Here is a 71,542-nt window from a genome sequence, read left to right as displayed (position 1 = left end):
CGTCTTTTTCCAAGAGCAGTTTGTTGTGAAAGGTATCAGGCAAAGGAGTATGTATTGTGATGTGGTTCTCTGACTGCTTCTGTCCACTTGCCAAAAGTTCCAAGGCCCTATGATGGCACAAAAACTGTAAGATTGAAGTGGTGGGTGCCGGAGGTTTAAAATGGTCAGTTTAATTAAAGACAGAAAAGTGAAATGAATGACTGCAGAAATACTGTATGTGGCCATGAACTGAGATGAAAGGATGATTTTGGAACTCTGTCTTGCAGATTACCCTCAATGCCGCAATGGATAGGGCACTACTCTCACAGACCAGGGTGTGTAAGTTTAAGTCTATCTGAGGTGCACACCCTGAACTAATACATTTTTGCTGAAACCTAATCATATTGTTTGCTCTTCCTCGTAGCAGCTTGCCAGGGTGATAGTATATTGCAACAGAACCATTCCACTTCTTCACTGAAAAGAGTCATACTGGTTACCCAAATGTGCAGCGTGTCATTTTATACAGCTTTCTTTATTGAAATTAAACTTGGACTCACTTGAAATATTCTCTTTCAAAATGAATGTTTTGAGCTGCTGTGAATTTTATTTCTAGAGGTGGTGACAGGCTTTCAGGTACGTGCTTAGGTCAAGGCCCTGTTCATGTCACTTGTATAAGCTAATTCAGGGAGCAAATTAGCAAATCAAAAAATGGGAAGTCTGAACTGCTGTCAAAGCAGTTTCATTCTCTTTTCAAATAATCCAAAAATACCATTGCAGCATAAAACAGAGTATTCAATAAAAGAAGAAAGGAGGATTAACGGCAAAAAAGCACATCATAAGATATGAAACTTTGGAAATTATCTAGATATTGTTTGAAAAAACTCCTTTGATGGAAAGAAGATGAAGAACGGTATGGGATCCTGTCCTGCGCCCCTGTAATTGATATGTTCCACATCCATTCATACCACCTAACCCTAAACACCCAAACATATAGCAGTCAGTGACCATGTGGCCTAATGGATAAGGCGTCTGACTTTGGATCAGAAGATTGTGGGTTCGAGTCCCTTCATGGTTGAGTCTTATTCTCACAGCACCCAACTTATCTTTACATACAAACTGGAAATACACTCTTACAATACTCCTTTCACTCTCACTCATTAAGAAAGCCCAATGCAAACTGCACAATCAGTCACGTTATGCCTTCAGCATTGCTACTTTTCTGTCTTTCTGCCTTACCAAAGTACCTCTTCATAAATGCCACGGATATGCAATACGTATACAACAATATGACATGGCACAATCATTCTGAACAGAACTGTGGGTAGAATCAGTGCAGGGAGTGTGTGCGTGCAGAAAGCAGAAACTATGCATGGGTAGAGGCTCTATGATTTTCTCCAGGATTAATGCAAATTGTCCCTCAGAAAAAGTATAGTACTAGAGAAGAATCGTAAAGGATTGACACAATTGCTGCCTTTGCTGATGCCCCAGTTGTGTAATCTGTCAAGGACTGGTCTCTTGCAGATTGAGGCACCTAGTTGCAATTGTGTGGTAAAAATCACCCTTACAACCATTTTTGCTATAAACTTGAGATCTTTCTGAGATACTATCTCACAGACTTCTTATGAATGAGGAACTCTGAAATTCTCACATTCCAATTTGTACGTCCTTAAAAACTCTGCTGGTTATTCAAATGGGCAGATTGTTTGTTAAATTCCTTTCTGTCTCGAGTTGTAGTTATATTGATACAGAGGCATAATTGTTGAATGATATATATTGGTTTGATTGAAATATGTTCGTAGAGGTGGTGATAGGCTTTCTGTGTCTGTCTGAGAGCAAGGACCGGTTAACGTCTTTTTCCAAGAGCAGTTTGTTGTGAAAGGTATCAGGCAAAGGAGTATGTATTGTGATGTGGTTCTCTGACTGCTTCTGTCCACTTGCCAAAAGTTCCAAGGCCCTATGATAGCACAAAAACAGTAAGATTGAAGTGGTGGGTGCCGGAGGTTTAAAATGGTCAGTTTAATTAAAGACAGAAAAGTGAAACGAATGACTGCAGAAATACTGTATGTGGCCATGAACTGAGATGAAAGGATGATTTTGGAACTCTGTCTTGCAGATTACCCTCAATGCCGCAATGGATAGGGCACTACTCTCACCGACCAGGGTGTGTAAGTTTAAGTCTATCTGAGGTGCACACCCTGAACTAATACATTTTTGCTGAAACCTAATGATACTGTTTACTCTTCCTCGTAGCAGCTTGCCAGGGTGATAGTATATTGCAACAGAATCATTCCACTTCTTCACTGAAAAGAGTCATGCTGGTTACCCAAATGTGCAGCGTGTCATTTTATACAACTTTCTTTATTGAAATTAACCTTGGACTCACTTGAAATATTCTATTTCAAAATGAATGCTTTGAGCTGCTGTGAATTTTATATCTAGAGGTGGTGACAGGCTTTCAGGTACGTGCTTAGGTCAAGGCCCTGTTCATGTCACTTGTATAAGCTAATTCAGGGAGCAAATTAGCAAGTCAAGAAATGGGAAGTCTGAACTACTGTCAAAGCAGTTTCATTCTCTTTTCAAATAATCCAAAAATACCATTGCAGCATAAAACAGAGTATTCAATAAAAGAAGAAAGGAGGATTAACGGCAAAAAAGCACAGCATAAGATATGAAACTTTGGAAATTATCTAGATATTGTTTGAAAAAACTCCTTTGATGGAAAGAAGATGAAGAAGGGTATGGGATCCTGTCCTGCGCACCTGTAATTGATATGTTCCACATCCATTCATACCACCTAACCCTAAACACCCAAACATATGGCAGTCAGTGACCATGTGGCCTAATGGATAAGGCGTCTGACCTTGGCTCAGAACATTGAGGTTTTGAGTCCCTTCATGGTTGAGTCTTTTTCTCACAGCACCCAACTTATCTTTACATACAAACTGGAAACACACTCTTACAATACTCCTTTCACTCTCACTCATTAAGAAAGCCCAATGCAAACTGCACAATCAGTCACGTTATGCCTTCAGCATTGCTACTTTTCTGTCTTTCTGCCATACCAAAGTACCTCTTCATAAATGCCTTGGATATGCAATACGTATACAACAATATGACATGGCACAATCATTCTGAACAGAACTGTGGGTAGATTCAGTGCAGGGAGTGTGTGCGTGCAGAAAGCAGAAACTATGCATGGATAGAAGCTCTATGATTTTCTCCAGGAATAATGCAAATTGTCCCTCAGAAAAAGTATAGTACTAGAGAAGAATCATAAAGGATTGACACAATTGCTGCCTTTGCTGTTGCCCCAGTTGTGTAATCTGTCAAGGACTGGTCTCTTGCAGATTGAGGCACCTAGTTGCAATTGTGTGGTAAAAATCACCCTTACAACCATTTTTGCTATAAACTTGAGATCTTTCTGAGATACTATCTCACAGACTTCTTATGAATGAGGAACTCTGAAATTGTCATATTCCAATTTGTACGTCCTTAAAACTATGCTGGTTATTCAAATGGGCAGATTGTTTTTTAAATTCCTTTCTGTCTCAAGTTGTAGTTATATTGATACATAGGCATAATTGTTGAATGATATATATTGGTTTGATTGAAATATGTTCGTAGAGGTGGTGATAGGCTTTCTGTGTCTGTCTGAGAGCAAGGACCGGTTAACGTCTTTTTCCAAGAGCAGTTTATTGTGAAAGGTATCAGGCAACGGAGTATGTATTGTGATGTGGTTCTCTGACTGCTTCTGTCCACTTGCCAAAAGTTCCAAGGCCCTATGATTGCACAAAAATGGTAAGATTGAAGTGGTGGGTGCCGGAGGTTTAAAATGGTCAGTTTAATTAAAGACAGAAAAGTGAAACGAATGACTGCAGAAATACTGTATGTGGCCATGAACTGAGATGAAAGGATGATTTTAGAACTCTGTCTTGCAGATTACCCTCAATGCCGCAATAGATAGGGCACTACTCTCACAGACCAGGGTGTGTAAGTTTAAGTCTATCTGAGGTGCACACCCTGAACTAATACATTTTTGCTGAAACCTAATCATATTGTTTACTCTTCCTCGTAGCAGCTTGCCAGGGTGATAGTATATTGCAACAGAACCATTCCACTTCTTCACTGAAAAGTGTCATGCTGGTTACCCAAATGAGCAGCGTGTAATTTTATACAGCTTTCTTTATTGAAATTAAACTTGGACTCACTTGAAATATTCTCTTTCAAAATGAATGTTTTGAGCTGCTGTGACTTTTATTTCTAGAGGTGGTGACAGGCTTTCAGGTACGTGCTTAGGTCAAGGCCCTGTTCATGTCACTTGTAGAAGCTAATTCAGGGAGCAAATTAGCAAGTCAAGAAATGGGAAGTCTGAACTACTGTGAAAGCAGTTTCATTTTCTTTTCAAATAATCCAAAAATACCATTGCAGCATAAAACAGAGTATTCAATAAAAGAAGAAAGGAGGATTAACAGCAAAAAAGCACATCATAAGATATGAAACTTTGGAAATTATCTAGATATTGTTTGAAAAAACTCCTTTGATGGAAAGAAGATGAAGAACGGTATGGGATCCTGTCCTGCGCACCTGTAATTGATATGTTCCACATCCATTCATACCACCTAACCCTAAACACCCAAACATGTTGCAGTCAGTCACCATGTGGCCTAATGGATAAGGCGTCTGACTTCGGATCAGAAGATTGAGGGTTCGAGTCCCTTCATGGTTGAGTCTTTTTCTCACAGCACACAACTTATCTTTACATACAAACTGGAAACACACGCTTACAATACTCCTTTCACTCTCACTCATTAAGAAAGCCCAATGCAAACTGCACAATCAGTCACGTTATGCCTTCAGCATTGCTACTTTTCTGTCTTTCTGCCATACCAAAGTACCTCTTCATAAATGCCATGGATATGCAATACGTATACAACAATATGACATGGCACAATCATTCTGAACAGAACTGTGGGTAGATTCAGTGCAGGGAGTGTGTGCGTGCAGAAAGCAGAAACTATGCATGGGTAGAAGCTCTATGATTTTCTCCAGGAATAATGCAAATTGTCCCTCAGAAAAAGTATAGTACTAGAGAAGAATCAAAGGATTGACACAATTGCTGCCTTTGCTGTTGCCCCAGTTGTGTAATCTGTCAAGGACTGGTCTCTTGCAGATTGAGGCACCTAGTTGCAATTGTGTGGTAAAAATCACCCTTACAACCATTTTTGCTATAAACTTGAGATCTTTCTGAGATACTATTTCACAGACTTCTTATGAATGAGGAACTCTGAAATTGTCACATTCCAATTTGTACGTCCTTAAAACTATGCTGGTTATTCAAATGGGCAGATTGTTTTTTAAATTCCTTTCTGTCTCTAGTTGTAGTTATATTGATACAGAGGCATAATTGTTGAATGATATATATTGGTTTGATTGAAATATGTTCATAGAGGTGGTGATAGGCTTTCTGTGTCTGTCTGAGAGCAAGGACCGGTTAACGTCTTTTTCCAAGAGCAGTTTGTTGTGAAAGGTATCAGGCAAATGAGTATGTATTGTGATGTGGTTCTCTGACTGCTTCTGTCCACTTGCCAAAAGTTCCATGGCCCTATGATAGCACAAAAACTGTAAGATTGAAGTGGTGGGAGCCGGAGGTTTAAAATGGTCAGTTTAATTAAAGACAGAAAAGTGAAACGAATGACTGCAGAAATACTGTATGTGGCCATGAACTGAGATGAAAGGATGATTTTGGAACTCTGTCTTGCAGATTACCCTCAATGCCGCAATGGATAGGGCACTACTCTCACAGACCAGGGTGTGTAAGTTTAAGTCTATCTGAGGTGCACAACCTGAACTAATACCTTTTTGCTGAAACCTAATCATATTGTTTACTCTTCCTCGTAGCAGATTGCCAGGGTGATAGTATATTGCAACAGAACCATTCCACTTCTTCACTGAAAAGAGTCATGCTGGTTACCCAAATATGCAGCTTGTCATTTTATACAGCTTTCTTTATTGAAATTAAACTTGGACTCACTTGAAATATTCTCTTTCAAAATGAATGTTTGAGCTGCTGTGAATTTTATTTCTAGAGGTGGTGACAGGCTTTCAGGTACGTGCTTAGGTCAAGGCCCTGTTCATGTCACTTGTATAAGCTAATTCAGGGAGCAAATTAGCAAATCAAGAAATGGGAAGTCTGAACTACTGTCAAAGCAGTTTCATTCTCTTTTCAAATAATCCAAAAATACCATTGCAGCATAAAACAGAGTATTCAATAAAAGAAGAAAGGAGGATTAACGGCAAAAAAGCACAGCATAAGATATGAAACTTTGGAAATTATCTAGATATTATTTGAAAAAACTCCTTTGATGGAAAGAAGATGAAGAACGGTATGGGATCCTGTCCTGCGCACCTGTAATTGATATGTTCCACATCCATTCATACCACCTAACCCTAAACACCCAAACACATTGCAGTCAGTGACCATGTGGCCTAATGGTAAAGGCGTCTGACTTCGGATCAGAAGATTGAGGGTTCGAGTCCCTTCATGGTTGAGTCTTTTTCTCACAGCACCCAACTTATCTTTACATACAAACTGGAAACACACTCTTACAATACTCCTTTCACTCTCACTCATTAAGAAAGCCCAATGCAAACTGCACAATCAGTCACGTTATGCCTTCAGCATTGCTACTTTTCTGTCTTTCTGCCATACCAAAGTACCTCTTCATAAATGTCTTGGATATGCAATACGTATACAACAATATGACATGGCACAATCATTCTGAACAGAACTGTGGGTAGATTCAGTGCAGGGAGTGTGTGCGTGCAGAAAGCAGAAACTATGCATGGATAGAAGCTCTATGATTTTCTCCAGGAATAATGCAAATTGTCCCTCAGAAAAAGTATAGTACTAGAGAAGAATCATAAAGGATTGACACAATTGCTGCCTTTGCTGTTGCCCCAGTTGTGTAATCTGTCAAGGACTGGTCTCTTGCAGATTGAGGCACCTAGTTGCAATTGTGTGGTAAAAATCACCCTTACAACCATTTTTGCTATAAACTTGAGATCTTTCTGAGATACTATCTCACAGACTTCTTATGAATGAGGAACTCTGAAATTGTCATATTCCAATTTGTACGTCCTTAAAACTATGCTGGTTATTCAAATGGGCAGATTGTTTTTTAAATTCCTTTCTGTCTCGAGTTGTAGTTATATTGATACAGAGACATAATTGTTGAATGATATATATTGGTTTGTGTTAGAAATGGGGTCTTTGGTTGACAGTCAGGTTACCCCCTGTTCAAGCAAGGACCCTCACTCTAGTTAGGATAAAAGAGAATCACCCTCAGCTAACCCCTGCTTACCCCCTTGGTAGCTTGGCAGAGCAGTAGGCTTAACCTCAGAGTGCTGGGCGTAAAGTATTTGTACCAACACACACAGTAACTTAATGAAAACACTACAAAATGACACAACACCAGTTTAGAAAAATAGGAAATATTTATCTAGACAAAACAAGACCAAAACGACAAAAATCCAACATACACAAGTCAAGTTATGATTTTTTAAAGGTTTAAAATAAAAAGAGTCTTTAGGTAGTTGTAACACCACACTAGCGCTGCTAGCGTGAAAATGTACCTGGTTTGCGGCAAAAATAACCCCGCACGGGCGGTGTGCGTCGAAAATAACCCGGCACGGGTATATGCGTCGAAAACAGCTCGGCTCGGCGAGGCGCGTCGAAAAAGCCAGCCACGCGACGGTCCGAAGTCCCGCGGCGCTGGTTGCGATCTCTCAGCCTTCGTCAGCGATGCTGCGCGTCGTTTCTCCTGCTCCGGGCGTCGATTCTCCGGTCGCGTCTCCAGCGGCGTCGTTTCTCAGCTGCGGAGCCTGCGTCGCGTCGTTTTCTCAGCCGCGATCGGATTCGCGTCGATCTTTTCTCCGCACGGTGCGCGGTGCGTGTATTTTTGTCCTTAGGCTGCCAGCCTCTCCTTTCAGGGTCCCAGGAACTGGAAGGGCACCACAGAGCAGAGTAGGGGTCTCTCCAGAGACTCCAGGTGCTGGCAGGAAGAAGTCTTTGCTATCCCTGAGACTTCAATAACAGGAGGCAAGCTCTACATCAAGCCCTTGGAGATTTCTTCTTCAAGATGGAAGGCACACAAAGTCCAGTCTTTGCCCTCTTACTCTGGCAGAAGCAGCACTGCAGGAAAGCTCCACAAAGCACAGTCACAGGCAGGGCAGCACTTGTTCCTCAGCGATCAGCTCTTCTCCAGGCAGAGGTTCCCCTTGATTCCAGAAGTGTTTCTAAAGTTTGTAAGTTTGGGTGCCCTTCTTATACCCATTTTAGTCTTGGAAGTCACCTTCCTTCAAAGGGGACTCACACCTTCTTGTGAAATCCTGCCTTGCCCAGGCAAGGCCTCAGACACACACCAGGGGGCTGGAGACAGCATTGTCAGAGGCAGGCACAGTCCTTTCAGATGAGAGTGACCACTCCACCCCTCCCTCCTAGCAGAGATGGCTAATCAGGAATGCAGATCACACCCCAGCTCCCTTTGTGTCACTGTCTGGTGTGAGGTGAAAAACAACCCAACTGTCAACTGACCCAGACAGGGAATCCACAAACAAGGCAGAGTCACAGAATGGTTTAAGCAAGAAAAGGCTCACTTTCTAAAAGTGGCATTTTCAAACGCACAATCTCAAAATCAACTTTACTAAAAGATGCATTTTTAAATTGTGAGTTCAGGGATCCCAAACTCCACCTGTCCATCTACTCTCTAGGGGAATCTACACTTTAATCATATTTAAAGGTAGCCCCCATATTATCCTATGAGAGAGAGACAGACCTTGCAACAGTGAAAACGAAATTGGCAGTATTTCACTGTCAGGACATATAAACCACATTACTATATGTCCTACCTTATCCATACACTGCACCCTGCCCTTGGGGCTACCTAGGGCATACCTTAGGGGTGCCTTACATGTAAGGAAAGGGAAGGTTTAGGCCTGGCAAGTGGGTACACTTGCCAAGTCGAATTTACAGTGTAAAAATACACATACAGACACTGCAGTGGCAGGTCTGAGACATGATTACAGAGCTACTTATGTGGGTGGCACAACCAGTGCTGCAGGCCCACTAGTAGCATTTGATTTACAGGCCCTGGCACCTCTAGTGCACCTTACTAGGGACTTACTAGTAATTCAAATATGCCAATCATGGATAAACCACTTACATACAATTTAAACAGGAGCACTTGCACTTTAGCACTGGTTAGCAGTGGTAAAGTGCCCAGAGTAACAAAAACAGCAAAATCAGAGTCCAGCACACATCAACAACCTGGGGAACAGAGGCAAAAAGTTAAGGGAGACCACGCCAAGGATGAAAAGTCTAACACGTGTCCCCCCCAGCTAAAAGTGGGGAGCAACTACCCAACCTCATGGGAGTTCTCATCACTAAGGCGGAAGAACCTGGACAGACCATCAGCATTGGCGTGTTCTGTACCGGGTCGATGTTCCACCGTAAAGTCCATCCCCTGTAGGGAAATGGACCACCTCAACAGTTTTGGGTTCTCACCCCTCATCTGCATTAACCATCTGAGGGGTCTGTGGTCGGTCTGAACTCGGAAGTGAGTCCCAAACAAGTAGGGTCTTAGCTTCTTCAGTGCCCAGACCACAGCAAACGCTTCACGTTCTATGGCACTCCACCTACGTTCCCTGGGTAGTAACCTCCTGCTAATGAAGGCTACGGGTTGATCTAGGCCCTCTTCATTCAGCTGTGAGAGTACTGCTCCAATACCATGCTCTGAGGCGTCTGTCTGTACAACAAACTCCGTGGAGTAGTCAGGTGCCTTCAGCACCGGTGCTGTGCACATGGCAGCCTTCAGGGCATCAAAAGCGCTCTGGCAAGCCTCTGTCCAGATCACTTTCTTGGGTTGCTTCTTAGAAGTCAACTCAGTTAAGGGGGTAACAATGGTACCATATCCCTTAACGAACCTCCGATAGTATCCTGTGAGACCTAAAAAGGCTCTCACTTCAGTCTGGGTCTTGGGAGGCTCCCAAGCCAGAATCGTGTCAATCTTAGGCTGGAGGGGTGCCACCTGGCCACTCCCCACCTGGTGTCCTAAGTACACAACAGAACCCTGCCCTATTTGGCACTTGCTCGCCTTAATAGTGAGGCCTGCCTTCTGCAGGGCCTCTAACACTCTCCAGAGGTGTTGCAGGTGTTCCTCCCATGTGGAACTAAACACAGCAATGTCATCCAGGTAGGCGGCACTGAACTCATCCAGTCCTGCCAACACCTGGTTGACCAACCTCTGAAAGGTGGCAGGGGCATTCTTCATCCCAAAGGGCATCACATTGAAGTGGAAGTGCCCATCGGGGGTAGAGAATGCTGACCTCTCCTTTGCCCCTTCAGTTAAGGCAATCTGCCAGTACCCAGATGTTAAATCAAACGTACTGAGGTACTTGGCAGCTCCTAACCGATCAATGAGCTCATCAGCTCGGGGGATGGGGTGTGCGTCAGTCTTGCTGACCGCATTGAGACTCCGGTAGTCCACACAGAACCTAAGTTCTGGAGTGGCACCAGGGGCAGTAGCCTTTGGGACCAAGACCACTGGGCTGGCCCAAGGACTGCTGGAGTGCTCAATAACCCTTAGGGCTAACATCTTGGAGACTTCCTCCTTAATGCAAGCCCTCACCCTGTCAGTCACCCTGTAAACCTTATGTTTAACAGGTGTACTGTCCCCAGTGTCCACATCATGTGTGCACAGGTGTGTGACTCCTGGGATCAGGGAAAACAGTGAGGCGAACTGTCCCAGCACGTGGCGACAGTCCCTCTGCTGTTCCTCAGTCAGGGAGGGGGAGAGGATCACTCCCTCCACAGACCCATCTTTCTCTCCTGCAGACAGGAGGTCAGGAAGAGGCTCACTCTCTTCCTCCACCCCGTCATCTGTCGCTAGGAGCATGGATAGCTCAGTTCGCTCAAAGTGGGGTTTGAGGCGGTTGACATGTAGGACCCTCAAGGGGTTCCTGGGGGATTGCAAGTCTACCAGATAGGTGACCTCGCTCTTTCTTTCCACCACCTCAAAAGGCCCAGTCCACTTATCTTGGAGAGCCCTAGGCTCTACTGGTGCCATGACCCACACTTTTTGTCCAGGCTGAAACTCAACCAGAGTGGCATTCTGGTCGTACCACCGTTTCATGTCCTCCTGGCTTGCTTCCAGGTTCTCCTGAGCGAGACGCCTGAAGCGGGCAGTCTGGTTTCTTAGTGCCAGCATGTAGCTAAATACATCCTGGGGTGGTTTACTAGGAGCTTTCTCCAAAGCCTCCTTCACCAGACTGAGCGGTCCCCTCACAGGGTGGCCATAGATGAGCTCAAAGGGGCTAAAGCCAAGTCCCTTTTGAGGCACCTCCCTGTAAGCGAACAGAAGGCATGGCAAGAGGACGTCCCACTTACGCCTCAAGGGCTCTGACAGGCCCTGAATCATGCCTTTCAAGGTGCGGTTGAATCTCTCAACCAGACCATTACTTTGGGGGTGGTAAGGGGTGGTGAACTTGTAGGTTACCCCACACACCTTCCACAGAGACTTCATATAAGTGGATATGAAGTTTGTACCCCTATCAGATACTACCTCCTTGGGGAACCCCATGCGGGTAAAAACCCCCATCAAGGCACGTCCCACCACGGGGGCGGTGACCGTCCTTAGAGGAATAGCCTCTGGGTACCGTGTGGCATGGTCCACCAAGACCAGGATGAACCTGTTGCCCAGGGCTGTCTTGGGATCCAGAGGCCCCACAATGTCAATTCCTACCCTTTCAAAGGGAGTACTGACTACCGGTAAAGGTTGGAGGGGAGCTTTGCATTTCCCCCCACTCTTGCCACTTGCCTGACAAGTCTGACAAGATCTACAATAAGCAGCTGACTGCTTGTTCATCAAGGGCCAGTAAAAGTGGGAGACAAGCCTCTTATAGGTCTTGTCCTGCCCTAGATGTCCTGCCAAAGGCACATCATGAGCCAAACCCAGTAGGAAGGTCCTGAAGCCCTGGGGTACCACCAGCATACGAGCTGACCCCGGCTCAGGAACCTTAGGCTCACTATACAGGAGGCCATCCTCCCAATAAATCAGGTGAGTACCTGGCGCCCCGCCAGCCGCCTGGGCTGCAGCCTGCTGCCGCAGTCCCTCAAGAGTAGGGCATTCCTTCTGCGCTGTGCAGAATACTTCCCTGGTGGGTCCCCCTTCCTGCTGCCACTGCGACAGCTCAGGGACCTCCCCCAGTTCAGCCACCTGTTCCCCTGTAGGTTCCGGGGCATCACCCTCAGGCTCTGCCTCCTCCCGGACCGTGGGAACTTCTGGGGCGGGTTTCCCGCGCCTCCTGCCTCTCCTCTTCTTGGCGGTCCCCTGGGCCACTGTTTCAGGCTCCAGGGGCTCTTGACTACCCTGATTGGCTGCCATAGACCGGGTGGATACGCATACCCACCCAGGCAGACCCAACATCTCCAAGTGAGACCTGTGTTCCACCTCCTTCCAAGGGGAATCCTCCAGGTCGTTGCCTAGCAAACAATCAACAGGCATGGTTGGACTCACAGCTACTTTCCAGGAACCTGAGACCCCCCCCCATTCAAAGGGAACCTGCGCCACTCTGCAGAGGCGCTCAGAGTTGTCTACTGCAACTACTTGGTGAAGTACCCGGGGATCAATCTGCTCTTCAGACACCAGGTGACTCCTCACTGTAGTCACACTGGCTCCTGTGTCTCTCAGAGCCTCCACCCTCTGTCCATTGATGGTCACCCATTGCCTGTACTTCTTAGTGTTATCAGGCACTAGGTTTCTCTGGACCATCTCACTGTCCCCTAGTGAGACAAGGGTCATTTCTGCTGGTTCCCACCCACCTGAAACCAACTCCTCCCCAAGCGCTACACTGGCCAAACCCTGGGACGGTGCACCAGTGGGTGCCGGTGTACTTTTGGGGCATTTGGGGTCCCCCCTCACATGACCCACCTGGTCACATGAATAGCACTTACGTAGGGGACCACCTGCCATTGGCTTCCCTTTGGAGAACCATGGCCTCTTTTCACTGGGGGGTTGGGAATCCTTACCCTGGGAATCAGTTTGGGGCCCTTTAGAGAACTCATCCTGTTTGCCCTTACCCCCCCCTTTCTTCTGAGAGGGACCCTGCCCACCCTTGGCGTGGTCTCCCCCATACCTCTTTTGGACCCTGGTGCTCTCCCAGCGGTCCGCTTCCTGTGCAAGCTTCCTGGGGTCAGTCAGCTTGCTGTCAATGAGGTGCTGGCGCAGCTCTGGAAAACATAAACTGTACAAGTGCTCCCAAGCAATTAAATTGTAAAGCCCCTCATACGTGTTTACCTTACTGCCCTTCACCCAACCATCCAGTGACCTGCAACAAGAATCAACACATTCCAACCATGTTTGGGATTCCTTTCTCTTGTAGGATCTAAACTTCTCTTTGTACTGCTCAGGGGTGAGACCATACCTGGTAAGTAAGGCCTCCTTCATGGCAGGGTAGGTGAGACTCTGAGCATCCCCTAAGGCCGTCAGTGTGTCCCTCCCCTCTGCCTCAAAATGCTTCCACAAGGCTGCCCCCCAATGAGCTTCAGGGACCAGGTTCATGTGGAGAGCGGACTCATAACCCTTGAACCACAAGTAGATATCATCCTCCCTCTTATAATCCCTCACAAGGTCTTTTGGGATGTGTACCCTTCTCTCAGGCTGCACTGTAGAATTGCTGCCACCATCCCTACTGGACTGACTCCTCTGATCAATCTCTTTTAAACTGAGCTCATGAGCCATGTTTATCTTCCTTTCCTCAAGGGCCAGCTTTCTCTGTTCCACCTCAAGGGTCAGCTTTCTCTGTTCCCCCTCAAGGGTCAGTTTTCTCTGTTCCACCTCTAGACTGAGCCTTTTCAACTCCAACTGGTACTCCCTCTCTGCCTGTCTGTCCTGTAACTCTCCAGGTGTCAGACTCTTGGAGGACACACTGCTACCTGCCCTGGAGATTCTCCCCTGAGACATAGCAGGCCCACCCACTACATCAGTGTGAGTGACTTGCAACTCCTCTTCCCCCTCTGGCTCCTCATCTGTGTGCCCCTCAGCTGCTTTGGCTGCCACCCAGGCCCTCAGCGCCTTTTGCAGCTCAACCTTCTTGGATGAGCTCTCAATGGGACAGCCAACATTCCTACAAAACTGCTTCAACTGAGCCACCTTGTAGCTCTCCAATTTCTCCAAATCAAAAGCAGTTTCAGCTAGGGCATCTCCAGACTGAGACATGATGAGAGGTTAAAAAGAAAATATGCACAGTTCCAAAAACAGAAAAGCAAGTTCTCAAATGAAGTTTCAGCAAAGTCAATCCCGGGATCAGTGAAAAAAAAGAAACTGAATGCAGAGAAAAACAGTCCAAGTAAAAAACAAAAATCACAAGACTAGTAGTATGTGGTCACGTAGTGGTCTGAGATCAAAACAGTAGTGTACACTTAATTACTGTATGTCAAGTACAAATACAAGTCCAAATCCCGACCGCTGGTCACCAATGTTAGAAATGGGGTCTTTGGTTGACAGTCAGGTTACCCCCTGTTCAAGCAAGGACCCTCACTCTAGTTAGGATAAAAGAGAATCACCCTCAGCTAACCCCTGCTTACCCCCTTGGTAGCTTGGCAGAGCAGTAGGCTTAACCTCAGAGTGCTGGGCGTAAAGTATTTGTACCAACACACACAGTAACTTAATGAAAACACTACAAAATGACACAACACCAGTTTAGAAAAATAGGAAATATTTATCTAGACAAAACAAGACCAAAACGACAAAAATCCAACATACACAAGTCAAGTTATGATTTTTTAAAGGTTTAAAATAAAAAGAGTCTTTAGGTAGTTGTAACACCACACTAGCGCTGCTAGCGTGAAAATGTACCTGGTTTGCGGCAAAAATAACCCCGCACGGGCGGTGTGCGTCGAAAATAACCCGGCACGGGTATATGCGTCGAAAACAGCTCGGCTCGGCGAGGCGCGTCGAAAAAGCCAGCCACGCGACGGTCCGAAGTCCCGCGGCGCTGGTTGCGATCTCTCAGCCTTCGTCAGCGATGCTGCGCGTCGTTTCTCCTGCTCCGGGCGTCGATTCTCCGGTCGCGTCTCCAGCGGCGTCGTTTCTCAGCTGCGGAGCCTGCGTCGCGTCGTTTTCTCAGCCGCGATCGGATTCGCGTCGATCTTTTCTCCGCACGGTGCGCGGTGCGTGTATTTTTGTCCTTAGGCTGCCAGCCTCTCCTTTCAGGGTCCCAGGAACTGGAAGGGCACCACAGAGCAGAGTAGGGGTCTCTCCAGAGACTCCAGGTGCTGGCAGGAAGAAGTCTTTGCTATCCCTGAGACTTCAATAACAGGAGGCAAGCTCTACATCAAGCCCTTGGAGATTTCTTCTTCAAGATGGAAGGCACACAAAGTCCAGTCTTTGCCCTCTTACTCTGGCAGAAGCAGCACTGCAGGAAAGCTCCACAAAGCACAGTCACAGGCAGGGCAGCACTTGTTCCTCAGCGATCAGCTCTTCTCCAGGCAGAGGTTCCCCTTGATTCCAGAAGTGTTTCTAAAGTTTGTAAGTTTGGGTGCCCTTCTTATACCCATTTTAGTCTTTGAAGTCACCTTCCTTCAAAGGGGACTCACACCTTCTTGTGAAATCCTGCCTTGCCCAGGCAAGGCCTCAGACACACACCAGGGGGCTGGAGACAGCATTGTCAGAGGCAGGCACAGTCCTTTCAGATGAGAGTGACCACTCCACCCCTCCCTCCTAGCAGAGATGGCTAATCAGGAATGCAGATCACACCCCAGCTCCCTTTGTGTCACTGTCTGGTGTGAGGTGAAAAACAACCCAACTGTCAACTGACCCAGACAGGGAATCCACAAAGAAGGCAGAGTCACAGAATGGTTTAAGCAAGAAAAGGCTCACTTTCTAAAAGTGGCATTTTCAAACGCACAATCTCAAAATCAACTTTACTAAAAGATGCATTTTTAAATTGTGAGTTCAGGGATCCCAAACTCCACCTGTCCATCTACTCTCTAGGGGAATCTACACTTTAATCATATTTAAAGGTAGCCCCCATATTATCCTATGAGAGAGAGACAGACCTTGCAACAGTGAAAACGAAATTGGCAGTATTTCACTGTCAGGACATATAAACCACATTACTATATGTCCTACCTTATCCATACACTGCACCCTGCCCTTGGGGCTACCTAGGGCATACCTTAGGGGTGCCTTACATGTAAGGAAAGGGAAGGTTTAGGCCTGGCAAGTGGGTACACTTGCCAAGTCGAATTTACAGTGTAAAAATACACATACAGACACTGCAGTGGCAGGTCTGAGACATGATTACAGAGCTACTTATGTGGGTGGCACAACCAGTGCTGCAGGCCCACTAGTAGCATTTGATTTACAGGCCCTGGCACCTCTAGTGCACCTTACTAGGGACTTACTAGTAATTCAAATATGCCAATCATGGATAAACCACTTACATACAATTTAAACAGGAGCACTTGCACTTTAGCACTGGTTAGCAGTGGTAAAGTGCCCAGAGTAACAAAAACAGCAAAATCAGAGTCCAGCACACATCAACAACCTGGGGAACAGAGGCAAAAAGTTAAGGGAGACCACGCCAAGGATGAAAAGTCTAACAGTTTGATTGAAATATGTTCGTAGAGGTGGTGAAAGGCTTTCTGTGTCTGTCTGAGAGCAAGGACCGGTTAACGTATTTTTCCAAGAGCAGTTTGTTGTGAAAGGTATCAGGCAAAGGAGTATGTATTGTGATGTGGTTCTCTGACTGCTTCTGTCCACTTGCCAAAAGTTCCAAGGCCCTATGATAGCACAAAAACGGTAAGATTGAAGTGGTGGGTGCCGGAGGTTTAAAATGGTCAGTTTAATTAAAGACAGAAAAGTGAAACGAATGACTGCAGAAATACTGTATGTGGCCATGAACTGAGATGAAAGGATGATTTTGGAACTCTGTCTTGCAGATTACCCTCAATGCCGCAATGGATAGGGCACTACTCTCACAGACCAGGGTGTGTAAGTTTAAGTCTATCGGAGGTGCACACCCTGAACTAATATATTTTTGCTGAAACCTAATCATATTGTTTACTCTTCCTCGTAGCAGCTTGCCAGGGTGATAGTATATTGCAACAGAACCATTCCACTTCTTCACTGAAAAGTGTCATGTTGGTTACCCAAATGTGCAGCGTGTCATTTTATACAGCTTTCTTTATTGAAATTAAACTTGGACTCACTTGAAATATTCTCTTTCAAAATGAATGTTTTGAGCTGCTGTGAATTTTATTTCTAGAGGTGGTGACAGGCTTTCAGGTACGTGCTTAGGTCAAGGCCCTGTTCAGGTCACTTGTATAAGCTAATTCAGGGAGCAAATTAGCAAGTCAAGAAATGGGAAGTCTGAACTACTATTAAAGCAGTTTCATTCTCTTTTCAAATAATCCAAAAATACCATTGCAGCATAAAACAGAGTATTCAATAAAAGAAGAAGGAGGATTAACGGCAAAAAAGCACATCATAAGATATGAAACTTTGGAAATTATCTAGATATTGTTTGAAAAAACTCCTTTGATGGAAAGAAGATGAAGAACGGTATGGGATCCTGTCCTGCGCACCTGTAATTGATATGTTCCACATCCATTCATACCACCTAACCCTAAACACCCAAACATATTGCAGTCAGTGACCATGTGGCCTAATGGATAAAGCGTCTGACTTCGGATCAGAAGATTGAGGGGTTGAGTCTTTTTGTCACAGCACCCAACTTATCTTTACATACAAACTGGAAATACACTCTTACAATACACATTTCACTCTCACTCATTAAGAAAGCCCAATGCAAACTGCACAATCAGTCATGTTATACCTTCAGCATTGCTACTTTTCTGTCTTTCTGCCATACCAAAGTACCTCTTCATAAATGCCACGGATATGCAATACGTATACAACAATATGTCATGGCACAATCATTCCGAACAGAACTGTGGGTAGACTCAGTGCAGGGAGTGTGTGCGTGCAGAAAGCAGAAACTATGCATGGGTAGAAGCTCTATGATTTTCTCCAGGAATAATGCAAATTGTCCCTCAGAAAAAGTATAGTACTAGAGAAGAATCATAAAGGATTGACACAATTGCTGCCTTTGCTGTTGCCCCAGTTGTGTAATCTGTCAAGGACTGGTCTCTTGCAGATTGAGGCACCTAGTTGCAATTGTGTGGTAAAAATCACCCTTACAACCATTTTTGCTATAAACTTGAGATCTTTCTGAGATACTATCTCACAGACTTCTTATGAATGAGGAACTCTGAAATTGTCACATTCCAATTTGTACGTCCTTAAAATTATGCTGGTTATTCAAAAGGGCAGATTGTATTTTAAATTCCTTTCTGTCTCGAGTTGTAGTTATATTGATACAGAGGCATAATTGTTGAATGATATATATTGGTTTGATTGAAATATGTTTGTAGAGGTGGTGATAGGCTTTCTGTGTCTGTCTGAGAGCAAGAACCGGTTAACGTATTTTTCCAAGAGCAGTTTGTTGTGAAAGGTATCAGGCAAAGGAGTATGTATTGTGATGTGGTTCTCTGACTGCTTCTGTCCACTTGCCAAAAGTTCCAAGGCCCTATGATAGCACAAAAACGGTAAGATTGAAGTGGTGGGTGCCGGAGGTTTAAAATGGTCAGTTTAATTAAAGACAGAAAAGTGAAACGAATGACTGCAGAAATACTGTATGTAGCCATGAACTGAGATGAAAGGATGATTTTGGAACTCTGTCTTGCAGATTACCCTCAATGCCGCAATGGATAGGGCACTACTCTCACAGACCAGGGTGTGTAAGTTTAAGTCTATCTGAGGTGCACACCCTGAACTAATACATTTTTGCTGAAACCTAATCATATTGTTTACTCTTCCTCGTAGCAGCTTGCCAGGGTGATAGTATATTGCAACAGAACCATTCCACTTCTTCACTGAAAAGTGTCATGTTGGTTACCCAAATGTGCAGCGTGTCATTTTATACAGCTTTCTTTATTGAAATTAAACTTGGACTCACTTGAAATATTCTCTTTCAAAAAGAATGTTTTGAGCTGCTGTGAATTTTATTTCTAGAGGTGGTGACAGGTACGTGCTTAGGTCAAGGCCCTGTTCATGTCACTTGTATAAGCTAATTCAGGGAGCAAATTAGCAAGTCAAGAAATGGGAAGTCTGAACTACTGTCAAAGCAGTTTCATTCTCTTTTCAAATAATCCAAAAATACCATTGCAGCATAAAACAGAGTATTCAATAAAAGAAGAAGGAGGATTAACGGCAAAAAAGCACATCATAAGATATGAAACTTTGGAAATTATCTAGATATTGTTTGAAAAAACTACTTTGATGGAAAGAAGATGAAGAACGGTATGGGATCCTGTCCTGCGCACCTGTAATTGATATGTTCCACATCCATTCATACCACCTAACCCTAAACACTCAAACATATTGCAGTCAGTGACCATGTGGCCTAATGGATAAGGCGTCTGACTTCGGATCAGAAGATTGAGGGTTCGAGTCCCTTCATGGTTGAGTCTTTTTGTCACAGCACCCAACTTATCTTTACATACAAACTGGAAATACACTCTTACAATAATCATTTCACTCTCACTCATTAAGAAAGCCCAATGCAAACTGCACAATCAGTCATGTTATACCTTCAGCATTGCTACTTTTCTGTCTTTCTGCCATACCAAAGTACCTCTTCATAAATGCCACGGATAAGCAATACGTATACAACAATATGTCATGGCACAATCATTCCGAACAGAACTGTGGGTAGACTCAGTGCAGGGAGTGTGTGCGTGCAGAAAGCAGAAACTATGCATGGGTAGAAGCTCTATGATTTTCTCCAGGAATAATGCAAATTGTCCCTCAGAAAAAGTATAGTACTAGAGAAGAATCATAAACGATTGACACAATTGCTGCCTTTGCTGTTGCCCCAGTTGTGTAATCTGTCAAGGACTGGTCTCTTGCAGATTGAGGCACCTAGTTGCAATTGTGTGGTAAAAATCACCCTTGCAACCATTTTTGCTATAAACTTGAGATCTTTCTGAGATACTATCTCACAGACTTCTTATGAATGAGGAACTCTGAAATTGTCACATTCCAATTTGTACGTCCTTAAAACTATGCTGGTTATTCAAATGGGCAGATTGTATTTTAAATTCCTTTCTGTCTCGAGTTGTAGTTATATTGATACAGAGGCATAATTGTTGAATGATATATATTGGTTTGATTGAAATATGTTTGTAGAGGTGGTGATAGGCTTTCTGTGTCTGTCTGAGAGCAAGAACCGGTTAACGTATTTTTCCAAGAGCAGTTTGTTGTGAAAGGTATCAGGCAAAGGAGTATGTATTGTGATGTGGTTCTCTGACTGCTTCTGTCCACTTGCCAAAAGTTCCAAGGCCCTATGATAGCACAAAAACTGTAAGATTGAAGTGGTGGGTGCCGGAGGTTTAAAATGGTCAGTTTAATTAAAGACAGAAAAGTGAAACGAATGACTGCAGAAATACTGTATGTGGCCATGAACTGAGATGAAAGGATGATTTTGGAACTCTGTCTTGCAGATTACCCTCAATGCCGCAATGGATAGGGCACTACTCTCACAGACCAGGGTGTGTAAGTTTAAGTCTATCTGAGGTGCACACCCTGAACTAATACATTTTTGCTGAAACCTAATCATATTGTTTACTCTTCCTCGTAGCAGCTTGCCAGGGTGATAGTATATTGCAACAGAACCATTCCACTTCTTCACTGAAAAGAGTCATGCTGGTTACCCAAATGTGCAGCGTGTCATTTTATACAGCTTTCTTTATTGAAATTAAACTTGGAGTCACTTCAAATATTCTCTTTCAAAATGAATGTTTTGAGCTGCTGTGAATTTTATTTCCAGAGGTGGTGACAGCCTTTCAGGTACGTGCTTAGGTCAAGGCCCTGTTCATGTCACTTGTATAAGCTAATTCAGGGAGCAAATTAGCAAGTCAATAAATGGGAAGTCTGAACTACTGTCAAAGCAGTTTCATTCTCTTTTCAAATAATCCAAAAATACCATTGCAGCATAAAACAGAGTATTCAATAAAAGAAGAAGGAGGATTAACGGCAAAACAGCACATCATAAGATATGAAACTTTGGAAATTATCTAGATATTGTTTGAAAAAACTCCTTTGATGGAAAGAAGATGAAGAACGGTATGGGATCCTGTCCTGCGCACCTGTAATTGATATGTTCCACATCCATTCATACCACCTAACCCTAAACACCCAAACATATTGCAGTCAGTGACCATGTGGCCTAATGGATAAGGCGTTTGACTTCGGATCAGAAGATTGAGGGTTCGAGTCCCTTCATGGTTGAGTCTTTTTGTCTCAGCACCCAACTTATCTTTACATACAAACTGGAAATACACTCTTACAATAATCATTTCACTCTCACTCATTAAGAAAGCCCAATGCAAACTGCACAATCAGTCATGTTATACCTTCAGCATTGCTACTTTTCTGTCTTTCTGCCATACCAAAGTACCTCTTCATAAATGCCACGGATATGCAATACGTATACAACAATATGTCATGGCACAATCATTCCGAACAGAACTGTGGGTGGACTCAGTGCAGGGAGTGTGTGCGTGCAGAAAGCAGAAACTATGCATGGGTAGAAGCTCTATGATTTTCTCCAGGAATAATGCAAATTGTCCCTCAGAAAAAGTATAGTACTAAAGAAGAATCATAAAGGATTGACACAATTGCTGCCTTTGCTGTTGCCCCAGTTGTGTAATCTGTCAAGGACTGGTCTCTTGCAGATTGAGGCACCTAGTTGCAATTGTGTGGTAAAAATCACCCTTACAACCATTTTTGCCATAAACTTGAGATCTTTCTGAGATACTATCTCACAGACTTCTTATGAATGAGGAACTCTGAAATTGTCACATTCCAATTTGTACGTCCTTAAAACTCTGCTGGTTATTCAAATGGGCAGATTTTTTTTTAAATTCCTTTCTGTCTCGAGTTGTAGTTATATTGATACAGAGGCATAATTGTTGAATGATATATATTGGTTTGATTGAAATATGTTCGTAGAGGTGGTGATAGGCTTTCTGTGTCTGTCTGAGAGCAAGGACCGGTTAACGTATTTTTCCAAGAGCAGTTTGTTGTGAAAGGTATCAGACAAAGGAGTATGTATTGTGATGTGGTTCTCTGACTGCTTCTGTCCACTTGCCAAAAGTTCCCAGGCCCTATGATAGCACAAAAACGGTAAGATTGAAGTGGTGGGTGCCGGAGGTTTAAAATGGTCAGTTTAATTAAAGACAGAAAAGTGAAACGAATGACTGCAGAAATACTCTATGTGGCCATGAACTGAGATGAAAGGATGATTTTGGAACTCTGTCTTGCAGATTACCCTCAATGCCGCAATGGATAGGGCACTACTCTCACAGACCAGGGTGTGTAAGTTTAAGTCTATCGGATGTGCACACCCTGAACTAATACATTTTTGCTGAAACCTAATCATATTGTTTACTCTTCCTCGTAGCAGCTTGCCAGGGTGATAGTATATTGCAACAGAACCATTCCACTTCTTCACTGAAAAGTGTCATGTTGGTTACCCAAATGTGCAGCGTGTCATTTTATACAGCTTTCTTTATTGAAATTAAACTTGGACTCACTTGAAATATTCTCTTTCAAAATGTATGTTTTGAGCTGCTGTGAATTTTATTTCTAGAGAAGGTGACAGCCTTTCAGGTACGTGCTTAGGTCAAGGCCCTGTTCATGTCACTTGTATAAGCTAATTCAGGGAGCAAATTAGCAAGTCAAGAAATGGGAAGTCTGAACTACTATTAAAGCAGTTTCATTCTCTTTTCAAATAATCCAAAAATACCATTGCAGCATAAAACAGAGTATTCAATAAAAGAAGAAGGAGGATTAACGGCAAAAAAGCACATCATAAGATATGAAACTTTGGAAATTATCTAGAGATTGTTTGAAAAAACTCCTTTGATGGAAAGAAGATTTAGAACGGTATGGGATCCTGTCCTGCGCACCTGTAATTGATATGTTCCACATCCATTCATACCACCTAGCCCTAAACACCCAAACATATTGCAGTGAGTGACCATGTGGCCTAATGGATAAGGCGTCTGACTTCGGATCAGAAGATTGAGGGTTTGAGTCCCTTCATGGTTGAGTCTTTTTGTCACAGCACCCAACTTATCTTTACATACAAACTGGAAATACACTCTTACAATACTCATTTCACTCTCACTCATTAAGAAAGCCCAATGCAAACTGCACAATCAGTCATGTTATACCTTCAGCATTGCTACTTTTCTGTCTTTCTGCCATACCAAAGTACCTCTTCATAAATGCCACGGATATGCAATACGTATACAACAATATGCCATGGCACAATCATTCCGAACAGAACTGTGGGTAGACTCAGTGCAGGGAGTGTGTGCGTGCAGAAAGCAGAAACTATGCATGGGTAGAAGCTCTATGATTTTCTCCAGGAATAATGCAAATTGTCCCTCAGAAAAAGTATAGTACTAGAGAAGAATCATAAACGATTGACACAATTGCTGCCTTTGCTGTTGCCCCAGTTGTGTAATCTGTCAAGGACTGGTCTCTTGCAGATTGAGGCACCTAGTTGCAATTGTGTGGTAAAAATCACCCTTACAACCATTTTTGCTATAAACTTAGGATCTTTCTGAGATACTATCTCACAGACTTCTTATGAATGAGGAACTCTGAAATTGTCACATTCCAATTTGTACGTCCTTAAAATTATGCTGGTTATTCAAAAGGGCAGATTGTTTTTTAAATTCCTTTCTGTCTCGAGTTGTAGTTATATTGATACAGAGGCATAATTGTTGAATGATATATATTGGTTTGATTGAAATATGTTCGTAGAGGTGGTGATAGGCTTTCTGGCCCATATTTATACTTTTTGACGCTAAACTGCGCTAACGCAGTTTAGCGTCAAAAAGTTTTGCGCCGTCTAACGCCATTCTGAAGCGCCATGCGGGCGCCGTATTTATGGAATGGCGTTAGACGGCGCAATCAGACCGGCGCTGCCTGGTTTGCGTGGGAAAAAACCACGTAGACCAGACAGCGCCGGCGTAGGGGGAAAATGGCGCATGGGCGTCTTAAAATGGGGCAAGTCAGGTTACGTCGAAAAAATCGTCTTAACCCGACTTGCGCCATTTTTTAACGACGCCCATCCCCCATCAACATGACTCCTATCATTGTAAAGATAGGAGTCATGCCCCCTTGCCCAATGGCCATGCCCAGGGGACTTCTGTCCCCTGGGCATGGTCATTGGGCATAGTGGCATGTAGGGGGGCACAAATAAGGCCCCCCTATGCCACCAAAAAAAAATATAAAAAATAAAAAATTATACTTACCTGAACTTACCTGAATGTCCCTGGGGTGGGTCCCTCCATCCTTGGGGGTCCTCCTGGGGTGGGCAAGGGTGGCAGGGGGGGTCCCTGGGGGCATGGGAGGGCACCTGTGGGCTCATTTTGAGCCCACAGGCCCCTTAACGCCTGCCCTGAGCAGGCGTTAAAAAGTGGCGCAAATGCGCCGTTTTTAGCCACGCCAACTCCCGGGCGTCTCTTTTGCCCGGGAGTATAAATACCACGTAAAGGCCTGGGAGTCATTTTTTAGACGGGAACGCCTCCCTTGCATATCATTAACGCAAGGAAGGGGTTCACGCTAAAAAATGACGCACATTCCGGGAACTTTGGCGCTATTCGCCTCTAACGCCATAGTATAAATATGGCGTTAGTTGGCGTTAGTTTTGCGTCGAAATTGCGTCAAAAAAAACGACGCAATTTCGGCGCAAACGGAGTATAAATATGGCCCTCTGTGTCTGTCTGAGAGCAAAAACCGGTTAACGTCTTTTTCCAAGAGCAGTTTGTTGTGAAAGGTATCAGGCAAAGGAGTATGTATTGTGATGTGGTTCTCTGACTGCTTCTGTCCACTTGCCAAAAGTTCCAAGGCCCTATGATAGCACAAAAACGGTAAGATTGAAGTGGTGGGTGCCGGAGGTTTAAAATGGTCAGTTTAATTAAAGACAGAAAAAAGAAACGAATGACTGCAGAAATACTGTATGTAGCCATGAACTGAGATGAAAGGATGATTTTGGAACTCTGTCTTGCAGATTACCCTCAATGCCGCAATGGATAGGGCACTACTCTCACAGACCAGGGTGTGTAAGTTTAAGTCTATCTGAGGTGCACACCCTGAACTAATACATTTTTGCTGAAACCTAATCATATTGTTTACTCTTCCTCGTAGCAGCTTGCCAGGGTGATAGTATATTGCAACAGAACCATTCCACTTCTTCACTGAAAAGTGTCATGTTGGTTACCCAAATGTGCAGCGTGTCATTTTATACAGCTTTCTTTATTGAAATTAAATTTGGACTCACTTGAAATATTCTCTTTCAAAATGAATGTTTTGAGCTGCTGTGAATTTTATTTCCAGAGGTGGTGACAGCCTTTCAGGTACGTGCTTAGGTCAAGGCCCTGTTCATGTCACTTGTATAAGCTAATTCAGGGAGCAAATTAGCAAGTGAATAAATGGGAAGTCTGAACTACTGTCAAAGCAGTTTCATTCTCTTTTAAAATAATCCAAAAATACCATTGCAGCATAAAACAGAGTATTCAATAAAAGAAGAAGGAGGATTAACGGCAAAAAAGCACATCATAAGATATGAAACTTTGGAAATTATCTAGATATTGTTTGAAAAAACTCCTTTGATGGAAAGAAGATGAAGAACGGTATGGGATCCTGTCCTGCGCACCTGTAATTGATATGTTCCACATCCATTCATACCACCTAACCCTAAACACCCAAACATATTGCAGTCAGTGACCATGTGGCCTAATGGATAAGGCGTCTGACTTCGGATCAGAAGATTGAGGGTTTGAGTCCCTTCATGGTTGAGTCTTTTTGTCACAGCACCCAACTTATCTTTACATACAAACTGGAAATACACTCTTACAATAATCATTTCACTCTCACTCATTAAGAAAGCCCAATGCAAACTGCACAATCAGTCATGTTATACCTTCAGCATTGCTACTTTTCTGTCTTTCTGCCATACCAAAGTACCTCTTCATAAATGCCACGGATATGCAATACGTATACAACAATATGTCATGGCACAATCATTCCGAACAGAACTGTGGGTAGACTCAGTGCAGGGAGTGTGTGCGTGCAGAAAGCAGAAACTATGCATGGGTAGAAGCACTATGATTTTCTCCAGGAATAATGCAAATTGTCCCTCAGAAAAAGTATAGTACTAGAGAAGAATCATAAAGGATTGACACAATTGCTGCCTTTGCTGTTGCCCCAGTTGTGTAATCTGTCAAGGACTGGTCTCTTGCAGATTGATGCACCTAGTTGCGATTGTGTGGTATAAATCACCCTTACAACCATTTTTGCTATAAACTTGAGATCTTTCTGAGATACTATCTCACAGACTTCTTATGAATGAGGAACTCTGAAATTGTCACATTCCAATTTGTACGTCCTTAAAACTCTGCTGGTTATTTAAATGGGCAGATTGTTTTTTAAATTATTTTCTGTCTCGAGTTGTAGTTATATTGATACAGAGGCATAATTGTTGAATGATATATATTGGTTTGATTGAAATATGTTCGTAGAGGTGGTGATAGGCTTTCTGTGTCTGTCTGAGAGCAAGGACCGGTTAACGTCTTTTTCCAAGAGCAATTTGTTGTGAAAGGTATCAGGCAAAGGAGTATGTATTGTGATGTGGTTCTCTGACTGCTTCTGTCCACTTGCCAAAAGTTCCAAGGCCCTATGATAGCACAAAAACTGTAAGATTGAAGTGGTGGGTGCCGAAGGTTTAAAATGGTCAGTTTAATTAAAGACAGAAAAGTGAAACGAATGACTGCAGAAATACTGTGTGTGGCCATGAACTGAGATGAAAGGATGATTTTGGAACTCTGCCTTGCAGATTACCCTCAATGCCGCAATGGATAGGGCACTACTCTCACAGACCAGGGTGTGTAAGTTTAAGTCTATCTGAGGTGCACACCCTGAACTAATACATTTTTGCTGAAACCTAATCATATTGTTTACTCTTCCTCGTAGCAGCTTGCCAGGGTGATAGTATATTGCAACAGAACCATTCCACTTCTTCACTGAAAAGAGTCATGCTGGTTACCCAAATGTGCAGCGTGTCATTTTATACAACTTTCTTTATTGAAATTAAACTTGGACTCACTTGAAATATTCTCTTTCAAAATGAATGTTTTGAGCTGCTGTGAATTTTATTTCTAGAGGTGGTGACAGGCTTTCAGGTACGTGCTTAGGTCAAGGCCCTGTTCATGTCACTTGTATAAGCTAATTCAGGGAGCAAATTAGCAAGTCAATAAATGGGAAGTCTGAACTACTGTCAAAGCAGTTTCGTTCTCTTTTCAAATAATCCAAAAATACCATTGCAGCATAAAACAGAGTATTCAATAAAAGAAGAAGGAGGATTAACGGCAAAAAATCACATCATAAGATATGAAACTTTGGAAATTATCTAGATATTGTTTGAAAAAACTCCTTTGATGGAAAGAAGATGAAGAACGGTATGGGATCCTGTCCTGCGCACCTGTAATTGATATGTTCCACATCCATTCATACCACCTAACCCTAAACACCCAAACATATTGCAGTCAGGGACCATGTGGCCTAATGGATAAGGCGTCTGACTTCGGATCACAAGATTGAGGGTTCGAGTCCATTCATGGTTGAGTCTTTTTGTCACAGCACCCAACTTATCTTTACATACAAATACTCATTTCACTCTCACTCATTAAGAAAGCCCAATGCAAACTGCACAATCAGTCATGTTATGCCTTCAGCATTGCTACTTTTCTGTCTTTCTGCCATAACAAAGTACCTCTTCATAAATGCCACGGATATGCAATACGTATACAACAATATGCCATGGCACAATCATTCCGAACAGAACTGTGGGTAGACTCAGTGCAGGGAGTGTGTGCGTGCAGAAAGCAGAAACTATGCATGGGTAGAAGCTCTATGATTTTCTCCAGGAATAATGCAAATTGTCCCTCAGAAAAAGTATAGTACTAGAGAAGAATCATAAACGATTGACACAATTGCTGCCTTTGCTGTTGCCCCAGTTGTGTAATCTGTCAAGGACTGGTCTCTTGCAGATTGAGGCACCTAGTTGCAATTGTGTGGTAAAAATCACCCTTACAACCATTTTTGCTATAAACTTAGGATCTTTCTGAGATACTATCTCACAGACTTCTTATGAATGAGGAACTCTGAAATTGTCACATTCCAATTTGTACGTCCTTAAAATTATGCTGGTTATTCAAAAGGGCAGATTGTTTTTTAAATTCCTTTCTGTCTCGAGTTGTAGTTATATTGATACAGAGGCATAATTGTTGAATGATATATATTGGTTTGATTGAAATATGTTCGTAGAGGTGGTGATAGGCTTTCTGTGTCTGTCTGAGAGCAAGAACCGGTTAACGTCTTTTTCCAAGAGCAGTTTGTTGTGAAAGGTATCAGGCTAAGGAGTATGTATTGTGATGTGGTTCTCTGACTGCTTCTGTCCACTTGCCAAAAGTTCCAAGGCCCTATGATAGCACAAAAACGGTAAGATTGAAGTGGTGGGTGCCGGAGGTTTAAAATGGTCAGTTTAATTAAAGACAGAAAAAAGAAACGAATGACTGCAGAAATACTGTATGTAGCCATGAACTGAGATGAAAGGATGATTTTGGAACTCTGTCTTGCAGATTACCCTCAATGCCGCAATGGATAGGGCACTACTCTCACAGACCAGGGTGTGTAAGTTTAAGTCTATCTGAGGTGCACACCCTGAACTAATACATTTTTGTTGAAACCTAATCATATTGTTTACTCTTCCTCGTAGCAGCTTGCCAGGGTGATAGTATATTGCAACAGAACCATTCCACTTCTTCACTGAAAAGAGTCATGCTGGTTACCCAAATGTGCAGCAACAGCTTTCTTTATTGAAATTAAACTTGGACTCACTTGAAATATTCTCTTTCAAAATGAATGTTTTGAGCTGCTGTTTATTTTATTTCTAGAGGTGGTGACAGGCTTTCAGGTACGTGCTTAGGTCAAGGCCCTGTTCATGTCACTTGTATAAGCTAATTCAGGGAGCAAATTAGCAAGTCAGGAAATGGGAAGTCTGAACTACTGTCAAAGCAGTTTCATTCTCTTTTCAAATAATCCAAAAATACCATTGCAGCATAAAACAGAGTATTCAATAAAAGAAGAAAGGAGGATTAACGGCAAAAAAGCACATCATAAGGAAATTATCTAGATATTGTTTGAAAAAACTCCTTTGATGGAAAGAAGATGAAGAACGGTATGGGATCCTGTCCTGCGCACCTGTAATTGATATGTTCCACATCCATTCATACCACCTAACCCTAAACACCCAAACATACTGCAGTTAGTGACCATGTGGCCTAATGGATAAGGCATCTGACTTCGGATCAGAAGATTGAGGGCTTGAGCCCCTTCGTGGTTGAGTCTATCTCTCACAGCACCCATCTTATCTTTACATACAAAATGGAGGCACACTCTTACAATACTCCTTTCACTTTCACTCTCACTCATTAAGAAAGCCCAATACAAACTGCACAATCAGTCACGTTATGCCTTCAGCATTGCTACTTTTCTGTCTTTCTGCCATACCAAAGTACCTCTTCATAAATGCCACGGATATGCAATACGTATACAACAATATGACATGGCACAATCATTCTGAACAGAACTGTGGGTAGATTCAGTGCAGGGAGTGTGTGCGTGCAGAAAGCAGAAACTATGCATGGGTAGAAGCTCTATGATTTTCTCCAGGAATAATGCAAATTGTCCCTCAGAAAAAGTATAGTACTAGAGAAGAATCATAAAGGATTGACACAATTGCTGCCTTTGCTGTTGCCCCAGTTGTGTAATCTGTCAAGGACTGGTCTCTTGCAGATTGAGGCACCTAGTTGCAATTGTGTGGTAAAAATCACCCTTACAACCATTTTTGCTATAAACTTGAGATCTTTCTGAGATACTATCTCACAGACTTCTTATGAATGAGGAACTCTGAAATTGTCACATTCCAATTTGTACGTCCTTAAAACTCTGCTGGTTATTCAAATGGGCAGATTGTTTTTTAAATTCCTTTCTGTCTCGAGTTGTAGTTATATTGATACAGAGACATAATTGTTGAATGATATATATTGGTTTGATTGAAATATGTTCGTAGAGGTGGTGAAAGGCTTTCTGTGTCTGTCTGAGAGCAAGGACCGGTTAACGTATTTTTCCAAGAGCAGTTTGTTGTGAAAGGTATCAGGCAAAGGAGTATGTATTGTGATGTGGTTATCTGACTGCTTCTGTCCACTTGCCAAAAGTTCCAAGGCCCTATGATAGCACAAAAACGGTAAGATTGAAGTGGTGGGTGCCGGAGGTTTAAAATGGTCAGTTTAATTAAAGACAGAAAAGTGAAACGAATGACTGCAGAAATACTGTATGTGGCCATGAACTGAGATGAAAGGATGATTTTGGAACTCTGTCTTGCAGATTACCCTCAATGCCGCAATGGATAGGGCACTACTCTCACAGACCAGGGTGTGTAAGTTTAAGTCTATCGGAGGTGCACACCCTGAACTAATACATTTTTGCTGAAACCTAATCATATTGTTTACTCTTCCTCGTAGCAGCTTGCCAGGGTGATAGTATATTGCAACAGAACCATTCCACTTCTTCACTGAAAAGTGTCATGTTGGTTACCCAAATGTGCAGCGTGTTATTTTATACAGCTTTCTTTATTGAAATTAAACTTGGACTCACTTGAAATATTCTCTTTCAAAAAGAATGTTTTGAGCTGCTGTGAATTTTATTTCTAGAGGTGGTGACAGGTACGTGCTTAGGTCAAGGCCCTGTTCATGTCACTTGTATAAGCTAATTCAGGGAGCAAATTAGCAAGTCAAGAAATGGGAAGTCTGAACTACTGTCAAAGCAGTTTCATTCTCTTTTCAAATAATCCAAAAATACCATTGCAGCATAAAACAGAGTATTCAATAAAAGAAGAAAGGAGGATTAATGGCAAAAAAGCACATCATAAGATATTAAACTTTGGAAATTATCTAGATATTGTTTGAAAAAACTCCTTTGATGGAAAGAAGATGAAGAACGGTATGGGATCCTGTCCTGCACACCTGTAATTGATATGTTCCACATCCATTCATACCACCTAACCCTAAACACCCAAACATATTGCAGTCAGTGACCATGTGGCCTAATGGATAAGGCGTCTGACTTCGGATCAGAAGATTGAGGGTTCGAGTCCCTTCATGGTTGAGTCTTTTTGTCACAGCACCCAACTTATCTTTACATACAAACTGGAAATACACTCTTACAATAATCATTTCACTCTCACTCATTAAGAAAGCCCAATGCAAACTGCACAATCAGTCATGTTATACCTTCAGCATTGCTACTTTTCTGTCTTTCTGCCATACCAAAGTACCTCTTCATAAATGCCACGGATATGCAATACGTATACAACAATATGTCATGGCACAATCATTCCGAACAGAACTGTGGGTGGACTCAGTGCAGGGAGTGTGTGCGTGCAGAAAGCAGAAACTATGCATGGGTAGAAGCTCTATGATTTTCTCCAGGAATAATGCAAATTGTCCCTCAGAAAAAGTATAGTACTAGAGAAGAATCATAAAGGATTGACACAATTGCTGCCTTTGCTGTTGCCCCAGTTGTGTAATCTGTCAAGGACTGGTCTCTTGCAGATTGAGGCACCTAGTTGCAATTGTGTGGTAAAAATCACCCTTACAACCATTTTTGCTATAAACTTGAGATCTTTCTGAGATACTATCTCACAGACTTCTTATGAATGAGGAACTCTGAAATTGTCACATTCCAATTTGTACGTCCTTAAAACTCTGCTGGTTATTCAAATGGGCAGATTGTTTTTTAAATTCCTTTCTGTCTCGAGTTGTAGTTATATTGATACAGAGGCATAATTGTTGAATGATATATATTGGTTTGATTGAAATATGTTCGTAGAGGTGGTGATAGGCTTTCTGTGTCTGTCTGAGAGCAAGGACCGGTTAACGTATTTTTCCAAGAGCAGTTTGTTGTGAAAGGTATCAGGCAAAGGAGTATGTATTGTGATGTGGTTCTCTGACTGCTTCTGTCCACTTGCCAAAAGTTCCAAGGCCCTATGATAGCACAAAAACGGTAAGATTGAAGTGGTGGGTGCCGGAGGTTTAAAATGGTCAGTTTAATTAAAGACAGAAAAGTGAAACGAATGACTGCAGAAATACTGTATGTAGCCATGAACTGAGATGAAAGGATGATTTTGGAACTCTGTCTTGCAGATTACCCTCAATGCCGCAATGGATAGGGCACTACTCTCACAGACCAGGGTGTGTAAGTTTAAGTCTATCTGAGGTGCACACCCTGAACTAATACATTTTTGCTGAAACCTAATCATATTGTTTACTCTTCCTCGTAGCAGCTTGCCAGGGTGATAGTATATTGCAACAGAACCATTCCACTTCTTCACTGAAAAGTGTCATGCTGGTTACCCAAATGTGCAGCGTGTCATTTTATACAGCCTTCTTTATTGAAATGAAACTTGGACTCACTTGAAATATTCTCTTTCAAAATGAATGTTTTGAGCTGCTGTGAATTTTATTTCCAGAGGTGGTGACAGCCTTTCAGGTACGTGCTTAGGTCAAGGCCCTGTTCATGTCACTTGTATAAGCTAATTCAGGGAGCAAATTAGCAAGTCAATAAATAGGAAGTCTGAACTACTGTCAAAGCAGTTTCATTCTCTTTTCAAATAATCCAAAAATACCATTGCAGCATAAAACAGAGTATTCAATAAAAGAAGAAGGAGGATTAACGGCCAAAAAGCACATCATAAGATATGAAACTTTGGAAATTATCTAGATATTGTTTGAAAAAACTCCTTTGATGGAAAGAAGATGAAGAACGGTATGGGATCCTGTCCTGCGCACCTGTAATTGATATGTTCCACATCCATTCATACCACCTAACCCTAAACACCCAAACATATTGCAGTCAGTGACCATGTGGCCTAATGGATAAGGCGTCTGACTTCGGATCAGAAGATTGAGGGTTCGAGTCCCTTCATGGTTGAGTCTTTTTGTCACAGCACCCAACTTATCTTTACATACAAACTGGAAATACACTCTTACAATAATCATTTCACTCTCACTCATTAAGAAAGCCCAATGCAAACTGCACAATCAGTCATGTTATACCTTCAGCATTGCTACTTTTCTGTCTTTCTGCCATACCAAAGTACCTCTTCATAAATGCCACGGATAAGCAATACGTATACAACAATATGTCATGGCACAATCATTCCGAACAGAACTGTGGGTAGACTCAGTGCAGGGAGTGTGTGCGTGCAGAAAGCAGAAACTATGCATGGGTAGAAGCTCTATGATTTTCTCCAGGAATAATGCAAATTGTCCCTCAGAAAAAGTATAGTACTAGAGAAGAATCATAAACGATTGACACAATTGCTGCCTTTGCTGTTGCCCCAGTTGTGTAATCTGTCAAGGACTGGTCTCTTGCAGATTGAGGCACCTAGTTGCAATTGTGTGGTAAAAATCACCCTTGCAACCATTTTTGCTATAAACTTGAGATCTTTCTGAGATACTATCTCACAGACTTCTTATGAATGAGGAACTCTGAAATTGTCACATTCCAATTTGTACGTCCTTAAAACTATGCTGGTTATTCAAATGGGCAGATTGTTTTTTAAATTCCTTTCTGTCTCAAGTTGTAGTTATATTGATACAGAGGCATAATTGTTGAATGATATATATTGGTTTGATTGAAATATGTTCGTAGAGGTGGTGATAGGCTTTCTGTGTCTGTCTGCGAGCAAGAACCGGTTAACGTCTTTTTCCAAGAGCAGTTTGCTGTGAAAGGTATCAGGCAAAGGAGTATGTATTGTGATGTGGTTCTCTGACTGCTTCTGTCCACTTGCCAAAAGTTCCAAGGCCCTATGATAGCACAAAAACTGTAAGATTGAAGTGGTGGGTGCCGGAGGTTTAAAATGGTCAGTTTAATTAAAGACAGAAAAGTGAAACGAATGACTGCAGAAATACTGTATGTGGCCATGAACTGAGATGAAAGGATGATTTTGGAACTCTGTCTTGCAGATTACCCTCAATGCCGCAATGGATAGGGCACTACTCTCACAGACCAGGGTGTGTAAGTTTAAGTCTATCTGAGGTGCACACCCTGAACTAATACATTTTTGCTGAAACCTAATCATATTGTTTACTCTTCCTCGTAGCAGCTTGCCAGGGTGATAGTATATTGCAACAGAACCATTCCACTTCTTCACTGAAAAGAGTCATGCTGGTTACCCAAATGTGCAGCGTGTCATTTTATACAGCTTTCTTTATTGAAATTAAACTTGGAGTCACTTCAAATATTCTCTTTCAAAATGAATGTTTTGAGCTGCTGTGAATTTTATTTCCAGAGGTGGTGACAGCCTTTCAGGTACGTGCTTAGGTCAAGGCCCTGTTCATGTCACTTGTATAAGCTAATTCAGGGAGCAAATTAGCAAGTCAATAAATGGGAAGTCTGAACTACTGTCAAAGCAGTTTCATTCTCTTTTCAAATAATCCAAAAATACCATTGCAGCATAAAACAGAGTATTCAATAAAAGAAGAAGGAGGATTAATGGCAAAACAGCACATCATAAGATATGAAACTTTGGAAATTATCTAGATATTGTTTGAAAAAACTCCTTTGATGGAAAGAAGATGAAGAACGGTATGGGATCCTGTCCTGCGCACCTGTAATTGATATGTTCCACATCCATTCATACCACCTAACCCTAAACACCCAAACATATTGCAGTCAGTGACCATGTGGCCTAATGGATAAGGCGTTTGACTTCGGATCAGAAGATTGAGGGTTCGAGTCCCTTCATGGTTGAGTCTTTTTGTCTCAGCACCCAACTTATCTTTACATACAAACTGGAAATACACTCTTACAATAATCATTTCACTCTCACTCATTAAGAAAGCCCAATGCAAACTGCACAATCAGTCATGTTATACCTTCAGCATTGCTACTTTTCTGTCTTTCTGCCATACCAAAGTACCTCTTCATAAATGCCACGGATATGCAATACGTATACAACAATATGTCATGGCACAATCATTCCGAACAGAACTGTGGGTGGACTCAGTGCAGGGAGTGTGTGCGTGCAGAAAGCAGAAACTATGCATGGGTAGAAGCTCTATGATTTTCTCCAGGAATAATGCAAATTGTCCCTCAGAAAAAGTATAGTACTAAAGAAGAATCATAAAGGATTGACACAATTGCTGCCTTTGCTGTTGCCCCAGTTGTGTAATCTGTCAAGGACTGGTCTCTTGCAGATTGAGGCACCTAGTTGCAATTGTGTGGTAAAAATCACCCTTACAACCATTTTTGCCATAAACTTGAGATCTTTCTGAGATACTATCTCACAGACTTCTTATGAATGAGGAACTCTGAAATTGTCACATTCCAATTTGTACGTCCTTAAAACTCTGCTGGTTATTCAAATGGGCAGATTTTTTTTTAAATTCCTTTCTGTCTCGAGTTGTAGTTATATTGATACAGAGGCATAATTGTTGAATGATATATATTGGTTTGATTGAAATATGTTCGTAGAGGTGGTGATAGGCTTTCTGTGTCTGTCTGAGAGCAAGGACCGGTTAACGTATTTTTCCAAGAGCAGTTTGTTGTGAAAGGTATCAGACAAAGGAGTATGTATTGTGATGTGGTTCTCTGACTGCTTCTGTCCACTTGCCAAAAGTTCCCAGGCCCTATGATAGCACAAAAACGGTAAGATTGAAGTGGTGGGTGCCGGAGGTTTAAAATGGTCAGTTTAATTAAAGACAGAAAAGTGAAACGAATGACTGCAGAAATACTCTATGTGGCCATGAACTGAGATGAAAGGATGATTTTGGAACTCTGTCTTGCAGATTACCCTCAATGCCGCAATGGATAGGGCACTACTCTCACAGACCAGGGTGTGTAAGTTTAAGTCTATCGGATGTGCACACCCTGAACTAATACATTTTTGCTGAAACCTAATCATATTGTTTACTCTTCCTCGTAGCAGCTTGCCAGGGTGATAGTATATTGCAACAGAACCATTCCACTTCTTCACTGAAAAGTGTCATGTTGGTTACCCAAATGTGCAGCGTGTCATTTTATACAGCTTTCTTTATTGAAATTAAACTTGGACTCACTTGAAATATTCTCTTTCAAAATGTATGTTTTGAGCTGCTGTGAATTTTATTTCTAGAGAAGGTGACAGCCTTTCAGGTACGTGCTTAGGTCAAGGCCCTGTTCATGTCACTTGTATAAGCTAATTCAGGGAGCAAATTAGCAAGTCAAGAAATGGGAAGTCTGAACTACTATTAAAGCAGTTTCATTCTCTTTTCAAATAATCCAAAAATACCATTGCAGCATAAAACAGAGTATTCAATAAAAGAAGAAGGAGGATTAACGGCAAAAAAGCACATCATAAGATATGAAACTTTGGAAATTATCTAGAGATTGTTTGAAAAAACTCCTTTGATGGAAAGAAGATTTAGAACGGTATGGGATCCTGTCCTGCGCACCTGTAATTGATATGTTCCACATCCATTCATACCACCTAGCCCTAAACACCCAAACATATTGCAGTGAGTGACCATGTGGCCTAATGGATAAGGCGTCTGACTTCGGATCAGAAGATTGAGGGTTTGAGTCCCTTCATGGTTGAGTCTTTTTGTCACAGCACCCAACTTATCTTTACATACAAACTGGAAATACACTCTTACAATACTCATTTCACTCTCACTCATTAAGAAAGCCCAATGCAAACTGCACAATCAGTCATGTTATACCTTCAGCATTGCTACTTTTCTGTCTTTCTGCCATACCAAAGTACCTCTTCATAAATGCCACGGATATGCAATACGTATACAACAATATGCCATGGCACAATCATTCCGAACAGAACTGTGGGTAGACTCAGTGCAGGGAGTGTGTGCGTGCAGAAAGCAGAAACTATGCATGGGTAGAAGCTCTATGATTTTCTCCAGGAATAATGCAAATTGTCCCTCAGAAAAAGTATAGTACTAGAGAAGAATCATAAACGATTGACACAATTGCTGCCTTTGCTGTTGCCCCAGTTGTGTAATCTGTCAAGGACTGGTCTCTTGCAGATTGAGGCACCTAGTTGCAATTGTGTGGTAAAAATCACCCTTACAACCATTTTTGCTATAAACTTAGGATCTTTCTGAGATACTATCTCACAGACTTCTTATGAATGAGGAACTCTGAAATTGTCACATTCCAATTTGTACGTCCTTAAAATTATGCTGGTTATTCAAAAGGGCAGATTGTTTTTTAAATTCCTTTCTGTCTCGAGTTGTAGTTATATTGATACAGAGGCATAATTGTTGAATGATATATATTGGTTTGATTGAAATATGTTCGTAGAGGTGGTGATAGGCTTTCTGGCCCATATTTATACTTTTTGACGCTAAACTGCGCTAACGCAGTTTAGCGTCAAAAAGTTTTGCGCCGTCTAACGCCATTCTGAAGCGCCATGCGGGCGCCGTATTTATGGAATGGCGTTAGACGGCGCAATCAGACCGGCGCTGCCTGGTTTGCGTGGGAAAAAACCACGTAGACCAGACAGCGCCGGCGTAGGGGGAAAATGGCGCATGGGCGTCTTAAAATGGGGCAAGTCAGGTTACGTCGAAAAAATCGTCTTAACCCGACTTGCGCCATTTTTTAACGACGCCCATCCCCCATCAACATGACTCCTATCATTGTAAAGATAGGAGTCATGCCCCCTTGCCCAATGGCCATGCCCAGGGGACTTCTGTCCCCTGGGCATGGTCATTGGGCATAGTGGCATGTAGGGGGGCACAAATAAGGCCCCCCTATGCCACCAAAAAAAAATATAAAAAATAAAAAATTATACTTACCTGAACTTACCTGAATGTCCCTGGGGTGGGTCCCTCCATCCTTGGGGGTCCTCCTGGGGTGGGCAAGGGTGGCAGGGGGGGTCCCTGGGGGCATGGGAGGGCACCTGTGGGCTCATTTTGAGCCCACAGGCCCCTTAACGCCTGCCCTGAGCAGGCGTTAAAAAGTGGCGCAAATGCGCCGTTTTTAGCCACGCCAACTCCCGGGCGTCTCTTTTGCCCGGGAGTATAAATACCACGTAAAGGCCTGGGAGTCATTTTTTAGACGGGAACGCCTCCCTTGCATATCATTAACGCAAGGAAGGGGTTCACGCTAAAAAATGACGCACATTCCGGGAACTTTGGCGCTATTCGCCTCTAACGCCATAGTATAAATATGGCGTTAGTTGGCGTTAGTTTTGCGTCGAAATTGCGTCAAAAAAAACGACGCAATTTCGGCGCAAACGGAGTATAAATATGGCCCTCTGTGTCTGTCTGAGAGCAAAAACCGGTTAACGTCTTTTTCCAAGAGCAGTTTGTTGTGAAAGGTATCAGGCAAAGGAGTATGTATTGTGATGTGGTTCTCTGACTGCTTCTGTCCACTTGCCAAAAGTTCCAAGGCCCTATGATAGCACAAAAACGGTAAGATTGAAGTGGTGGGTGCCGGAGGTTTAAAATGGTCAGTTTAATTAAAGACAGAAAAAAGAAACGAATGACTGCAGAAATACTGTATGTAGCCATGAACTGAGATGAAAGGATGATTTTGGAACTCTGTCTTGCAGATTACCCTCAATGCCGCAATGGATAGGGCACTACTCTCACAGACCAGGGTGTGTAAGTTTAAGTCTATCTGAGGTGCACACCCTGAACTAATACATTTTTGCTGAAACCTAATCATATTGTTTACTCTTCCTCGTAGCAGCTTGCCAGGGTGATAGTATATTGCAACAGAACCATTCCACTTCTTCACTGAAAAGTGTCATGTTGGTTACCCAAATGTGCAGCGTGTCATTTTATACAGCTTTCTTTATTGAAATTAAATTTGGACTCACTTGAAATATTCTCTTTCAAAATGAATGTTTTGAGCTGCTGTGAATTTTATTTCCAGAGGTGGTGACAGCCTTTCAGGTACGTGCTTAGGTCAAGGCCCTGTTCATGTCACTTGTATAAGCTAATTCAGGGAGCAAATTAGCAAGTGAATAAATGGGAAGTCTGAACTACTGTCAAAGCAGTTTCATTCTCTTTTAAAATAATCCAAAAATACCATTGCAGCATAAAACAGAGTATTCAATAAAAGAAGAAGGAGGATTAACGGCAAAAAAGCACATCATAAGATATGAAACTTTGGAAATTATCTAGATATTGTTTGAAAAAACTCCTTTGATGGAAAGAAGATGAAGAACGGTATGGGATCCTGTCCTGCGCACCTGTAATTGATATGTTCCACATCCATTCATACCACCTAACCCTAAACACCCAAACATATTGCAGTCAGTGACCATGTGGCCTAATGGATAAGGCGTCTGACTTCGGATCAGAAGATTGAGGGTTTGAGTCCCTTCATGGTTGAGTCTTTTTGTCACAGCACCCAACTTATCTTTACATACAAACTGGAAATACACTCTTACAATAATCATTTCACTCTCACTCATTAAGAAAGCCCAATGCAAACTGCACAATCAGTCATGTTATACCTTCAGCATTGCTACTTTTCTGTCTTTCTGCCATACCAAAGTACCTCTTCATAAATGCCACGGATATGCAATACGTATACAACAATATGTCATGGCACAATCATTCCGAACAGAACTGTGGGTAGACTCAGTGCAGGGAGTGTGTGCGTGCAGAAAGCAGAAACTATGCATGGGTAGAAGCACTATGATTTTCTCCAGGAATAATGCAAATTGTCCCTCAGAAAAAGTATAGTACTAGAGAAGAATCATAAAGGATTGACACAATTGCTGCCTTTGCTGTTGCCCCAGTTGTGTAATCTGTCAAGGACTGGTCTCTTGCAGATTGATGCACCTAGTTGCGATTGTGTGGTATAAATCACCCTTACAACCATTTTTGCTATAAACTTGAGATCTTTCTGAGATACTATCTCACAGACTTCTTATGAATGAGGAACTCTGAAATTGTCACATTCCAATTTGTACGTCCTTAAAACTCTGCTGGTTATTTAAATGGGCAGATTGTTTTTTAAATTATTTTCTGTCTCGAGTTGTAGTTATATTGATACAGAGGCATAATTGTTGAATGATATATATTGGTTTGATTGAAATATGTTCGTAGAGGTGGTGATAGGCTTTCTGTGTCTGTCTGAGAGCAAGGACCGGTTAACGTCTTTTTCCAAGAGCAATTTGTTGTGAAAGGTATCAGGCAAAGGAGTATGTATTGTGATGTGGTTCTCTGACTGCTTCTGTCCACTTGCCAAAAGTTCCAAGGCCCTATGATAGCACAAAAACTGTAAGATTGAAGTGGTGGGTGCCGAAGGTTTAAAATGGTCAGTTTAATTAAAGACAGAAAAGTGAAACGAATGACTGCAGAAATACTGTGTGTGGCCATGAACTGAGATGAAAGGATGATTTTGGAACTCTGCCTTGCAGATTACCCTCAATGCCGCAATGGATAGGGCACTACTCTCACAGACCAGGGTGTGTAAGTTTAAGTCTATCTGAGGTGCACACCCTGAACTAATACATTTTTGCTGAAACCTAATCATATTGTTTACTCTTCCTCGTAGCAGCTTGCCAGGGTGATAGTATATTGCAACAGAACCATTCCACTTCTTCACTGAAAAGAGTCATGCTGGTTACCCAAATGTGCAGCGTGTCATTTTATACAACTTTCTTTATTGAAATTAAACTTGGACTCACTTGAAATATTCTCTTTCAAAATGAATGTTTTGAGCTGCTGTGAATTTTATTTCTAGAGGTGGTGACAGGCTTTCAGGTACGTGCTTAGGTCAAGGCCCTGTTCATGTCACTTGTATAAGCTAATTCAGGGAGCAAATTAGCAAGTCAATAAATGGGAAGTCTGAACTACTGTCAAAGCAGTTTCGTTCTCTTTTCAAATAATCCAAAAATACCATTGCAGCATAAAACAGAGTATTCAATAAAAGAAGAAGGAGGATTAACGGCAAAAAATCACATCATAAGATATGAAACTTTGGAAATTATCTAGATATTGTTTGAAAAAACTCCTTTGATGGAAAGAAGATGAAGAACGGTATGGGATCCTGTCCTGCGCACCTGTAATTGATATGTTCCACATCCATTCATACCACCTAACCCTAAACACCCAAACATATTGCAGTCAGGGACCATGTGGCCTAATGGATAAGGCGTCTGACTTCGGATCACAAGATTGAGGGTTCGAGTCCATTCATGGTTGAGTCTTTTTGTCACAGCACCCAACTTATCTTTACATACAAATACTCATTTCACTCTCACTCATTAAGAAAGCCCAATGCAAACTGCACAATCAGTCATGTTATGCCTTCAGCATTGCTACTTTTCTGTCTTTCTGCCATAACAAAGTACCTCTTCATAAATGCCACGGATATGCAATACGTATACAACAATATGCCATGGCACAATCATTCCGAACAGAACTGTGGGTAGACTCAGTGCAGGGAGTGTGTGCGTGCAGAAAGCAGAAACTATGCATGGGTAGAAGCTCTATGATTTTCTCCAGGAATAATGCAAATTGTCCCTCAGAAAAAGTATAGTACTAGAGAAGAATCATAAACGATTGACACAATTGCTGCCTTTGCTGTTGCCCCAGTTGTGTAATCTGTCAAGGACTGGTCTCTTGCAGATTGAGGCACCTAGTTGCAATTGTGTGGTAAAAATCACCCTTACAACCATTTTTGCTATAAACTTAGGATCTTTCTGAGATACTATCTCACAGACTTCTTATGAATGAGGAACTCTGAAATTGTCACATTCCAATTTGTACGTCCTTAAAATTATGCTGGTTATTCAAAAGGGCAGATTGTTTTTTAAATTCCTTTCTGTCTCGAGTTGTAGTTATATTGATACAGAGGCATAATTGTTGAATGATATATATTGGTTTGATTGAAATATGTTCGTAGAGGTGGTGATAGGCTTTCTGTGTCTGTCTGAGAGCAAGAACCGGTTAACGTCTTTTTCCAAGAGCAGTTTGTTGTGAAAGGTATCAGGCTAAGGAGTATGTATTGTGATGTGGTTCTCTGACTGCTTCTGTCCACTTGCCAAAAGTTCCAAGGCCCTATGATAGCACAAAAACGGTAAGATTGAAGTGGTGGGTGCCGGAGGTTTAAAATGGTCAGTTTAATTAAAGACAGAAAAAAGAAACGAATGACTGCAGAAATACTGTATGTAGCCATGAACTGAGATGAAAGGATGATTTTGGAACTCTGTCTTGCAGATTACCCTCAATGCCGCAATGGATAGGGCACTACTCTCACAGACCAGGGTGTGTAAGTTTAAGTCTATCTGAGGTGCACACCCTGAACTAATACATTTTTGTTGAAACCTAATCATATTGTTTACTCTTCCTCGTAGCAGCTTGCCAGGGTGATAGTATATTGCAACAGAACCATTCCACTTCTTCACTGAAAAGAGTCATGCTGGTTACCCAAATGTGCAGCAACAGCTTTCTTTATTGAAATTAAACTTGGACTCACTTGAAATATTCTCTTTCAAAATGAATGTTTTGAGCTGCTGTTTATTTTATTTCTAGAGGTGGTGACAGGCTTTCAGGTACGTGCTTAGGTCAAGGCCCTGTTCATGTCACTTGTATAAGCTAATTCAGGGAGCAAATTAGCAAGTCAGGAAATGGGAAGTCTGAACTACTGTCAAAGCAGTTTCATTCTCTTTTCAAATAATCCAAAAATACCATTGCAGCATAAAACAGAGTATTCAATAAAAGAAGAAAGGAGGATTAACGGCAAAAAAGCACATCATAAGGAAATTATCTAGATATTGTTTGAAAAAACTCCTTTGATGGAAAGAAGATGAAGAACGGTATGGGATCCTGTCCTGCGCACCTGTAATTGATATGTTCCACATCCATTCATACCACCTAACCCTAAACACCCAAACATACTGCAGTTAGTGACCATGTGGCCTAATGGATAAGGCATCTGACTTCGGATCAGAAGATTGAGGGCTTGAGCCCCTTCGTGGTTGAGTCTATCTCTCACAGCACCCATCTTATCTTTACATACAAAATGGAGGCACACTCTTACAATACTCCTTTCACTTTCACTCTCACTCATTAAGAAAGCCCAATACAAACTGCACAATCAGTCACGTTATGCCTTCAGCATTGCTACTTTTCTGTCTTTCTGCCATACCAAAGTACCTCTTCATAAATGCCACGGATATGCAATACGTATACAACAATATGACATGGCACAATCATTCTGAACAGAACTGTGGGTAGATTCAGTGCAGGGAGTGTGTGCGTGCAGAAAGCAGAAACTATGCATGGGTAGAAGCTCTATGATTTTCTCCAGGAATAATGCAAATTGTCCCTCAGAAAAAGTATAGTACTAGAGAAGAATCATAAAGGATTGACACAATTGCTGCCTTTGCTGTTGCCCCAGTTGTGTAATCTGTCAAGGACTGGTCTCTTGCAGATTGAGGCACCTAGTTGCAATTGTGTGGTAAAAATCACCCTTACAACCATTTTTGCTATAAACTTGAGATCTTTCTGAGATACTATCTCACAGACTTCTTATGAATGAGGAACTCTGAAATTGTCACATTCCAATTTGTACGTCCTTAAAACTCTGCTGGTTATTCAAATGGGCAGATTGTTTTTTAAATTCCTTTCTGTCTCGAGTTGTAGTTATATTGATACAGAGACATAATTGTTGAATGATATATATTGGTTTGATTGAAATATGTTCGTAGAGGTGGTGAAAGGCTTTCTGTGTCTGTCTGAGAGCAAGGACCGGTTAACGTATTTTTCCAAGAGCAGTTTGTTGTGAAAGGTATCAGGCAAAGGAGTATGTATTGTGATGTGGTTATCTGACTGCTTCTGTCCACTTGCCAAAAGTTCCAAGGCCCTATGATAGCACAAAAACGGTAAGATTGAAGTGGTGGGTGCCGGAGGTTTAAAATGGTCAGTTTAATTAAAGACAGAAAAGTGAAACGAATGACTGCAGAAATACTGTATGTGGCCATGAACTGAGATGAAAGGATGATTTTGGAACTCTGTCTTGCAGATTACCCTCAATGCCGCAATGGATAGGGCACTACTCTCACAGACCAGGGTGTGTAAGTTTAAGTCTATCGGAGGTGCACACCCTGAACTAATACATTTTTGCTGAAACCTAATCATATTGTTTACTCTTCCTCGTAGCAGCTTGCCAGGGTGATAGTATATTGCAACAGAACCATTCCACTTCTTCACTGAAAAGTGTCATGTTGGTTACCCAAATGTGCAGCGTGTTATTTTATACAGCTTTCTTTATTGAAATTAAACTTGGACTCACTTGAAATATTCTCTTTCAAAAAGAATGTTTTGAGCTGCTGTGAATTTTATTTCTAGAGGTGGTGACAGGTACGTGCTTAGGTCAAGGCCCTGTTCATGTCACTTGTATAAGCTAATTCAGGGAGCAAATTAGCAAGTCAAGAAATGGGAAGTCTGAACTACTGTCAAAGCAGTTTCATTCTCTTTTCAAATAATCCAAAAATACCATTGCAGCATAAAACAGAGTATTCAATAAAAGAAGAAAGGAGGATTAATGGCAAAAAAGCACATCATAAGATATTAAACTTTGGAAATTATCTAGATATTGTTTGAAAAAACTCCTTTGATGGAAAGAAGATGAAGAACGGTATGGGATCCTGTCCTGCACACCTGTAATTGATATGTTCCACATCCATTCATACCACCTAACCCTAAACACCCAAACATATTGCAGTCAGTGACCATGTGGCCTAATGGATAAGGCGTCTGACTTCGGATCAGAAGATTGAGGGTTCGAGTCCCTTCATGGTTGAGTCTTTTTGTCACAGCACCCAACTTATCTTTACATACAAACTGGAAATACACTCTTACAATAATCATTTCACTCTCACTCATTAAGAAAGCCCAATGCAAACTGCACAATCAGTCATGTTATACCTTCAGCATTGCTACTTTTCTGTCTTTCTGCCATACCAAAGTACCTCTTCATAAATGCCACGGATATGCAATACGTATACAACAATATGTCATGGCACAATCATTCCGAACAGAACTGTGGGTGGACTCAGTGCAGGGAGTGTGTGCGTGCAGAAAGCAGAAACTATGCATGGGTAGAAGCTCTATGATTTTCTCCAGGAATAATGCAAATTGTCCCTCAGAAAAAGTATAGTACTAGAGAAGAATCATAAAGGATTGACACAATTGCTGCCTTTGCTGTTGCCCCAGTTGTGTAATCTGTCAAGGACTGGTCTCTTGCAGATTGAGGCACCTAGTTGCAATTGTGTGGTAAAAATCACCCTTACAACCATTTTTGCTATAAACTTGAGATCTTTCTGAGATACTATCTCACAGACTTCTTATGAATGAGGAACTCTGAAATTGTCACATTCCAATTTGTACGTCCTTAAAACTCTGCTGGTTATTCAAATGGGCAGATTGTTTTTTAAATTCCTTTCTGTCTCGAGTTGTAGTTATATTGATACAGAGGCATAATTGTTGAATGATATATATTGGTTTGATTGAAATATGTTCGTAGAGGTGGTGATAGGCTTTCTGTGTCTGTCTGAGAGCAAGGACCGGTTAACGTATTTTTCCAAGAGCAGTTTGTTGTGAAAGGTATCAGGCAAAGGAGTATGTATTGTGATGTGGTTCTCTGACTGCTTCTGTCCACTTGCCAAAAGTTCCAAGGCCCTATGATAGCACAAAAACGGTAAGATTGAAGTGGTGGGTGCCGGAGGTTTAAAATGGTCAGTTTAATTAAAGACAGAAAAGTGAAACGAATGACTGCAGAAATACTGTATGTAGCCATGAACTGAGATGAAAGGATGATTTTGGAACTCTGTCTTGCAGATTACCCTCAATGCCGCAATGGATAGGGCACTACTCTCACAGACCAGGGTGTGTAAGTTTAAGTCTATCTGAGGTGCACACCCTGAACTAATACATTTTTGCTGAAACCTAATCATATTGTTTACTCTTCCTCGTAGCAGCTTGCCAGGGTGATAGTATATTGCAACAGAACCATTCCACTTCTTCACTGAAAAGTGTCATGCTGGTTACCCAAATGTGCAGCGTGTCATTTTATACAGCCTTCTTTATTGAAATGAAACTTGGACTCACTTGAAATATTCTCTTTCAAAATGAATGTTTTGAGCTGCTGTGAATTTTATTTCCAGAGGTGGTGACAGCCTTTCAGGTACGTGCTTAGGTCAAGGCCCTGTTCATGTCACTTGTATAAGCTAATTCAGGGAGCAAATTAGCAAGTCAATAAATAGGAAGTCTGAACTACTGTCAAAGCAGTTTCATTCTCTTTTCAAATAATCCAAAAATACCATTGCAGCATAAAACAGAGTATTCAATAAAAGAAGAAGGAGGATTAACGGCCAAAAAGCACATCATAAGATATGAAACTTTGGAAATTATCTAGATATTGTTTGAAAAAACTCCTTTGATGGAAAGAAGATGAAGAACGGTATGGGATCCTGTCCTGCGCACCTGTAATTGATATGTTCCACATCCATTCATACCACCTAACCCTAAACACCCAAACATATTGCAGTCAGTGACCATGTGGCCTAATGGATAAGGCGTCTGACTTCGGATCAGAAGATTGAGGGTTCGAGTCCCTTCATGGTTGAGTCTTTTTGTCACAGCACCCAACTTATCTTTACATACAAACTGGAAATACACTCTTACAATAATCATTTCACTCTCACTCATTAAGAAAGCCCAATGCAAACTGCACAATCAGTCATGTTATACCTTCAGCATTGCTACTTTTCTGTCTTTCTGCCATACCAAAGTACCTCTTCATAAATGCCACGGATATGCAATACGTATACAACAATATGTCATGGCACAATCATTCCGAACAGAACTGTGGGTAGACTCAGTGCAGGGAGTGTGTGCGTGCAGAAAGCAGAAACTATGCATGGGTAGAAGCTCTATGATTTTCTCCAGGAATAATGCAAATTGTCCCTCAGAAAAAGTATAGTACTAGAGAAGAATCATAAACGATTGACACAATTGCTGCCTTTGCTGTTGCCCCAGTTGTGTAATCTGTCAAGGACTGGTCTCTTGCAGATTGAGGCACCTAGTTGCAATTGTGTGGTAAAAATCACCCTTGCAACCATTTTTGCTATAAACTTGAGATCTTTCTGAGATACTATCTCACAGACTTCTTATGAATGAGGAACTCTGAAATTGTCACATTCCAATTTGTACGTCCTTAAAACTATGCTGGTTATTCAAATGGGCAGATTGTTTTTTAAATTCCTTTCTGTCTCGAGTTGTAGTTATATTGATACAGAGGCATAATTGTTGAATGATATATATTGGTTTGATTGAAATATGTTCGTAGAGGTAGTGATAGGCTTTCTGTGTCTGTCTGCGAGCAAGAACCGGTTAACGTCTTTTTCCAAGAGCAGTTTGCTGTGAAAGGTATCAGGCAAAGGAGTATGTATTGTGATGTGGTTCTCTGACTGCTTCTGTCCACTTGCCAAAAGTTCCAAGGCCCTATGATAGCACAAAAACTGTAAGATTGAAGTGGTGGGTGCCGGAGGTTTAAAATGGTCAGTTTAATTAAAGACAGAAAAGTGAAACGAATGACTGCAGAAATACTGTATGTGGCCATGAACTGAGATGAAAGGATGATTTTGGAACTCTGTCTTGCAGATTACCCTCAATGCCGCAATGGATAGGGCACTACTCTCACAGACCAGGGTGTGTAAGTTTAAGTCTATCTGAGGTGCACACCCTGAACTAATACATTTTTGCTGAAACCTAATCATATTGTTTACTCTTCCTCGTAGCAGCTTGCCAGGGTGATAGTATATTGCAACAGAACCATTCCACTTCTTCACTGAAAAGAGTCATGCTGGTTACCCAAATGTGCAGCGTGTCATTTTATACAGCTTTCTTTATTGAAATTAAACTTGGAGTCACTTCAAATATTCTCTTTCAAAATGAATGTTTTGAGCTGCTGTGAATTTTATTTCCAGAGGTGGTGACAGCCTTTCAGGTACGTGCTTAGGTCAAGGCCCTGTTCATGTCACTTGTATAAGCTAATTCAGGGAGCAAATTAGCAAGTCAATAAATGGGAAGTCTGAACTACTGTCAAAGCAGTTTCATTCTCTTTTCAAATAATCCAAAAATACCATTGCAGCATAAAACAGAGTATTCAATAAAAGAAGAAGGAGGATTAACGGCAAAAAAGCACATCATAAGATATGAAACTTTGGAAATTATCTAGATATTGTTTGAAAAAACTCCTTTGATGGAAAGAAGATGAAGAACGGTATGGGATCCTGTCCTGCGCACCTGTAATTGATATGTTCCACATCCATTCATACCACCTAACCCTAAACACCCAAACATATTGCAGTCAGTGACCATGTGGCCTAATGGATAAGGCGTTTGACTTCGGATCAGAAGATTGAGGGTTCGAGTCCCTTCATGGTTGAGTCTTTTTGTCTCAGCACCCAACTTATCTTTACATACAAACTGGAAATACACTCTTACAATAATCATTTCACTCTCACTCATTAAGAAAGCCCAATGCAAACTGCACAATCAGTCATGCTATACCTTCAGCATTGCTACTTTTCTGTCTTTCTGCCATACCAAAGTACCTCTTCATAAATGCCACAGATATGCAATACGTATACAACAATATGTCATGGCACAATCATTCCGAACAGAACTGTGGGTGGACTCAGTGCAGGGAGTGTGTGCGTGCAGAAAGCAGAAACTATGCATGGGTAGAAGCTCTATGATTTTCTCCAGGAATAATGCAAATTGTCCCTCAGAAAAAGTATAGTACTAGAGAAGAATCATAAAGGATTGACACAATTGCTGCCTTTGCTGTTGCCCCAGTTGTGTAATCTGTCAAGGACTGGTCTCTTGCAGATTGAGGCACCTAGTTGCAATTGTGTGGTAAAAATCACCCTTACAACCATTTTTGCCATAAACTTGAGATCTTTCTGAGATACTATCTCACAGACTTCTTATGAATGAGGAACTCTGAAATTGTCACATTCCAATTTGTACGTCCTTAAAACTCTGCTGGTTATTCAAATGGGCAGATTTTTTTTTAAATTCCTTTCTGTCTCGAGTTGTAGTTATATTGATACAGAGGCATAATTGTTGAATGATATATATTGGTTTGATTGAAATATGTTCGTAGAGGTGGTGATAGGCTTTCTGTGTCTGTCTGAGAGCAAGGACCGGTTAACGTATTTTTCCAAGAGCAGTTTGTTGTGAAAGGTATCAGACAAAGGAGTATGTATTGTGATGTGGTTCTCTGACTGCTTCTGTCCACTTGCCAAAAGTTCCAAGGCCCTATGATAGCACAAAAACGGTAAGATTGAAGTGGTGGGTGCCGGAGGTTTAAAATGGTCAGTTTAATTAAAGACAGAAAAGTGAAACGAATGACTGCAGAAATACTCTATGTGGCCATGAACTGAGATGAAAGGATGATTTTGGAACTCTGTCTTGCAGATTACCCTCAATGCCGCAATGGATAGGGCACTACTCTCACAGACCAGGGTGTGTAAGTTTAAGTCTATCGGATGTGCACACCCTGAACTAATACATTTTTGCTGAAACCTAATCATATTGTTTACTCTTCCTCGTAGCAGCTTGCCAGGGTGATAGTATATTGCAACAGAACCATTCCACTTCTTCACTGAAAAGTGTCATGTTGGTTACCCAAATGTGCAGCGTGTCATTTTATACAGCTTTCTTTATTGAAATTAAACTTGGACTCACTTGAAATATTCTCTTTCAAAATGAATGTTTTGAGCTGCTGTGAATTTTATTTCTAGAGGTGGTGACAGCCTTTCAGGTACGTGCTTAGGTCAAGGCCCTGTTCATGTCACTTGTATAAGCTAATTCAGGGAGCAAATTAGCAAGTCAAGAAATGGGAAGTCTGAACTACTATTAAAGCAGTTTCATTCTCTTTTCAAATAATCCAAAAATACCATTGCAGCATAAAACAGAGTATTCAATAAAAGAAGAAGGAGGATTAACGGCAAAAAAGCACATCATAAGATATGAAACTTTGGAAATTATCTAGAGATTGTTTGAAAAAACTCCTTTGATGGAAAGAAGATGAAGAACGGTATGGGATCCTGTCCTGCGCACCTGTAATTGATATGTTCCACATCCATTCATACCACCTAGCCCTAAACACCCAAACATATTGCAGTGAGTGACCATGTGGCCTAATGGATAAGGCGTCTGACTTTGGATCAGAAGATTGAGGGTTTGAGTCCCTTCATGGTAGAGTCTTTTTGTCACAGCACCCAACTTATCTTTACATACAAACTGGAAATACACTCTTACAATACTCATTTCACTCTCACTCATTAAGAAAGCCCAATGCAAACTGCACAATCAGTCATGTTATACCTTCAGCATTGCTACTTTTCTGTCTTTCTGCCATACCAAAGTACCTCTTCATAAATGCCACGGATATGCAATACGTATACAACAATATGCCATGGCACAATCATTCCGAACAGAACTGTGGGTAGACTCAGTGCAGGGAGTGTGTGCGTGCAGAAAGCAGAAACTATGCATGGGTAGAAGCTCTATGATTTTCTCCAGGAATAATGCAAATTGTCCCTCAGAAAAAGTATAGTACTAGAGAAGAATCATAAACGATTGACACAATTGCTGCCTTTGCTGTTGCCCCAGTTGTGTAATCTGTCAAGGACTGGTCTCTTGCAGATTGAGGCACCTAGTTGCAATTGTGTGGTAAAAATCACCCTTACAACCATTTTTGCTATAAACTTAGGATCTTTCTGAGATACTATCTCACAGACTTCTTATGAATGAGGAACTCTGAAATTGTCACATTCCAATTTGTACGTCCTTAAAATTATGCTGGTTATTCAAAAGGGCAGATTGTTTTTTAAATTCCTTTCTGTCTCGAGTTGTAGTTATATTGATACAGAGGCATAATTGTTGAATGATATATATTGGTTTGATTGAAATATGTTCGTAGAGGTGGTGATAGGCTTTCTGTGTCTGTCTGAGAGCAAGAACCGGTTAACGTCTTTTTCCAAGAGCAGTTTGTTGTGAAAGGTATCAGGCAAAGGAGTATGTATTGTGATGTGGTTCTCTGACTGCTTCTGTCCAATTGCCAAAAGTTCCAAGGCCCTATGATAGCACAAAAACGGTAAGATTGAAGTGGTCGGTGCCGGAGGTTTAAAATGGTCAGTTTAATTAAAGACAGAAAAAAGAAACGAATGACTGCAGAAATACTGTATGTAGCCATGAACTGAGATGAAAGGATGATTTTGGAACTCTGTCTTGCAGATTACCCTCAATGCCGCAATGGATAGGGCACTACTCTCACAGACCAGGGTGTGTAAGTTTAAGTCTATCTGAGGTGCACACCCTGAACGAATACATTTTTGCTGAAACCTAATCATATTGTTTACTCTTCCTCGTAGCAGCTTGCCAGGGTGATAGTATATTGCAACAGAACCATTCCACTTCTTCACTGAAAAGTGTCATGTTGGTTACCCAAATGTGCAGCGTGTCATTTTATACAGCTTTCTTTATTGAAATTAAACTTGGACTCACTTGAAATATTCTCTTTCAAAATGAATGTTTTGAGCTGCTGTGAATTTTATTTCCAGAGGTGGTGACAGCCTTTCAGGTACGTGCTTAGGTCAAGGCCCTGTTCATGTCACTTGTATAAGCTAATTCAGGGAGCAAATTAGCAAGTCAATAAATGGGAAGTCTGAACTACTGTCAAAGCAGTTTCATTCTCTTTTAAAATAATCCAAAAATACCATTGCAGCATAAAACAAAGTATTCAATAAAAGAAGAAGGAGGATTAACGGCAAAAAAGCACATCATAAGATATGAAACTTTGGAAATTATCTAGATATTGTTTGAAAAAACTCCTTTGATGGAAAGAAGATGAAGAACGGTATGGGATCCTGTCCTGCGCACCTGTAATTGATATGTTCCACATCCATTCATACCACCTAACCCTAAACACCCAAACATATTGCAGTCAGTGACCATGTGGCCTAATGGATAAGGCGTCTGACTTCGGATTAGAAGATTGAGGGTTTGAGTCCCTTCATGGTTGAGTCTTTTTGTCACAGCACCCAACTTATCTTTACATACAAACTGGAAATACACTCTTACAATAATCATTTCACTCTCACTCATTAAGAAAGCCCAATGCAAACTGCACAATCAGTCATGTTATACCTTCAGCATTGCTACTTTTCTGTCTTTCTGCCATACCAAAGTACCTCTTCATAAATGCCACGGATATGCAATACGTATACAACAATATGTCATGGCACAATCATTCCGAACAGAACTGTGGGTAGACTCAGTGCAGGGAGTGTGTGCGTGCAGAAAGCAGAAACTATGCGTGGGTAGAAGCACTATGATTTTCTCCAGGAATAATGCAAATTGTCCCTCAGAAAAAGTATAGTACTAGAGAAGAATCATAAAGGATTGACACAATTGCTGCCTTTGCTGTTGCCCCAGTTGTGTAATCTGTCAAGGACTGGTCTCTTGCAGATTGATGCACCTAGTTGCGATTGTGTGGTATAAATCACCCTTACAACCATTTTTGCTATAAACTTGAGATCTTTCTGAGATACTATCTCACAGACTTCTTATGAATGAGGAACTCTGAAATTGTCACATTCCAATTTGTACGTCCTTAAAACTCTGCTGGTTATTTAAATGGGCAGATTGTTTTTTAAATTATTTTCTGTCTCGAGTTGTAGTTATATTGATACAGAGGCATAATTGTTGAATGATATATATTGGTTTGATTGAAATATGTTCGTAGAGGTGGTGATAGGCTTTCTGTGTCTGTCTGAGAGCAAGGACCGGTTAACGTCTTTTTCCAAGAGCAATTTGTTGTGAAAGGTATCAGGCAAAGGAGTATGTATTGTGATGTGGTTCTCTGACTGCTTCTGTCCACTTGCCAAAAGTTCCAAGGCCCTATGATAGCACAAAAACTGTAAGATTGAAGTGGTGGGTGCCGAAGGTTTAAAATGGTCAGTTTAATTAAAGACAGAAAAGTGAAACGAATGACTGCAGAAATACTGTATGTGGCCATGAACTGAGATGAAAGGATGATTTTGGAACTCTGCCTTGCAGATTACCCTCAATGCCGCAATGGATAGGGCACTACTCTCACAGACCAGGGTGTGTAAGTTTAAGTCTATCTGAGGTGCACACCCTGAACTAATACATTTTTGCTGAAACCTAATCATATTGTTTACTCTTCCTCGTAGCAGCTTGCCAGGGTGATAGTATATTGCAACAGAACCATTCCACTTCTTCACTGAAAAGAGTCATGCTGGTTACCCAAATGTGCAGCGTGTCATTTTATACAACTTTCTTTATTGAAATTAAACTTGGACTCACTTGAAATATTCTCTTTCAAAATGAATGTTTTGAGCTGCTGTGAATTTTATTTCTAGAGGTGGTGACAGGCTTTCAGGTACGTGCTTAGGTCAAGGCCCTGTTCATGTCACTTGTATAAGCTAATTCAGGGAGCAAATTAGCAAGTCAATAAATGGGAAGTCTGAACTACTGTCAAAGCAGTTTCATTCTCTTTTCAAATAATCCAAAAATACCATTGCAGCATAAAACAGAGTATTCAATAAAAGAAGAAGGAGGATTAACGGCAAAAAATCACATCATAAGATATGAAACTTTGGAAATTATCTAGATATTGTTTGAAAAAACTCCTTTGATGGAAAGAAGATGAAGAACGGTATGGGATCCTGTCCTGCGCACCTGTAATTGATATGTTCCACATCCATTCATACCACCTAACCCTAAACACCCAAACATATTGCAGTCAGGGACCATGTGGCCTAATGGATAAGGCGTCTGACTTCGGATCACAAGATTGAGGGTTCGAGTCCATTCATGGTTGAGTCTTTTTGTCACAGCACCCAACTTATCTTTACATACAAAATGGAAATACACTCTTACAATACTCATTTCACTCTCACTCATTAAGAAAGCCCAATGCAAACTGCACAATCAGTCATGTTATGCCTTCAGCATTGCTACTTTTCTGTCTTTCTGCCATACCAAAGTACCTCTTCATAAATGCCACGGATATGCAATACGTATACAACAATATGTCATGGCATGATCATTCCGAACAGAACTGTGGGTAGACTCAGTGCAGGGAGTGTGTGCGTGCAGAAATCAGAAACTATGCATGGGTAGAAGCTCTATGATTTTCTCCAGGAATAATGCAAATTGTCCCTCAGAAAAAGTATAGTACTAGAGAAGAATCATAAACGATTGACACAATTGCTGCCTTTGCTGTTGCCCCAGTTGTGTAATCTGTCAAGGACTGGTCTCTTGCAGATTGAGGCACCTAGTTGCAATTGTGTGGTAAAAATCACCCTTACAACCATTTTTGCCATAAACTTGAGATCTTTCTGAGATACTATCTCACAGACTTCTTATGAATGAGGAACTCTGAAATTGTCACATTCCAATTTGTACGTCCTTAAAACTCTGCTGGTTATTCAAATGGGCAGATTTTTTTTTAAATTCCTTTCTGTCTCGAGTTGTAGTTATATTGATACAGAGGCATAATTGTTGAATGATATATATTGGTTTGATTGAAATATGTTCGTAGAGGTGGTGATAGGCTTTCTGTGTCTGTCTGAGAGCAAGGACCGGTTAAGGTATTTTTCCAAGAGCAGTTTGTTGTGAAAGGTATCAGACAAAGGAGTATGTATTGTGATGTGGTTCTCTGACTGCTTCTGTCCACTTGCCAAAAGTTCCAAGGCCCTATGATAGCACAAAAACGGTAAGATTGAAGTGGTGGGTGCCGGAGGTTTAAAATGGTCAGTTTAATTAAAGACAGAAAAGTGAAACGAATGACTGCAGAAATACTCTATGTGGCCATGAACTGAGATGAAAGGATGATTTTGGAACTCTGTCTTGCAGATTACCCTCAATGCCGCAATGGATAGGGCACTACTCTCACAGACCAGGGTGTGTAAGTTTAAGTCTATCGGATGTGCACACCCTGAACTAATACATTTTTGCTGAAACCTAATCATATTGTTTACTCTTCCTCGTAGCAGCTTGCCAGGGTGATAGTATATTGCAACAGAACCATTCCACTTCTTCACTGAAAAGTGTCATGTTGGTTACCCAAATGTGCAGCGTGTCATTTTATACAGCTTTCTTTATTGAAATTAAACTTGGACTCACTTGAAATATTCTCTTTCAAAATCAATGTTTTGAGCTGCTGTGAATTTTATTTCTAGAGGTGGTGACAGCCTTTCAGGTACGTGCTTAGGTCAAGGCCCTGTTCATGTCACTTGTATAAGCTAATTCAGGGAGCAAATTAGCAAGTCAAGAAATGGGAAGTCTGAACTACTATTAAAGCAGTTTCATTCTCTTTTCAAATAATCCAAAAATACCATTGCAGCATAAAACAGAGTATTCAATAAAAGAAGAAGGAGGATTAACGGCAAAAAAGCACATCATAAGATATGAAACTTTGGAAATTATCTAGAGATTGTTTGAAAAAACTCCTTTGATGGAAAGAAGATGAAGAACGGTATGGGATCCTGTCCTGCGCACCTGTAATTGATATGTTCCACATCCATTCATACCACCTAGCCCTAAACACCCAAACATATTGCAGTGAGTGACCATGTGGCCTAATGGATAAGACGTCTGACTTCGGATCAGAAGATTGAGGGTTTGAGTCCCTTCATGGTTGAGTCTTTTTGTCACAGCACCCAACTTATCTTTACATACAAACTGGAAATACACTCTTACAATACTCATTTCACTCTCACTCATTAAGAAAGCCCAATGCAAACTGCACAATCAGTCATGTTATACCTTCAGCATTGCTACTTTTCTGTCTTTCTGCCATACCAAAGTACCTCTTCATAAATGCCACGGATATGCAATACGTATACAACAATATGCCATGGCACAATCATTCCGAACAGAACTGTGGGTAGACTCAGTGCAGGGAGTGTGTGCGTGCAGAAAGCAGAAACTATGCATGGGTAGAAGCTCTATGATTTTCTCCAGGAATAATGCAAATTGTCCCTCAGAAAAAGTATAGTACTAGAGAAGAATCATAAACGATTGACACAATTGCTGCCTTTGCTGTTGCCCCAGTTGTGTAGTCTGTCAAGGACTGGTCTCTTGCAGATTGAGGCACCTAGTTGCAATTGTGTGGTAAAAATCACCCTTACAACCATTTTTGCTATAAACTTAGGATCTTTCTGAGATACTATCTCACAGACTTCTTATGAATGAGGAACTCTGAAATTGTCACATTCCAATTTGTACGTCCTTAAAATTATGCTGGTTATTCAAAAGGGCAGATTGTTTTTTAAATTCCTTTCTGTCTCGAGTTGTAGTTATATTGATACAGAGGCATAATTGTTGAATGATATATATTGGTTTGATTGAAATATGTTCGTAGAGGTGGTGATAGGCTTTCTGTGTCTGTCTGAGAGCAAGAACCGGTTAACGTCTTTTTCCAAGAGCAGTTTGTTGTGAAAGGTATCAGGCAAAGGAGTATGTATTGTGATGTGGTTCTCTGACTGCTTCTGTCCACTTGCCAAAAGTTCCAAGGCCCTATGATAGCACAAAAACGGTAAGATTGAAGTGGTCGGTGCCGGAGGTTTAAAATGGTCAGTTTAATTAAAGACAGAAAAAAGAAACGAATGACTGCAGAAATACTGTATGTAGCCATGAACTGAGATGAAAGGATGATTTTGGAACTCTGTCTTGCAGATTACCCTCAATGCCGCAATGGATAGGGCACTACTCTCACAGACCAGGGTGTGTAAGTTTAAGTCTATCTGAGGTGCACACCCTGAACTAATACATTTTTGCTGAAACCTAATCATATTGTTTACTCTTCCTCGTAGCAGCTTGCCAGGGTGATAGTATATTGCAACAGAACCATTCCACTTCTTCACTGAAAAGTGTCATGTTGGTTACCCAAATGTGCAGCGTGTCATTTTATACAGCTTTCTTTATTGAAATTAAACTTGGACTCACTTGAAATATTCTCTTTCAAAATGAATGTTTTGAGCTGCTGTGAATTTTATTTCCAGAGGTGGTGACAGCCTTTCAGGTACGTGCTTAGGTCAAGGCCCTGTTCATGTCACTTGTATAAGCTAATTCAGGGAGCAAATTAGCAAGTCAATAAATGGGAAGTCTGAACTACTGTCAAAGCAGTTTCATTCTCTTTTAAAATAATCCAAAAATACCATTGCAGCATAAAACAGAGTATTCAATAAAAGAAGAAGGAGGATTAACGGCAAAAAAGCACATCATAAGATATGAAACTTTGGAAATTATCTAGATATTGTTTGAAAAAACTCCTTTGATGGAAAGAAGATGAAGAACGGTATGGGATCCTGTCCTGCGCACCTGTAATTGATATGTTCCACATCCATTCATACCACCTAACCCTAAACACCCAAACATTTTGCAGTCAGTGACCATGTGGCCTAATGGATAAGGCGTCTGACTTCGGATCAGAAGATTGAGGGTTTGAGTCCCTTCATGGTTGAGTCTTTTTGTCACAGCACCCAACTTATCTTTACATACAAACTGGAAATACACTCTTACAATAATCATTTCACTCTCACTCATTAAGAAAGCCCAATGCAAACTGCACAATCAGTCATGTTATACCTTCAGCATTGCTACTTTTCTGTCTTTCTGCCATACCAAAGTACCTCTTCATAAATGCCACGGATATGCAATACGTATACAACAATATGTCATGGCACAATCATTCCGAACAGAACTGTGGGTAGACTCAGTGCAGGGAGTGTGTGCGTGCAGAAAGCAGAAACTATGCATGGGTAGAAGCACTATGATTTTCTCCAGGAATAATGCAAATTGTCCCTCAGAAAAAGTATAGTACTAGAGAAGAATCATAAAGGATTGACACAATTGCTGCCTTTGCTGTTGCCCCAGTTGTGTAATCTGTCAAGGACTGGTCTCTTGCAGATTGATGCACCTAGTTGCGATTGTGTGGTATAAATCACCCTTACAACCATTTTTGCTATAAACTTGAGATCTTTCTGAGATACTATCTCACAGACTTCTTATGAATGAGGAACTCTGAAATTGTCACATTCCAATTTGTACGTCCTTAAAACTCTGCTGGTTATTTAAATGGGCAGATTGTTTTTTAAATTATTTTCTGTCTCGAGTTGTAGTTATATTGATACAGAGGCATAATTGTTGAATGATATATATTGGTTTGATTGAAATATGTTCGTAGAGGTGGTGATAGGCTTTCTGTGTCTGTCTGAGAGCAAGGACCGGTTAACGTCTTTTTCCAAGAGCAATTTGTTGTGAAAGGTATCAGGCAAAGGAGTATGTATTGTGATGTGGTTCTCTGACTGCTTCTGTCCACTTGCCAAAAGTTCCAAGGCCCTATGATAGCACAAAAACTGTAAGATTGAAGTGGTGGGTGCCGAAGGTTTAAAATGGTCAGTTTAATTAAAGACAGAAAAGTGAAACGAATGACTGCAGAAATACTGTATGTGGCCATGAACTGAGATGAAAGGATGATTTTGGAACTCTGCCTTGCAGATTACCCTCAATGCCGCAATGGATAGGGCACTACTCTCACAGACCAGGGTGTGTAAGTTTAAGTCTATCTGAGGTGCACACCCTGAACTAATACATTTTTGCTGAAACCTAATCATATTGTTTACTCTTCCTCGTAGCAGCTTGCCAGGGTGATAGTATATTGCAACAGAACCATTCCACTTCTTCACTGAAAAGAGTCATGCTGGTTACCCAAATGTGCAGCGTGTCATTTTATACAACTTTCTTTATTGAAATTAAACTTGGACTCACTTGAAATATTCTCTTTCAAAATGAATGTTTTGAGCTGCTGTGAATTTTATTTCTAGAGGTGGTGACAGGCTTTCAGGTACGTGCTTAGGTCAAGGCCCTGTTCATGTCACTTGTATAAGCTAATTCAGGGAGCAAATTAGCAAGTCAATAAATGGGAAGTCTGAACTACTGTCAAAGCAGTTTCATTCTCTTTTCAAATAATCCAAAAATACCATTGCAGCATAAAACAGAGTATTCAATAAAAGAAGAAGGAGGATTAACGGCAAAAAATCACATCATAAGATATGAAACTTTGGAAATTATCTAGATATTGTTTGAAAAAACTCCTTTGATGGAAAGAAGATGAAGAACGGTATGGGATCCTGTCCTGCGCACCTGTAATTGATATGTTCCACATCCATTCATACCACCTAACCCTAAACACCCAAACATATTGCAGTCAGGGACCATGTGGCCTAATGGATAAGGCGTTTGACTTCGGATCACAAGATTGAGGGTTCGAGTCCATTCATGGTTGAGTCTTTTTGTCACAGCACCCAACTTATCTTTACATACAAAATGGAAATACACTCTTACAATACTCATTTCACTCTCACTCATTAAGAAAGCCCAATGCAAACTGCACAATCAGTCATGTTATGCCTTCAGCATTGCTACTTTTCTGTCTTTCTGCCATACCAAAGTACCTCTTCATAAATGCCACGGATATGCAATACGTATACAACAATATGTCATGGCATGATCATTCCGAACAGAACTGTGGGTAGACTCAGTGCAGGGAGTGTGTGCGTGCAGAAAGCAGAAACTATGCATGGGTAGAAGCTCTATGATTTTCTCCAGGAATAATGCAAATTGTCCCTCAGAAAAAGTATAGTACTAGAGAAGAATCATAAACGATTGACACAATTGCTGCCTTTGCTGTTGCCCCAGTTGTGTAATCTGTCAAGGACTGGTCTCTTGCAGATTGAGGCACCTAGTTGCAATTGTGTGGTAAAAATCACCCTTACAACCATTTTTGCTATAAACTTGAGATCTTTCTGAGATACTATCTCACAGACTTCTTATGAATGAGGAACTCTGAAATTGTCACATTCCAATTTGTACGTCCTTAAAACTATGCTGGTTATTCAAATGGGCAGATTGTTTTTTAAATTCCTTTCTGTCTCGAGTTGTAGTTATATTGATACAGAGGCATAATTGTTGAATGATATATATTGGTTTGATTGAAATATGTTCGTAGAGGTGGTGATAGGCTTTCTGTGTCTGTCTGAGAGCAAGAACCGGTTAACGTCTTTTTCCAAGAGCAGTTTGTTGTGAAAGGTATCAGGCAAAGGAGTATGTATTGTGATGTGGTTCTCTGACTGCTTCTGTCCACTTGCCAAAAGTTCCAAGGCGCTATTATAGCACAAAAACTGTAAGATTGAAGTGGTGGGTGTCGGAGGTTTAAAATGGTCAGTTTAATTAAAGACAGAAAAGTGAAACGAATGACTTCAGAAATACTGTATGTGGCCATGAACTGAGATGAAAGGATGATTTTGGAACTCTGTCTTGCAGATTACCCTCAATGCCGCAATGGATAGGGCACTACTCTCACAGACCAGGGTGTGTAAGTTTAAGTCTATCTGAGGTGCACACCCTGAACTAATACATTTTTGTTGAAACCTAATCATATTGTTTACTCTTCCTCGTAGCAGCTTGCCAGGGTGATAGTATATTGCAACAGAACCATTCCACTTCTTCACTGAAAAGAGTCATGCTGGTTACCCAAATGTGCAGCAACAGCTTTCTTTATTGAAATTAAACTTGGACTCACTTGAAATATTCTCTTTCAAAATGAATGTTTTGAGCTGCTGTTTATTTTATTTCTAGAGGTGGTGACAGGCTTTCAGGTACGTGCTTAGGTCAAGGCCCTGTTCATGTCACTTGTATAAGCTAATTCAGGGAGCAAATTAGCAAGTCAGGAAATGGGAAGTCTGAACTACTGTCAAAGCAGTTTCATTCTCTTTTCAAATAATCCAAAAATACCATTGCAGCATAAAACAGAGTATTCAATAAAAGAAGAAAGGAGGATTAACGGCAAAAAAGCACATCATAAGGAAATTATCTAGATATTGTTTGAAAAAACTCCTTTGATGGAAAGAAGATGAAGAACGGTATGGGATCCTGTCCTGCGCACCTGTAATTGATATGTTCCACATCCATTCATACCACCTAACCCTAAACACCCAAACATACTGCAGTTAGTGACCATGTGGCCTAATGGATAAGGCATCTGACTTCGGATCAGAAGATTGAGGGCTTGAGCCCCTTCGTGGTTGAGTCTATCTCTCACAGCACCCAACTTATCTTTACATACAAACTGGAGGCACACTCTTACAATACTCCTTTCACTTTCACTCTCACTCATTAAGAAAGCCCAATACAAACTGCACAATCAGTCACGTTATGCCTTCAGCATTGCTACTTTTCTGTCTTTCTGCCATACCAAAGTACCTCTTCATAAATGGCACGGATATGCAATACGTATGCAACAATATGACACAGCACAATGATTCTTAACAGAACTGTGGTTAGATGCAGTGCAGGGAGTGTGTGCGTGCAGAAAGCAGAAACTAGGCATGTGTAGAAACTCTATGATTTTCGTCAGGAATAATGCAAATTGTCCCTCAGAAAAAATATAGTACTGGATAAGAATCATAAAGGATTGACACAATTGCTGCCTTTGCTATTGCCCCAATTGTGTAATCTGTCAAGGACTTGTCTCTTGCAGATTGAGGCACCTAGTTGCAATTGTGTGGTATAAATCACCCTTACAACCATTTTTGCTATAAACTTGAGATCTTCGGAGATACTATCTCACATACTTCTTTTGAATGAAGAACTCTGAAATTGTCACATTCCAATTTGTACGTCCTTAAAACTCTGCTGGTTATTCAAATGGGCAGATTGTTTTTTAAATTCCTTTCTGTCTCGAGTTGTAGTTATATTGATACAGAGGCATAATTGTTGAATGATATATATTGGTTTGATTGAAATATGTTCGTAGAGGTGGTGATAGGCTTTCTGTGTCTGTCTGAGAGCAAGGACCGGTTAACGTCTTTTTCCAAGAGCAATTTGTTGTGAAAGGTATCAGGCAAAGGAGTATGTATTGTGATGTGGTTCTCTGACTGCTTCTGTCCACTTGCCAAAAGTTCCAAGGCCCTATGATAGCACAAAAACGGTAAGATTGAAGTGGTGGGTGCCGGAGGTTTAAAATGGTCAGTTTAATTAAAGACAGAAAAGTGAAATGAATGACTGCAGAAATACTGTATGTGGCCATGAACTGAGATGAAAGGATGATTTTGGAACTCTGTCTTGCAGATTACCCTCAATGAGCAATGGATAGGGCACTACTCTCACAGACCAGGGTGTGTAAGTTTAAGTCTATCTGAGGTGCACACCCTGAACTAATACATTTTTGCTGAAACCTAATCATATTGTTTACTCTTCCTCGTAGCAGCTTGCCAGGGTGATAGTATATTGCAACAGAACCATTCCACTTCTTCACTGAAAAGAGTCATGCTGGTTACCCAAATGTGCAGCGTGTCATTTTATACAGCTTTCTTTATTGAAATTAAACTTGGACTCACTTGAAATATTCTCTTTCAAAATTAATGTTTTGAGCTGCTGTGAATTTTATTTCTAGAGGTGGTGACAGGCTTTCAGGTACGTGCTTAGGTCAAGGCCCTGTTCATGTCACTTGTATAAGCTAATTCAGGGAGCAAATTAGCAAGTCAAGAAATGGGAAGTCTGAACTACTGCCAGAGCAGTTTCATTCTCTTTTCAAATAATCCAAAAATACCATTGCAGCATAAAACAGAGTATTCAATAAAAGAAGAAAGGAGGATTAACGGGAAAAAAGCGCAGCATAAGATATGAAACTTTGGAAATTATCTAGATATTGTTGGAAAAAACTCCTTTGATGGAAAGAAGATGAAGTACGGTATGGGATCCTGTCCTGCGCACCTGTAATTGATATGTTCCACATCCATTCATACCACCTAACCCTAAACACCCAAACATATTATAGTCAGTGACCATGTGGCCTAATGGATAAGGCGCCTGACTTCAGATCGGAAGATTGAGGGTTCGAGTCCCTTCATGGTTGAGTCTTTTTCTAACAGCACCCAACTTATCTTTACATACAAACTGGAAACACACTCTTACAATACTCCTTTCACTCTCACTCATTAAGAAAGCCCAATGCAAACTGCACAATCAGTCACGTTATGCCTTCAGCATTGCTACTTTTCTGTCTTTCTGCCATACCAAAGTACCTCTTCATAAATGTCACGGATTTGCAATACGTATACAACAATATGACATGGCACAATCATTCTGAACAGAACTGTGAGAAGATTCAGTGCAGGGAGTGTGTGCGTGCAGAAAGCAGAAACTATGCATGGGTAGAAGCTCTATGATTTTCTCCAGGAACAATGCAAATTGTCCCTCAGAAAAAGCATAGTACTAGAGAAGAATCATAAAGGATTGACACAATTGCTGCCTTTGCTGGTGCCCCAGTAGTGTAATCTGTCAAGGACTGGTCTCTTGCAGATTGAAGCACCTAGTTGCAATTGTGTGGTAAAAATCACCCTTACAACCATTTTTCCTATAAACTTGAGATTTTTCTGAGATACTATCTCACAGACTTCTTATGAATGAGGAACTCTGAAATTGTCACATTCCAATTTGTACGTCCTTAACCTCTGCTGGTTATTCAAATGGGCAGATTGTTTTTTAAATTCCTTTCTGTCTCGAGTTGTAGTTATATTGATACAGAGGCATAATTGTTGAATGATATATATTGGTTTGATTGAAATATGTTCGTAGAGGTGGTGATAGGCTTTCTGTGTCTGTCTCAGAGCAAGGACCGGTTAACGTCTTTTTCCAAGAGCAATTTGTTGTGAAAGGTATCAGGCAAAGGAGTATGTATTGTGATGTGGTTCTCTGACTGCTTCTGTCCACTTGCCAAAAGTTCCAAGGCCCTATGATAGCACAAAAACGGTAAGATTGAAGTGGTGGGTGCCGGAGGTTTAAAATGGTCAGTTTAATTAAAGACAGAAAAGTGAAACGAATGATTGCAGAAATACTGTATGTGGCCATGAACTGAGATGAAAGGATGATTTTGGAACTCTGTCTTGCAGATTACCCTCAATGCTGCAATGGATAGGGCACTACTCTCACAGACCAGGGTGTGTAAGTTTAAGTCTATGTGAGGTGCACACCCTGAACTAATACATTCTTGCTGAAACCTAATCATATTGTTTACTCTTCCTCGTAGCAGCTTGCCAGGGTGATAGTATATTGCAACAGAACCATTCCACTTCTTCACTGAAAAGTGTCATGCTGGTTACCCAAATGTGCAGCGTGTCATTTTATACAGCTTTCTTTATTGAAATTAAACTTGGACTCACTTGAAATATTCTCTTTCAAAATGAATGTTTTGAGCTGCTGTGAATTTTATTTCTAGAGGTGGTGACAGGCATTCAGGTACGTGCTTAGGTCAAGGCCCTGTTCATGTCACTTGTATAAGCTAATTCAGGGAGCAAATTAGCAAGTCAAGAAACGGGAAGTCTGAACTACTGTCAAAGCAGTTTCATTCTCTTTTCAAATAATCCAAAAATACCATTGCAGCATAAAACAGAGTATTCAATAAAAGAAGAAAGGAGGATTAATGGCAAAAAAGCACATCATAAGATATTAAACTTTGGAAATTATCTAGATATTGTTTGAAAAAACTCCTTTGATGGAAAGAAGATGAAGAACGGTATGGGATCCTGTCCTGTGCACCTGTAATTGATATGTTCCACATCCATTCATACCACCTAACCCTAAACACCCAAACATATTGCAGTTAGTGACCATGTGGCCTAATGGATAAGGCGTCTGACTTCGGATCAGAAAATTGAGGGTTCAAGTCCCTTCATGGTTGAGTCTTTTTCTCACAGCACCCAACTTATCTTTACATACAAACTGCAAACACACTCTTACAATACTCCTTTCACTTTCACTCATTAAGAAAGCCCAATGCAAACTGCACAATCAGTCACGTTATGCCTTCAGCATTGCTACTTTTCTGTCTTTCTGCCATACCAAAGTACCTCTTCATAAATGCCACGGATATGCAATACGTATGCAACAATATGACACGGCACAATCATTCTTAACAGAACTGTGGGTAGATGCAGTGCAGGGAGTGTGTGCGTGCAGAAAGCAGAAACTATGCATGCGTAGAAGCTCTATGATTTTCTCCAGGTATAATGCAAATTGTCCCTCAGAAAAAATATAGTACTGGAGAAGAATCATAAAGGATTGACAGAATTGCTGCCTTTGCTGTTGCCCCAATTGTGTAATCTGTCAAGGACTGGTCTCTTGCAGATTGAGGTACCTAGTTGCAATTGTGTGGTATAAATCACCCTTACAACCATTTTTGCTATAAACTTGAGATCTTTCTGAGATACTATCTCACAGACTTCTTATGAATGAGGAACTCTGAAATTGTCACATTCCAATTTGTACGACCTTAAAACTCTGCTGGTTATTCAAATGGGCAGATTGTTTTTTAAATTCCTTTCTGTCTTGAGTTGTAGTTATATTGATACAGAGGCATAATTGTTGAATGATATATATTGGGTTGATTGAAATATGTTCGTAGAAGTGGTGATAGGCTTTCTGTGTCTGTCTGAGAGCAAGGACCGGTTAACGTCTTTTTCCAAGAGCAGTTTGTTGTGAAACGTATCAGGCAAAGAAGTATGTATTGTCATGTGGTTCTCTGACTGCTTCTGTCCACTTGGTAAAAGTTCCAAGGCCCTATGATAGCACAAAAACGGTAAGATTGAAGTGGTGGGTGCCGGAGGTTTAAAATGGTCAGTTTAATTAAAGACAGAAAAGTGAAACGAATGATTGCAGAAATACTGTATGTGGCCATGAACTGAGATGAAAGGATGATTTTGGAACTCTGTCTTGCAGATTACCCTCAATGCCGCAATGGATAGGGCACTACTCTCACAGACCAGGGTGTGTAAGTTTAAGTCTATCTGAGGTGCACACCCTGAACTAATACATTTTTGCTGAAACCTAATCATATTGTTTACTCTTCCTCGTAGCAGCTTGCCAGGGTGATAGTATATTGCAACAGAACCATTCCACTTCTTCACTGAAAAGTGTCATGCTGGTTACCCAAATGTGCAGCGTGTCATTTTATACAGCTTTCTTTATTGAAATTAAACTTGGACTCACTTGAAATATTCTCTTTCAAAATTAATGTTTTGAGCTGCTGTGAATTTTATTTCTAGAGGTGGTGACAGGCTTTCAGGTACGTGCTTAGGTCAAGGCCCTGTTCATGTCACTTGTATAAGCTAATTCAGGGAGCAAATTAGCAAGTCAAGAAATGGGAAGTCTGAACTACTGCTAAAGCAGTTTCATTCTCTTTTCAAATAATCCAAAAATACCATTGCAGCATAAAACAGAGTATTCAATAAAAGAAGAAAGGAGGATTAACGGCAAAAAAGCACATCATAAGATATGAAACTTTGGAAATTATCTAGATATTGTTTGAAAAAACTCCTTTGATGGAAAGAAGATGAAGAACGGTATGGGATCCTGTCCTGCGCACCTGTAATTGATATGTTCCACATCCATTCATACCACCTAACCCTAAACACCCAAACATACTGCAGTTAGTGACCATGTGGCCTAATGGATAAGGCGTCTGACTTCGGATCAGAAAATAGAGGGTTCGAGTCTCTTCATTGTTGAGACTTTTTCTCACAGCACCCAACTTATCTTTACATACAAACTGGAAACACACTCTTACAATACTCCTTTCACTCTCACTCATTAAGAAAGCCCAATGCAAACTGCACAATCAGTCACGTTATGCCTTCAGCATTGCTACGTTTTTGTCTTTCTGCCATACCAAAGTACCTCTTCATAAATGCCACGGATATGCAATACGTATGCAACAATATGACACAGCACAATCATTCTTAACAGAACTGTGGTTAGATGCACTGCAGGGAGTGTGTGCGTGCAGAAAGCAGAAACTAGGCATGTGTAGAAACTCTATGATTTTCGTCAGGAATAATGCAAATTGTCCCTCAGAAAAAATATAGTACTGGATAAGAATCATAAAGGATTGACACAATTGCTGCCTTTGCTGTTGCCCCAATTGTGTAATCTGTCAAGGACTTGTCTCTTGCAGATTGAGGCACCTAGTTGCAATTGTGTGGTATAAATCACCCTTACAACCATTTTTGCTATAAACTTGAGATCTTTCTGAGATACTATCTCACATACTTCTTTTGAATGAGGAACTCTGAAATTGTCACATTCCAATTTGTACGTCCTTAAAACTCTGCTGGTTATTCAAATGGGCAGATTGTTTTTTAAATTCCATTCTGTCTCTAGTTGTAGTTATATTGATACAGAGGCATAATTGTTCAATGATATATATTGGTTTGATTGAAATATGTTCGTAGAGGTGGTGATAGGCTTTCTGTGTCTGTCTGAGAGCAAGGACCGGTTAACGTCTTTTTCCAAGAGCAATTTGTTGTGAAAGGTATCAGGCAAAGGAGTATGTATTGTGATGTGGTTCTCTGACTGCTTCTGTCCACTTGCCAAAAGTTCCAAGGCCCTATGATAGCACAAAAACGGTAAGATTGAAGTGGTGGGTGCCGGAGGTTTAAAATGGTCAGTTTAATTAAAGACAGAAAAGTGAAACGAATGACTGCAGAAATATTGTATGTGGCCATGAACTGAGATGAAAGGATGATTTTGGAACTCTGTCTTGCAGATTACCCTCAATGCGCAATGGATAGGGCACTACTCTCACAGACCAGGGTGTGTAAGTTTAAGTCTATCTGAGGTGCACACCCTGAACTAATACATTTTTGCTGAAACCTAATCATATTGTTTACTCTTCCTCGTAGCAGCTTGCCAGGGTGATAGTATATTGCAACAGAACCATTCCACTTCTTCACTGAAAAGAGTCATGCTGGTTACCCAAATGTGCAGCGTGTCATTTTATACAGCTTTCTTTATTGAAATTAAACTTGGACTCACTTGAAATATTCTCTTTCAAAATGAATGTTTTGAGCTGCTGTGAATTTTATTTCTAGAGGTGGTGACAGGCTTTCAGGTACGTGCTTAGGTCAAGGCCCTGTTCATGTCACTTGTATAAGCTAATTCAGGGAGCAAATTAGCAAGTCAAGAAATGGGAAGTCTGAACTACTGCCAAAGCAGTTTCATTCTCTTTTCAATTAATCCAAAAATACCATTGCAGCATAAAACAGAGTATTCAATAAAAGAAGAAAGGAGGATTAACGGGAAAAAAGCGCAGCATAAGATATGAAACTTTGGAAATTATCTAGATATTGTTGGAAAAAACTCCTTTGATGGAAAGAAGATGAAGTACGGTATGGGATCCTGTCCTGCGCACCTGTAATTGATATGTTCCACATCCATTCATACCACCTAACCCTAAACACCCAAACATATTATAGTCAGTGACCATGTGGCCTAATGGATAAGGTGCCTGACTTCAGATCAGAAGATTGAGGGTTCGAGTCCCTTCATGGTTGAGTCTTTTTCTCACAGCACCCAACTTATCTTTACATACAAACTGGAAACACACTCTTACAATACTCCTTTCACTCTCACTCATTAAGAAAGCCCAATGCAAACCGCACAATCAGTCACGTTATGCCTTCAGCATTGCTACTTTTCTGTCTTTCTGCCATACCAAAGTACCTCTTCATAAATGTCACGGATTTGCAATACGTATACAACAATATGACATGGCACAATCATTCTGAACAGAACTGTGGGTAGATTCAGTGCATGGAGTGTGTGCGTGCAGAAAGCAGAAACTATGCATGGGTAGAAGCTCTATGATTTTCTCCAGGAACAATGCAAATTGTCCCTCAGAAAAAGCATAGTACTAGAGAAGAATCATAAAGGATTGACACAATTGCTGCCTTTGCTGTTGCCCCAGTACTGTAATCTGTCAAGGACTGGTCTCTTGCAGATTGAGGCACCTAGTTGCAATTGTGTGGTAAAAATCACCCTTACAACCATTTTTGCTATAAACTTGAGATCTTTCTGAGATACTATCTCACAGACTTCTTATGAATGAGGAACTCTGAAATTGTCACATTCCAATTTGTACGTCCTTAAAACTCTGCTGGTTATTCAAATGGGCAGATTGTTTTTTAAATTCCTTTCTGTCTCGAGTTGTAGTTATATTGATACAGAGGCATAATTGTTGAATGATATATATTGGTTTGATTGAAATATGTTCGTAGAGGTGGAGATAGGCTTTCTGTGTCTGTCTGAGAGCAAGGACCGGTTAACGTCTTTTTCCAAGAGCAATTTGTTGTGAAAGGTATCAGGCAAAGGAGTATGTATTGTGATGTGGTTCTCTGACTGCTTCTGTCCACTTGCCAAAAGTTCCAAGGCCCTATGATAGTACAAAAACGGTAAGATTGAAGTGGTGGGTGCCGGAGGTTTAAAATGGTCAGTTTAATTAAAGACAGAAAAGTGAAACGAATGATTGCAGAAATACTGTATGTGGCCATGAACTGAGATGAAAGGATGATTTTGGAACTCTGTCTTGCAGATTACCCTCAATGCTGCAATGGATAGGGCACTACTCTCACAGACCAGGGTGTGTAAGTTTAAGTCTATCTGAGGTGCACACCCTGAACTAATACATTTTTGCTGAAACCTAATCATATTGTTTACTCTTCCTCGTAGCAGCTTGCCAGGGTGATAGTATATTGCAACAGAACCATTCCACTTCTTCACTGAAAAGTGTCATGCTGGTTACCCAAATGTGCAGCGTGTCATTTTATACAGCTTTCCTTATTGAAATTAAACTTGGACTCACTTGAAATATTCTCTTTCAAAATGAATGTTTTGAGCTGCTGTGAATTTTATTTCTAGAGGTGGTGACAGGCATTCAGGTACGTGCTTAGGTCAAGGCCCTGTTCATGTCACTTGTATAAGCTAATTCAGGGAGCAAATTAGCAAGTCAAGAAATGGGAAGTCTGAACTACTGTCAAAGCAGTTTCATTCTCTTTTCAAATAATCCAAAAATACCATTGCAGCATAAAACAGAGTATTCAATAAAAGAAGAAAGGAGGATTAATGGCAAAAAAGCACATCATAAGATATTAAACTTTGGAAATTATCTAGATATTGTTTGAAAAAACTCCTTTGATGGAAAGAAGATGAAGAACGGTATGGGATCCTGTCCTGCGCACCTGTAATTGATATGTTCCACATCCATTCATACCACCTAACCCTAAACACCCAAACATACTGCAGTTAGTGACCATGTGGCCTAATGGATAAGGCGTCTGACTTCGGATCAGAAAATTGAGGGTTCAAGTCCCTTCATGGTTGAGTCTTTTTCTCACAGCACCCAACTTATCTTTACATACAAACTGGAAACACACTCTTACAATACTCCTTTCACTCTCACTCATTAAGAAAGCCCAATGCAAACTGCACAACCAGTCACGTTATGCCTTCAGCATTGCTACTGTTCTGTCTTTCTGCCATACCAAAGTACCTCTTCATAAATGCCACGGATATGCAATACGTATACAACAATATGACATGGCACAATCATTCTGAACAGAACTGTGGGTAGATTCAGTGCAGGGAGTGTGTGCGTGCAGAAAGCAGAAACTATGCATGCGTAGAAGCTCTATGATTTTCTCCAGGAATAATGCAAATTGTCCCTCAGAAAAAATATAGTACTGGAGAAGAATCATAAAGGATTGACACAATTGCTGCCTTTGCTGTTGCCCCAATTGTGTAATCTGTCAAGGACTGGTCTCTTGCAGATTGAGGCACCTAGTTGCAATTGTGTGGTATAAATCACCCTTACAACCATTTTTGCTATAAACTTGAGATCTTTCTGAGATACTATCTCACAGACTTCTTATGAATGAGGAACTCTGAAATTGTCACATTTCAATTTGTACGTCGTTAAAACTCTGCTGGTTATTCAAATGGGCAGATTGTTTTTTAAATTCCTTTCTGTCTCGAGTTGTAGTTATATTGATACAGAGGCATAATTGTTGAATGATATATATTGGTTTGATTGAAATATGTTCGTAGAGGTGGTGAAAGGCTTTCTGTGTCTGTCTGAGAGCAAGGACAGGTTAACGTCTTTTTCCAAGAGCAATTTGTTGTGAAAGGTATCAGGCAAAGGAGTATGTATTGTGATATGGTTCTCTGACTGCCTCTGTCCACTTGCCAAAAGTTCCAAGGCCCTATGATAGCCCAAAAACTGTAAGATTGAAGTGGTGGGTGGTGGAGGTTTAAAATGGTCAGTTTAATTAAAGACAGAAA

The 71,542-nt window shown here is 41.1% G+C and overlaps 18 non-coding genes across 18 annotated transcripts; all 18 read left to right on the top strand.

Moving 5' to 3' along the window:
* The first annotated feature begins 981 nt into the window (after positions 1-981).
* TRNAQ-UUG (transfer RNA glutamine (anticodon UUG)) lies at positions 982-1,054 on the top strand. Its single transcript has one exon. It is a non-coding gene; the product is annotated as a tRNA-Gln (tRNA).
* Positions 1,055-4,632: 3,578 nt separating this feature from the next.
* On the top strand, positions 4,633-4,706 carry TRNAR-UCG (transfer RNA arginine (anticodon UCG)). Its single transcript has one exon. It is a non-coding gene; the product is annotated as a tRNA-Arg (tRNA).
* A 1,748-nt stretch (positions 4,707-6,454) lies between these two features.
* TRNAR-UCG (transfer RNA arginine (anticodon UCG)) lies at positions 6,455-6,527 on the top strand. Its single transcript has one exon. It is a non-coding gene; the product is annotated as a tRNA-Arg (tRNA).
* Positions 6,528-19,492: 12,965 nt separating this feature from the next.
* On the top strand, positions 19,493-19,565 carry TRNAR-UCG (transfer RNA arginine (anticodon UCG)). The gene has a single exon. It is a non-coding gene; the product is annotated as a tRNA-Arg (tRNA).
* A 1,751-nt stretch (positions 19,566-21,316) lies between these two features.
* Positions 21,317-21,389, top strand: TRNAR-UCG (transfer RNA arginine (anticodon UCG)). The gene has a single exon. It is a non-coding gene; the product is annotated as a tRNA-Arg (tRNA).
* A 1,751-nt stretch (positions 21,390-23,140) lies between these two features.
* TRNAR-UCG (transfer RNA arginine (anticodon UCG)) lies at positions 23,141-23,213 on the top strand. Its single transcript has one exon. It is a non-coding gene; the product is annotated as a tRNA-Arg (tRNA).
* Positions 23,214-25,902: 2,689 nt separating this feature from the next.
* Positions 25,903-25,975, top strand: TRNAR-UCG (transfer RNA arginine (anticodon UCG)). Its single transcript has one exon. It is a non-coding gene; the product is annotated as a tRNA-Arg (tRNA).
* Positions 25,976-31,330: 5,355 nt separating this feature from the next.
* On the top strand, positions 31,331-31,403 carry TRNAR-UCG (transfer RNA arginine (anticodon UCG)). The gene has a single exon. It is a non-coding gene; the product is annotated as a tRNA-Arg (tRNA).
* A 1,751-nt stretch (positions 31,404-33,154) lies between these two features.
* TRNAR-UCG (transfer RNA arginine (anticodon UCG)) lies at positions 33,155-33,227 on the top strand. The gene has a single exon. It is a non-coding gene; the product is annotated as a tRNA-Arg (tRNA).
* Positions 33,228-34,978: 1,751 nt separating this feature from the next.
* TRNAR-UCG (transfer RNA arginine (anticodon UCG)) lies at positions 34,979-35,051 on the top strand. Its single transcript has one exon. It is a non-coding gene; the product is annotated as a tRNA-Arg (tRNA).
* Positions 35,052-36,802: 1,751 nt separating this feature from the next.
* TRNAR-UCG (transfer RNA arginine (anticodon UCG)) lies at positions 36,803-36,875 on the top strand. The gene has a single exon. It is a non-coding gene; the product is annotated as a tRNA-Arg (tRNA).
* Positions 36,876-39,564: 2,689 nt separating this feature from the next.
* On the top strand, positions 39,565-39,637 carry TRNAR-UCG (transfer RNA arginine (anticodon UCG)). The gene has a single exon. It is a non-coding gene; the product is annotated as a tRNA-Arg (tRNA).
* A 5,355-nt stretch (positions 39,638-44,992) lies between these two features.
* TRNAR-UCG (transfer RNA arginine (anticodon UCG)) lies at positions 44,993-45,065 on the top strand. Its single transcript has one exon. It is a non-coding gene; the product is annotated as a tRNA-Arg (tRNA).
* A 1,751-nt stretch (positions 45,066-46,816) lies between these two features.
* On the top strand, positions 46,817-46,889 carry TRNAR-UCG (transfer RNA arginine (anticodon UCG)). The gene has a single exon. It is a non-coding gene; the product is annotated as a tRNA-Arg (tRNA).
* A 1,751-nt stretch (positions 46,890-48,640) lies between these two features.
* TRNAR-UCG (transfer RNA arginine (anticodon UCG)) lies at positions 48,641-48,713 on the top strand. Its single transcript has one exon. It is a non-coding gene; the product is annotated as a tRNA-Arg (tRNA).
* Positions 48,714-57,760: 9,047 nt separating this feature from the next.
* Positions 57,761-57,833, top strand: TRNAR-UCG (transfer RNA arginine (anticodon UCG)). Its single transcript has one exon. It is a non-coding gene; the product is annotated as a tRNA-Arg (tRNA).
* A 7,205-nt stretch (positions 57,834-65,038) lies between these two features.
* TRNAR-UCG (transfer RNA arginine (anticodon UCG)) lies at positions 65,039-65,111 on the top strand. Its single transcript has one exon. It is a non-coding gene; the product is annotated as a tRNA-Arg (tRNA).
* Positions 65,112-70,512: 5,401 nt separating this feature from the next.
* Positions 70,513-70,585, top strand: TRNAR-UCG (transfer RNA arginine (anticodon UCG)). The gene has a single exon. It is a non-coding gene; the product is annotated as a tRNA-Arg (tRNA).
* The last annotated feature ends 957 nt before the right edge of the window (positions 70,586-71,542 follow it).

The sequence above is a fragment of the Pleurodeles waltl genome, chromosome 4_1 (assembly GCF_031143425.1).
Source record: "Pleurodeles waltl isolate 20211129_DDA chromosome 4_1, aPleWal1.hap1.20221129, whole genome shotgun sequence".
NCBI lineage: Eukaryota > Metazoa > Chordata > Amphibia > Caudata > Salamandridae > Pleurodeles > Pleurodeles waltl.
This window is presented reverse-complemented; position numbering and strand designations above follow the sequence as displayed.